The sequence below is a fragment of the Taudactylus pleione genome, unplaced genomic scaffold (genome assembly GCF_031769625.1).
Source record: "Taudactylus pleione unplaced genomic scaffold, aTauple2 ptg000093l, whole genome shotgun sequence".
NCBI lineage: Eukaryota > Metazoa > Chordata > Amphibia > Anura > Myobatrachidae > Taudactylus > Taudactylus pleione.
The window spans coordinates 21,440,062-21,512,150 of record NW_028284495.1 but is presented as its reverse complement, the minus strand read 5'-3'; positions in this window follow the sequence as shown (position 1 = coordinate 21,512,150).

Genomic DNA, 72,089 nt, shown 5'->3' with positions numbered 1-72,089 from the left:
GATGGCTGGAGAAGGAAGCAGCGTCAGCAGGGGGCCGTCTCTGAGCCTTCCCCTCGGAGATGACTGACAGCCGGAGGTTGGAATAGAGAACGCTGTCCTGGGTGCTGGTGAAATAAGGAGGACAGGTCTGTAAGCTGCATTCTTTACACCTTAACACTTACTATACCATCAGCATAGTATAAAGTAGAGGAAGCAGCAACTGCAGTTGATTAACTGTTCATAACAACTAGAGAGATAGTGGACTTCTCTAATATTATCCCTGAGCCAAGGAAGTAGTTTAATTTGTTCCAGTCTGTCAGCATTACTGGACCTTAAAACAAAATACTGTACTTTAAGTCAAGCACAGCTATTTAGTGTAACAAAGTGCAGTGGTGTTAATTTATACCTCAGCCCTCTCACCAGCTGATACAGAAGTCCGCAGTAATCAGCAAAGACAGTAGAATTACTCAAGGTAGCCAGAGCTGTTGTCTACATACGCTGGAGATTTGTACAACCTACAGAAAATTAATGCTACACTGCAGTTTCAACTCTAATTTCCTTCAAACTGGGATTTGCAAATACTATTCCCCAGGATCAGTAGATTTGGATTATAATAAAAATCACTAACCTGCAGGGACAGTTATAGCTCTCAGAGCAGCAAGAAAGCACAGGCTTGGGCTTGCAACATCCAAGAGCCAGTATCAGAACCAGTGTAAGGGACAACTTAAAGTGGCAGCGCAGCCGTTACAAGCATTGTTTCTCATCAGGAAGTGTCAATATAGATAAACTTACTGCGTATTCAAAAGTGCACCAACGAAAAGGGGCCAACAGCCAGACTTTTGGGACTGAGGGCCTGATTCAGAGCCGGACGCTCTGACAAGAGCGCTCTCTCTGAATCAGGGACCTCCTACCTATTATTGGAGCGGCCTCCTGGCCGCTCGCATAGCTGTGGGTGACCACCCACAGCTTATGCGAGCGGCCAAAAAGATGGTCGCGATGGTCAAGACCATCGTGGTATGCATTTATTGTACTATGCATTGTTAAAGTAATCTTGTTTTTCACTATTTCACTCTTGGTGAACCCGTTATGTATGACTAAACCTACCTTACTGTTCAATTTATTGCTGATATTTATATTGAATCATTTGGAAGACTACAGACAAACCAGGAACTGTATATGGTAAGCCAATAAGCTACTACACTACAACTTGCCTTACCTGTGTAAGTGGGGTATTACATACATACTGTCCTTGCTACCGGGAATTATCACTATATATCGCATCATATTGCATCCTATTGATGCGATATATAGTAATGTTTTGTAGGCATTCAGTAATACCTATCCAGCGACCTCCTCCAATAAACAATCCCCTGCAATCCACGGGAAGCAGTGTGAAGACTGACATATTGGGAGTCTGATAAGTCTCCCTCCCACTGCGCATGCCCCCGCAGTGCCTTGTGCTCCAGCATCAGCTCACATCACAGGGCTGATGCTGATGCTGGACATAAGGGGGCAAAGCGACAGTAAAGGAGCAGGAACAATGACCTACACTGCTCCTCTCCCCGTACCGAGGTAAGCGTCAGCTCACTTGACCCTCTCCAGACAGCTCATTTCACCCTTTCCAGATGGCGTAAACATGGCGTTTCCATTCTTCTCTGAATTGCTCTCCCCATACTATTGTATGGGGACTGGGGAGCAACTCCAACACTGATCAGGGGCACCACTAGGCAAATCTTAGGCTTCTTCACAGTAACCTCTTCTTGACTACAAGGAAGCAATGAAAATCCCTGTTTTCTGAAGTGCTACGTGAAACAGGGCTATTCACTGCTGCATGAATAGAGAAGGCCCCTTGTACTTTGGGAGACAGATAATTTTTATACTTTTGTTAAAGGGTCATAGGGCCTGATTCAGAGCCACTCACAAAAAGCGAGCGCTCGCTCTGAATCAGGGCAGCCGCTTTGTTTTAAAAAACCTGGCTAAGCCGTGGGTGACCACCCACGTCTTTAGCAAGCGGCCAGGTGATGGTCGCGATGGTCTCGTCTGCGGCAAGCCCCAATGAGCTTCCGGCTCTAATAGAGCTGAAAGCTCACTACTGACATCAGGCGTGATGTCAGTAGGGCCGCCCACAAACGGCAGGCGTTCCTTCAGGAATGCCACCATTTGTCTAGCCACACCCCCACCCCGCCTAAAAAATGGGGCGAGCTGTCGATCAACATTGACAGCCGCCCCGTTTGTAGCGAGGCCCGGAGCAAGAGAATTTCTCTCTCGCTACAGGGCTAGCGCACGCCGTGCGTGCGCAATGCCCCACCATCGACCCGCTTGCGAGTGCATAGTACTTGCGAGTGGGTCTGAATCAGGCCCATAGTGTGTACAAAACATTGCTTCAGTGCACTCTTCTTATTGACTGGTGGACAGTTTTACCCTCTTTTTATACTGCATAATTTTGGTTAAGTGAGTGCACTGCATGTTCATATGTTTTTGTAGACATGTGTGTTTGCCTGCCTACATGCATGTGTGCATGATATCATTTCAACAAAATATCAGCATGCAGCAACTGCACCACTGCAAACTGTGAATATGCACCCTCCTACAAATATGTCCATTTTACATGTCTTTTCACAATGTTTCATATTTTAAATAGGGGTGTGCACCGGCCACTTTTCGTGTTTTGTGTTTTGGTTTTGGATCTGGATCTTTCTTCGTTTTGTGTTTTGGTTTTGGATCTGTATTTTTTTGAAAAAAAGCATAAAAACAGCTAAAATCACAGAATTTGTGGGTTTTTATGCTCCTATTCAATTATTAACCTCAATAACCTTCATTTCCACTCATTTCCAGTCTATTCTGAACACCTCACATCTCACAATATTGTTTTTATGGCCAAAAGGTTGCACCGAGGTAGCTGGATAACTATGCTAAGCGACACGAGTGGGCGGCACAAATACGTGGCCCATCTAGGAGTGACACTGCAGTGGCAGACAGGATGGTAGTTTGAAAAACTAGGCCCCAAACAGTACATACTGCAAAGAAAAAAAAGAGGTGCAAGATGGAATTGTCCTTGGGCCCTCCCACCCACCCTTATGGTTGTATAAATAGGACATGCACACTTTAACAAACCAATCATTTCAGCGCCAGGGTCTGCCACCTGACTGTGGCTGAAATGATTGGTTCGTTTGGCCCCCACAAAACAAGCTGGCAATTAAGGTGTCCCTGCACAAACTGGCTCTACGGAGGCAAGATGTCGTCCTCATCCTCCTCATCCACCGATTCCTTGGATAAAACAGGAAAAAGGTATTTAGGTGTCCCTGGACTGCTTACGGTCTTAGCCAAAGTTTGTGAACTTGACAGTAACTTTTTATGAACGCGCTGCAGGTGCCGTATAAGGGAGGATGTTCCTAGGTGGTTAACGTCCTTACCCCTACTTATTTCACCTTTACATATAGTACATATGGCAAGACAGTTGTTGTCCGGATTTGAATAGAAATATTGCCAGACCAAAGAGGTGGAATGTTTGGTCTTCTGCCCAGGCATGACCGTGATGGGCTTTTTCATCCCACGGACAACAACTGTCTCCCTCGGAGCCTTATTTAAACAAATCACATCACCATCAGAATCCTCCTCGCCAACTTCCTCCTCAGCGCCAGCTACACCAGTATCCTCATCCTGTTGTACTTCAACAGTGACATCTTCAATTTGCATATCAGCAAGTGGACTGTGGGTGCTCCATTCAGCACTTGCAGGGGGCGTGCAAATGGTGGAAAGAGCCACCTCTTCCCGTCCAGTTCTGGGAAGGTCAGGCATCGCAACCGCCACCACACTTGGACTCTCCTTGGGGATTTGTGATATCTTCTTAGAACGCACAGTTCTTCGCTGTGCTTTTGCCAGCTTAACTCGTTTGATTTTTTTAGCGGGAGGAGGGCTTCCATCGTCATGTGAAGCTGAACCACTAGTCATGAACATAGGGAAAGACCTTAGCCGTTCCTTGCCACTCCGTGTCATAAATGGCATATTGGCAAGTTTACGTTTCTCTTCAGATGATTTAAATGTTTTTTTTAAGGTCATTTTCCTGAACTTTGTCATTTGGGATTGTATGTGCCCTCTGCTATGACATTGGGCATCGGCCTTGGCAGACGACGTTGATGGCATGTTATCGTCTATGTCATGACTAGTGGCAGCAGCTTCAGCACTAGGAGGAAGTGGTTCTTGATCTTTCCCTATTTTATTTTTATCGGAGAAAGTTTGGTCCTCCATTTATGTTATATTGATTTGATATATACGTGCGGCTAAGGCGCACACAAACACAGAAAATATTTTTTTATTTTTGCTGGAGAGTAGTGCACTTTGTGGGTTACAACACTCTTTAAGAAATGAGCCAGCCTGCCCTTTACTTATGGGACACAGGCGCACGCTTGGACCTGCTCCTTTGTTGATGCACGTGCAGCTACAGCCCACACAATTCACAAACACAGAAAATATTTTTTTATTTTGTTTGGAGTGCCCTTTGGGGGTTACAGCACCCTTTAACGGACAAGCCAGCCGGCCTTTTACTTATGGGACTCAGGCGCACGCTTGGCGCTGCTCCTTTGTTGATGCACGTGCAGCAACAGTGCACACAATTCACAAACACAGAAAAAATATATATTTTTTGCACTTGGGGGGAGCACCCCTGATGGACAGAGCACCCCCTGGACAACACTACAGCACCCCTTTAGGACTGGGACACTGCACAGGAGTTTGGAGTGGACACAGCCCCTATGGACAACTGACTGCACAACACAGTCCAGCCAGCCCCTATGGACTTTGAAGTAGTGGACACAGCCCCTATGGACAACAGCAGCACAGCGCAGCACAACACAGCACAACACTACACTGCACTACACTACACTACACAGCCCAGCCAGCCCTATCTCCCACCCTCCCTCTTCACTTTCCACAGCCGAGTGAGAAAATGGCGACGCGGGTACCTTATATAGGATCCAAAACCCGCAAGACCCGGAAGGCGGGATGATGACGTTTTGCCTCGATTTCAGATCCGAGTCAGGCGGGAAAAGTCGAGCCTGACTCGGATCGGCCTCGGATCGGGGGGGCTCGGGGGGGGTTCGGATTTCAGAAATCCAAACCCGCTCACCCCTCATTTTAAATGTGTAAGGGTGCAAATGGGGGTTGGCTGGAGAGACAGAAAGATGTTCAGGCTTCCCTCTGCCACAAAACTCACAGTCACCCCTTGGTTGATGAATGCTAGGGATGGCCATCGACCATTGACAGTTAGCAATTATCGATGGTTAATTGTCGATGGCCGATGGTTTTGCCATCAGTGGCAGAGAGCCAATGGTTTTCATCTATCGATGGACGAGTGGAAGATGATAGTTATTTTTTTTCTTGACGGGATGGGGTTTAGCCCTGCTAAGCCCTATCCCTGTTTTTGATTGCCCGCCTCCCACCGTGCCCCCAACAGCAGTGGCCATCGAGTGGTGCCAACCATCGATAGTTCACCATAGATGGCCATCCCTAGTGAAGGCTTCCTGTCACTAGATTCTTCAGCTCTCCCCAGGAGATTTGTAAGTTCAACTATGCAAGAAAAGAGTACAGACATTACATTAAGTACGATTGTGGTTCATTGTGGGCAAAATAATTTGCATATATGCAAATTATCTTATATATAACCCATTGTGCCAGCAGAGCAGGGAAAGTGCCTCTCCAGCCTGATGCCCTCCTGCACTGCCTACTTTGCTTACCCAGAATGTTCATGCTAAATATTCCAATAGGATGTTCTATACAAATGATAGTAAATTTGGACAAATCACTTTGCCATAGACCTGTTCGTTTTACAAATTTAGCTCATTTACATTCACATATACTTCCCTGACTAGGAAAAACACTAATATATTATGAAGAGAAAAGTGTTCAGTGACAGCAAAAAAATATATTTTTGTAATAATGTGAAAATGGAACCACAAGGCTTCAACCAGATACCTTCAGAGAGAAAGGAAAAGTAGCAAAATGCCTTTCTAACCCCTGTAGCTTTCAAAGGAGTCTGCAATGCAGGGCATCTGGATGCCCACTACTGATTCCATCTTTAATGTATTTGCATCTCTGATGTGGCTAGTGAATTAGAATTCATTTTACAAGTATAAAATTGTAGCTAGCACTGTTGCATGTCAGCGTTCCAGAGGTCTTGCGTCCAGCTTTGTATCGAGCCACATGGAGTCAAGATGAATCACATTTTTTGTTACTCTTTCAAATGAGAAAAAAAAAAATCTCTTGATAGACCAGTGCTGAATACATACATTTTCTGTTCTATTGTGTTCAATCAGATTATTCCCTGTCTTCCGTGGCATCATTTTGTTTTCCCAAACGATTCCTGTGTAATAGAAATATTAGAGATCACCCGGAAAAACTAATTGAAGTGGTAAAGCTACAATCTGTATTTCTTAAATAGTAAGTGTTCCTGATGTTCATTTTTATACTCAGATCAGACACTGTACGTTATATTGTTAGATGAGTTAGCTCAAAATACATGAGGGATTTCATGTCTGCCAAAATTACCTTTCATGGAATCACTTATTATATCCTATTTTATTTATTCCTCTTTTTCCCCATCTGCTAATACGTTTCTTCTTTTAATGATTTTCAATAATACTTTTCTTATATAGTCGTTGCCACTTGGTTCCTTTTGTTCTGTCGTTCTTATTAATAATACATTTGCTTTATGTCATCTCAGCTCATTCCTATATTATCATTGTGATGCTTCTGTAGCTTTCACAGACACAGATTTCAGAACATAAGTTTGATTTCGGTTATTGGTTATTAAAACATACAAAGGTTTTGTTTAAGCATTAATAGATCATATTAAAAGCCCAATATTTTACTGGCATGATGCGTAAGTCAGATGAACAATTTTCTCTTCAAATATTTATTTAATAGAGCATATAATATGACATTATTCTTATGGAGTATCAGACAATAAGCCAGGTAAACCGCAGTAGTTCAGGCAATTGCATCAGTTGCAGTTTTCGGCTACAGTTATTCCTATTAAATAAGCATTGAGCAGTACCTACTATGGGGGTAATTCAGGCTCGGACGGATTTGCTATCGCAGCTACCATGGTAGCAGCCGCGATAGCGCTAATATGGTAATGCAGCAGGAGGCATCCTGCCTCCTGCATGCATTACTGATCCGAGCTGCGTCCATGGACGCAGAATTGGATCATCTGCCAGATCCTCTGCCGGCTGAGTGACCAGGTCACTCAAGCCGGCGATTGCAATTGCTCAAAAGAGGCCAGGAAATCTCCATCAGCCGACAGAGATCCTAGCCTCCTTCCTACCCCCCAACGGCGGCGACACGCCTCTGTTTTGGGAAATGGATGCCGTCGTCACCCCTTCTCCGCCCAGGAACGGCAGGAGACTGTAAATCACTGTCGGAGATGTGCGCTAACCATCGGTTTAGCGTACATCTCTGAATCAGCCCCAATTGTCCACAGGGGAATTTATGATATAAAATGCAACTGTGGTTATTCATAAATATGTAGCTAGAACACCTGACTCAATGGCTGGTGAGTTTTTTGTACACTGGTTATGGTTTGAAAACACTACTCGACCCCATGCAAATGCTTTACAATAAAATTTATTGTTACAAAAAAAATAATTTTGAAAGATAAAATTGTTCCAACATTTTTTCAATGCAATCCTGAAATCCTGACTGATATTTGTAGAAATTCAGAATTTTACATGTTTACAATTTTTTGTTTTGTTTCTATTCTCTGGTGAGTACAAACTTATTACTGGCTGCATGGTGGAGGATAACAGACTAAGGCAGTGGTTCAAAAACTTGCTCCTCAAGGCACCTTAGCTGTACGGGTTTTAAGGATATCAATGCTTAAGCACAGGTGACTTTATACCATCTGTGCACATGCCCGGATATCCTTCAAACCTGGACAGTTCGGGTTCCTTGAGGACCAAGTTTGAAAAACCCTGGACTCAGGGCTGCTAGAACATTTTTATGTTGAGGGGCCCAAGATATAATTTAATTTTGGCGCCTATGTATGTATATATATATATATATATATATATATACCAACACACTGTATATATATATATATATATATATATATATGTATATACACATATATTTTTGTTAAAAAAAAATAGAGGACACTATTGGGATGGACAAAGCTCCCTATACTTGTATTGTGAAGTGGTTTCCGGCGCTTCCTGTGATCTAATGAAAATCTTTTCTTTTTGGTATTTCTCTCCCAAAAAATATATGTAAAAGAAAAAGATAATATATAGTGTAAAACCGTAACAATGTTTAATAAATCGTGAAAGATTGATATACACTCACCTTTTAGAAGTGAATTATAGATGTTGGACCCAATCTTCACTGTGGTCCTGCCGTGGTTGCAAAATGCAACGCTGGTCTTCAAGGTGAGGTCTTCAATTCCTCCCACACGTAGTGTTATAAATGGGGAAATAAATACAACAAGCTTCTATAGTACAGATCAATTTACCCAATTCAAGATTTTACACAATATGCAATGTGCTCACCATTGGGATATATCTTATACGCCTTGGACATTCATTTTCTCATCCCGATGTCCATTGGTATATTACTATAGGTCCTAGCTTATATAACTAATATAGGTCACTTAGAAGTGTGGAAAGTACGGAGCTAATTTCTTTTTCTTTTGTGATGTTACACGGCTCGATTTGTACACTTGCACCTATATTTTTTGTTTATGTGAAGATGACGCTGACTATGGTTGGATGAACACTTCTGGAGACAAAAAATTATTTGACTGTGACACATCCTTTGAGAAGGTTATGATCTGTCGCTGGACTTTCAGTAGGGCACCTTGTGTTGTGGTCATTACATTTTATATGGAAAAGGTCCTTCATATGAGGAAAATGCTAAAATATACAGATGTGACATGACTAAAACCCCAATATCTGTATGATGTAATTAAGCAGAGCTGTAGAGAGTCTTCCTGGACCCTGGTCATTTCGGCAGCGTGGCTTAATGTAAGAAGGCTGGGCCTCAGTCAGGTGATCGCAGTCCCCTTCCCTCGAACAGCCAGAGGAGACTGCTGCTACTGATCAGTGGCAGGTAGCCTCCTTGGTCCTACTGCAGCTCAGCACACTACAGCCTGGGGAGACATGTAAGGCAGGGGGGTGGTAACAGCAGACCAGGGCCCTTCCATGAAACCCGGACCATGGTAATTTGTACCTGCACTCCCCACTTCGGTGCCCCTGTAATTAAGACATGAACTAGTAAAGTGAGGGTACAATGTGACAGTAGGAAGTAAACTTTTAAATTTTTTATTTTTGGTAAAATGCACTTTGAGAGACCCCACTGCAAATGTAGAATAGAGGACTGCCCCTTCTTCTATTTATCAGTTGCTACGAGGGTTCTGCAGCACTGTACTAAGTACAAGGGTCTACAGACATACCACACAATTTACATATTTCCATAATTACTGCACATACTCAGATTTTGTAATTATATAGTGACAAAGAGGGAGAGAGGGTCCATGCTTGCAACAGCTGACATTTTGTATGAGTATGGTGGACAAATAGCTGCATGTCTGCAAAAATAATTTCTTCATCTAGAAGTTCCCACAGACAGCAAGTCAGACCTTATTTTATAATAATTAAAATAAACATAAACAAAATAAAAAATTGACACCCACATCACGAGTATCAAACCATAGACCGCAGGGGAAAAAAGTTAAAAGGAAATTTTTATTGGAATAAACAGTTGTTCCACTAAAGCAATGACCAGTATTGGTCTACAGTAAAGGGGCCTATTTTCTAGTGTTCAGTACTTCAGGTCGCCTAGGTGTGGTGTCCGCACTGAACGGCGTTCACTGAACGTCATTCAGTGCAGTAGACCGACCTCCTATCTGAGAAAATGCCGAACCTGACGATCGTCATCAAGTTGACGGGCATGTTCCACAGATAGTTGGCAAGGACCCAGCGTGCATGCGCATCGCTGGTCATTGTCAGCTATCCATTAGACGACTTTCTGAATGTTCCGACCAAAACCTTCTGGTTTTGGTCGCATCGTTCAGAAAGTCGTCTATTTGATAGGACCCTTAACAGTTTGCACTAAAATGTAATTTCCCCGAGGAACGTTTTATAACATAGTTCTGCAAATCTGTACCAATGATATTCTGTAGGAGCTATCATGTATATTTCTACTAATAGAATTGTATGGACAATTGTTTTGTCTATGATGTTAATTTCTTTCTGATAAAAATTTGAAAAGGGAATGTGATATTTCAGTTGCCATTAGTAAGTGGATTTATGGTTTTATGGCTTACTATCAATTATCCCAAAAAGTCAAACCATGCTACATAACCTTTAATATCACTTCTACATTTCAAGTAGCATGACTGACAGTATAACATCTCATTGGGCTACCTCTTTTTGCAGGCAATTTTCTAGTTCCTTTTTCTTCTTCATGCTTCGCAATGTTTAGATAATCATCATGGATGGATGGAATTGCACAGTGACAGCTCTGTACAGCTCACTAGAATAGTGGATCATTGCATAAAACTACAATAAACACTTTTTTATGACAGGGCACTAAGCACTCCTTTCCGTGTTGACATCCACTTTGCATTGAAGACACTTTGTAAAATAACTTGTTTAAAGCTCATAGACGAATATAGTTGGTTTTCAAAGGAGGCGCATGGATAATTTAGCTGACTAACTTGTTTGTTCTAGATGATGAATAGATCGGGGGATTTCCATGTAACTGTGTTAGTTGAAATATGATGTTATATTATTCTTGACACTGGGAGGTAATGCAGTAATCACGCTGTGTCTATTGATAAACTTACAAATTTATGTTTGCCTCATTATTGAAGTTCACTATAATAGCATAATGCAGAGAGTGATGATAAATTCTAGCAACCACATTTCTTTTATTTTTTTATTAATTAACCTTACTAATTAGGGCATGTTGGTTTTAGAATATAAGATTCACATCTTTGCCTATATGAAAATGAGAACTCATGATCATTGCAAGAAAGGTTATTACTGGGGATAATTTCCAAGGTGATGTATCTGGGGAATTCTGATGTGAGGGTTACACAGAGACAAAATGCCAGTGTGTCCAACAGCTTCTACTGTTTACAGGGACTGGGTACACGATCCAGATGGTCAGGATGCCGACAGTCAGAATACCGACAGCAGCATCCCGACAGTTAGAATCCCAACACATTACTGTAAGTATTATGACTCTTACACTAACCCTCCCCCTAACCCAAACCCCCCCTCTCCTCAGTCTAACCCTAACCCACCCCTCCCGAAGCCTAACCCTACCATCCTGCAGCCTAACCCTAATCCTCCCATCCCACAGCCTTTTCCTAACCCACCCCTCCTCAGCTTAACCCTAACCCTCCCATCCCGCAGCCTAACCCTAACCCTCATGTCCTGCAGCCTAATCCTAATCCCCCCATCCCGCAGCCTAAACCTAACCCTCATGTCCTGCAGCCTAACCCTAACCCTCATGTCCTGCAGCCTAACCCTAACCCTCATGTCCTGCAGTCCAACCCTAACCCTCCCATCCAACAGCCTAAACCTAACCTTCCCATCCAGTATCCTAGCCATAACCATCTCCTTCCAATCCATCTCCTAACCCCAACCCTCACCTTAGTGTCTCACCCTAACCCTAACCCTAATACTTACCTCCGCAATCTGTTAGTATTCTGACAGTGGGGATGCCAGGGGCATATCTATAACGGGTCCAGGGGGGTCCCCACCGCACACCCTGCACCCATATTATCTAGAATGTAGCTCTCCGAAGTCCCGCGTTGGGTGTCTCAGGGCTGTTTAAAAAGTCTGAAAGTGGCATTTTGCACATGCGCAGTGAGGATATCGCCAGGAAAATGGCTGCCGCGCCATTTCCCCACCAATATGCGCATGCACAGTAGACTCTGGGCACACTCTAGTGCACAGAGTCTACTAATGCTGTGGTGGCCGGCCCCGTATGGGGAATGCACACGGGCCCCCTCCTCTCTTAAGACGCCCCTGATTGTGACTGTCGGCATCCAACAGGAGTTATTTGCTGAAGATGATTATACACAAAAATGCCTAAAAACTATTTGGATAAGTGTCATGAGAAATTATAGGTAGAGATTGGGCATATCTGAAGAAGGTTCAGTTTTAGTGGAAACATTTATTATAGAGGAGAGATTAATAGGTAATTTGTAACTGTTAATGGCATGCATTTTCCTTTGTCTTGGTACAGGGGTAGACAACCAGTCAGAGGCAAAGAACCAAAAATTATCTGTAGTTAAGTTAAAGAGCCGATAGCATGCGCAAATATGGGGCATGGTCTAGCTGTCACAAGGCCACACCTCAATTTTGTGTGCATGCCTTTGGTATGAAAGGAAAATACACAATTTTTTCACCGTTGAAGTGAAAGAAAAAGTCAGAGCAATATAGAAAACATTGAAATAGCCACGTTCACATAAAATACACAGAAACAAGCCAGTTCCACATAAAATACATTTAAAAAAACCACATCCACATAAAATACACTTTGATATCCAGAACCACATAAATCCAGAACCACATAAAATACAGGGCCTGATTCAGAGATGAACGCTCTGAATGAGCGCTTGCTGAATCAGGGCGTTTTTATTTTTTTGTTCGGCCTCCTGGCTACTCGCATAGTTGTGGGTGACCACCCACAGTTATTGTGAGCGGCCAGGTTGATGGTCGCGATGGTCAAGACCATCGTGACCATCGGGCTTGCGACAAGACCCTTGTGGTAGAGTCTCGTGGCCGCAAGCCCCAGAGAGCTTCTGGCTCTAATAGAACCGGAAACTCTCCCACTGACATCACTGGTGAAAGAACCGGAGGTGAGGGGCCTGGATATATGTTCTCCTCATCCACAGGTGCCGGATGTTGGCGAGACCTGACCAAAGGTGCGGAGTCTAACTTGCTGGGAGGTGTTCACCAGTGACCCCTGCAATTGGGATTTGGGTGTAAGCTGCACCCAGAAAGCAGGTTGCGGCTCTTTGATCAGGTATTTGGCACAAGTGGGAAATAGAGTAACACGATAATGGGTGAGGCACAGGAGGACGAGACGGAGGGTTAGTAATTGGGTGACGCACTGAGTACCAACACTGTAGATGCAGAACTGGCACAGGACACTTCTAGTAAGTACTCGGATGGTGTATTGTGCTGCTCCATGCTGCACCATCCTGTGGCAGCTCCGCTGCTTGTGGGAAGAGCTGCTGCTGGGCATGCGCATCAGCTCCCCAGGCGGACATTTTTTTAAGTATACTTCTGCGCTTGCGCATTGCGCAGAAGCTGTAGACTAGAACTGCCCGATCAGCTCTGATTGTGGCAGCGGGTGTGGGAGGGTGCAGGGCAGTTGCCGGCCACTGCTCTGGATGGCGGGAGGCGGGCAGCGGTGGTTCGGCGAACTGGGTGAATGGGTGGTCCTGTGCACCCCCGGACAAACCTCCAAGTTTCGCCAATGGGTAGCAGTCCATTGGAGGACACTGTCAGCTGACAGCAACCAGTGCTACCATTGGGTAAAGGGCTAGTCAGGTGATGAAGACTGTCATGGCTGCGCCCATGATGGTAACTGCAGGAACCAAGTCAAACAGCAATGCATGAATGTCCTAGCAGACCCTAGGTATAACCCTCAGCGCATCACTCGCCAACACACCTGGCGTCTGACCGCTTGAGAAGTCAGGGGAAGCCGACGGCCGATCCTAGGCCGCAACCTGACAGGCTTCGTGTCCCTTCAGCCACCCCCTTCCCCCTTCCCACCCAGGGTTACCTCAACAGCACCACTCTGCCCCCATAAGCATGAAAGCATGTATCATCCCCCCAGCTCTCAGGCTGCCTCCCCCCCACTGGCTCTCAGGCAGTAGTGCCCATTATGCTGGCTCCCCGTAGTTGTGCCCCATATGCAGTGCCCCCCTGTAATTGTGCCCATTAAGCAATGCCCCCAGTAGTTGTGGCCCTTATGCAATGCCTCCTGTAGCTGTACCCATTAAGCAATGCCCCCAGTAGTTGTGCCCCTGCTGCAATGCCCCCTGTAGTTATGCCCATTAAGCAATGCCCCCAGTAGTTGTGGCCCTTATGCAATGCCCCCTGTAGCTATGCCCATTATGCAATGTCCCCAGTAGTTGTGCCCCTTCTGCAATGCCCCCTGTAGTTATGCCCATTATGGAATGCCCCCAGTAATTGTGGCCCTTATGCAATACCCCCGTTAGTTGTGCCCCTTCTGCAATGTCCCCTGTAGTTGTGCCCGTTATGCAATTCCTTCAGTAGTTGTGCCCCTTCTGCAATGTCCCCTGTAGCTGTGCCCATTATGCAATGCCCCCAGTAGTTGTGCCCCTTCTGCAATGCCCCAGTAGTTGTGGTCCTTATGCAATGCCCCCTGTAGCTATGCCCATTATGCAATGCCTAAAGTAGTTGTGCCCCTTCTACAATGATCCCTGTAGCTATGCCCATTATGGAATGCCCCCAGTAATTGTGACCCTTATGCAATGCCCCCAGTAGTTGTGCCCCTTCTGCAATGTTCCCTGTAGTTGTGCCCATTATGCAATTCCTTCAGTAGTTGTGCCCCTCATGCAATGTCCCCTGTAGCTGTGCCCATTATGCAATGCCCCCAGTAGTTGTGCCCCTTCTGCAATGCCCCAGTAGTTGTGGCCCTTATGCAATGCCCCCTGTAGCTATGCCCATTATGCAATGCCCCCAGTAGTTGTGCCCCTTCTACAATGATCCCTGTAGCTATGCCCATTATGGAATGCCCCCAGTAATTGTGGCCCTTATGCAATGCCCCCAGTAGTTGTGCCCCTTCTGCAATGTTCCCTGTAGTTGTGCCCATTATGCAATTCCTTCAGTAGTTGTGCCCCTCATGCAATGTCCCCTGTAGCTGTGCCCATTATGCAATGCCCCCAGTAGTTGTGCCCCTTCTGCAATGCCCCCTGTAATTGTACCCGTTAAGCAATGCCCCAGTAGCTGTGGCCCTTATACAATGCCCCCTGTAGCTATGCCCATTATGCAATGCCTAAAGTAGTTGTGCCCCTTCTACAATGATCCGTGTAGTCGTGACCCCCAAAGTAGTGCCCATACTACTAGCTCCCCCTCCCCGCCCACACCTCTATGGAGAAACTTATTCACCTCTATGGATAAACATCAAGTACCAGTGGGGATCTGCTGAGCAGTGAGCCAGGAGCCGCATCGGAAAAACAAACGAGCCGCATGCGGCTTCAGAGCCAGGGATTAGCCACCCCTATCTTGGTACATTTTCCAGAACAATCTCATTGGAATAGATAAAATAATGTAATGCAAAAAAAAGTATGGGTTATGATATTTCAAGTAAAGAGTCCCAGTGTTTTTTCTGTCACAAATAAATAATACTGTTCGTGAATAGGGTCTAAGTAATCAGTATTTTATAATACACAAAAATCAAATAATGAGGGCAGTGGTTAAAATGTAAAACAAAGAATCACTTTTTGTGACTTTCAGTTAGAGATCAGCGGGTTCGGATCTCAGAGATCCGAACCCACCGGAACTTAGGGGATCCGACTTAGGGGTTGTCCCGCCTGACTCGGATCTCAAAACGAGGCAAAATGTCATCATCCCGCTGTCAGATTCTTGCAGGTTTTGAATTGTATATAAGGTTCCGCGATCGCCGCCATTTTTTATTCGGCTTTGGAGAGTGAAGAAGGAGGGAGCAGGGAGCTGTGCTGTGCTGCTGTGCATAGGGGCTGGCTACAGTTGTGTTGTCATTGTCAGTCACTCAGGGGCTGGCTGCTTAATGTCCATAGGGGCTAGCTGTTGTCCATAGGGGCTGGCTGGCTGTTGTCCATATAGGGGCTGGCTGGCTGTTGTCCTGTCCATAGGGGCTGGCTGTTGTTGTCCATAGGGGCTGGCTGGTTGGCTGTTCTGTTGTCCAGGGGGTGCTCTGTCCGTCAGGGGTGCTATTCACCCCCAGTATTTACTTCTTTGTGTGTTAGCCACACTTATTATTATCAGCAACGTATGTGTGCAGGTGTGCTGCTTGTGTCTCATTTATCAAGGGGCTGCTGCCTCGTTCAGGAGTGCTTCCCCTTCCCCCCCAGTGTGAAAAAAATAAAACCAATTTTTTGTGGGTGCGTGTTAGCCACACCTGCCATGTGTAAAAATAAAACCAATTTTTTGTGTGGGTGCGTGTTAGCCACACCTGCCATGTGTAAAAATAAAAACAATTTTTTGTGTGTGCGTGTTAACCACACCTGCCGTGTGAAAAAATAAAAACAATTTTTTGTGTATGCGTGTTAGCCACACTTATCAGAAACTTAGGTGCGCAGTGGTGCTGTGCTGCCTATGCAGTTTATCAAGAGGCTGCTGCGTCGTTCTCCCTCCCAAGTGCCCCCCCCCAAATAATTCAATCAATCAAAATAAATCAACGTGTTTTTTTTTTGTGTGTACGCGCTTTAGCCACACTTCTCACCTGCAATGTAGCTGCGTAGGGGTGCTGCCTGTGTCGTTTATCAAGAGGCTGCTGCCTTGTACGGGTGCTCTCCCTCCCAAGTGCCACCCAAAATTAAATCAATCAAACACTCAATCCTTTTTTGTGTGAGTGTGCGCGTTAGCCACATTTATCAGCACTGTACCTGTGCAGGGGTGCTGTCTGTGTCATTTATCAAGAGGTTACTGCCTCGTTCGAGTGCTCCCCTCCCAAGTGCCCCCGAAAAAATAATTAATTCATCAATCAATCAATGTGGTTTTTTTCTGTGTGTGTATGCACGTTAGCCATGGCATTACAAACGCCTCTGCTGAGATTTGCATAAACATTTTCAAAGGTGAAAATAGAGGATATGGTTTAAAAAATGGAATAAAGCAGCTAAAACTGTGTTCTCTGATTATAGTGTCCCTACTCCCTACCCATGGCCCCTCTACCTGAATTTCAGTGAGTCAGAATGGCAACTCTATGCAACCGTATTCCAGAGTGCAGCTGCTCCTCCGTAGCCCAGGTCAAAAGATGTGTAGGGGGGTGTGGTGATGATATGGACTAAAATGGAGCTCACATCCACTAAAGTGGACAATGAATCCCCAATCTAACAGGGAGCGCAGCTGTAATTTATACACAACACAGGATCGGATGACGATATAGGCTTGAGTGATGGTATAATCATCTTCTTCACACAATATTAATTTGTCCCCACTGGATTCCACCATTACAGGTGCCTCTGTAATTTTTGCACGTAATTGACAGTAAAGGTCTTTCTCGTAGAATTTGTAGTTCATTTTGATGGGCATCATCTTTTCCACATTTTGGGGAAGTAGTCTCAGGCCAATCACTGACAAGGTTCCTGGCTGTGCTGAAATCTCTTTTCTGAGTACACACTGGAAGGTGGGCAGCTCAAGTAAAGCAAAGGGCCTCCAAATTGCCTCTTTTTCCTGTCAGTAGTTATTTACATCTCTTCAGATCTGTGTCAGTTAAGAAGAAAAACAATGGCCCTCATTCAGAGGTGGCCGCAAGAAGTGAGCGCTCGCTCTGAATGAGGGCGGGCACTTGACTTTTCAAGTGCGGCCTCCTGGTCGCTAGCTAAGCTGTGGGTTACCACCCACAGCTTTAGCGACCGACCAGGTTAATGGGCGCGATGGTCAAGAACATCGTGACCATCGGGGCTTGCGACGAGACCCTAAGGTTGGGTCTTGGCAACTGCAAGCCCCAGGTAGCTTCCTGCTCTGATCGAGCAGGAAGCTCATCACTGACATCACTGCTGATGTCAGTGCAGCCGCCCACAAAACGGCCTCCGTTTGTGAAACCACCCCCTTGCCACACCTACAAAACGGATCGAGTTGTCGATCAACATCGACAGCCGCCCCTTTTGTAGTGAGCTCCGGAGTGAGAGAATTCCTCTCTCGCTCTGTGGCTTGCGCACGTGCAGTGCGGCGGTTGCGCAGGGCCTAAACATCGACCCGGTTGTGAGCGCTCAGCGCTTGCAACCGGGACTGAATGAGGTCCAATGTCTTTATCCCTTCTGGGATGAAAATCCACTCCCAGCGGCAGGCATGACGCTCAAGACACAACATTAGACTTAAACCTTAAGTCTAAAATGTTGCATTTGCTACTCTGTTCCACTTGTCCGCAATATCTGCACTGGTTAAGCTGACAGTGGGTACAATGGCAGTTTGAACTGAAGGCCACTAACTATGTTTTTTTTAATGTCCCTGTACAGGTTAGGAAATGTTTTTTGGAAGGTTTGCAAAGGATTATTTAACAGTCAATTGTTTTCGGAAAGCACTTTTCTTGGTCCCCTTCTGGGATGAAAATCCATTCCTAGCCGCAGAAGCAGGTGCAGGATTCTCAAGAAAGATACAATTTGAGGCCTTAAATCAGGGGTTAGCCAGCCTCGGTCCTCAAAAGCTACTAACAGTTCACATTTTCCAGACCACCTAGCTGGTACACAGGTGTATTCATTACTCACCAACATATTTGGAAAGATCCACAGGTGGAGTTAATTATTTATTACACTTGTGATTCTGTGAGGAGACCTGGAAAACATGCACTGGTGGTAGCTCTCGAGGACCAGGGTTGGCTACCCCTGCCTTAAATCATAGATCTTACGCTTGTCCACATATCTGTGCTGGTTAAGAGACACTTTGAGACCACTAACTATATTTGATTTAATGTCCCTGTACAGGTTGGGAAATGCTTTTTCATGTGGAAAGCACTACTAGAAGTCTTCCTGGTCCCCTTCTGGGATGATAAAATCCACTCCCAGCAGCAGTAGCAGGCAAGGATTCTTCTGGGGCAAGAACTGATATGAATGTGTCAAATATTTTTTGTAAATGCTTCCTCCCCTCCCCTTCTCCCTCATAAATTATCTTCGGAATCAAAAAATCAAATTACATTTATTACCAATCAACCCTTCCTGTCCCTGCTCTGCCTTCAACTACATACATACTCCAACTCCCTCAGGCCTCTCTTGAATAATAAAAACATTTGTTTCCTGATGTGCCATGTTGGAAGTTGAACTGCCACGTGCTTGTGCCGCCCACTGCTGCCGCTTAGCTTAGTCAGCCAGCTAGCTTTGTGTGCAAATTTTGGGCCTAAACTGGATGAAAACATTATAGTGAGCTGTGAGATGGTCAAAATTGACTGGAAATGAGTGGAAATAAATGTGATTGAGGTTAATAATTCTGTAGGAACAAATACATGCCCATTTTATGTGATTTTAGCTGTTTTTTTTATTTTCTAAGAAAAAATCCAGATCCAAAAACAGAACCGAAAAACAAAACACTGAGGTGAGGTTTTGGCAAAACCAGTCCAGATCCAAAACAGGGGAGATCCAGATCCAAACCCAAAACCAAAACACGGGGGTCGGCGCACATCTCTAGTCTGTACACACGGATAGATGCACTATGTTGTTTGTCAGCTGTAGGAATGCATATTGCATAGTGTGTATGCAGCATAATGAATATCAAAATGCATCTAAATCTATCCACCACTGGACTATTTTAAATATATTTCAGGGCTATTAACAAATGGATTTTATTCTTCCCTTCTGTTATTAAGCACGCTAGGATGTGATTTAGAGCTGTACATACTGTATGTGCTATTCTGCTGTGTCAGTTTGCTCTTCACATATATGAAATTACACTGTGCATGCTCCAATGTTTTGAGCTGTATGAATTTAAAACTTGCTGCCCCTTACTCTGGCAGATAGGCATTCAGCTGCAGTACAATAAGGGCATGTTGTTGTCACAACCTAAGCCTTTGCACTTAGGGCCCGATTCAGGCCCGGTCGCTAGGCTGCGTTCGCAAGCAGCCAGCTGAGGCGAAAATATGGTAATGACCCCATACGCAATGTAACCGCAGCACAATATGTAGACACCAAACACTATATAATGCCGCCTACTTCCCTTCACTTACGTTCTCGCAAGACATCGGTAACATCGAGAACCCCCATCGGACCCACACCCACAAGTTGTTGTTGACCTGACCCTACCGCATACTTGCCTACCCTCCCGATTTGGTCGGGAGGGTAGGCGATTTGGTCGGGAGCCTCCCGAAAATCGGGTGCCGCTCTCGGCCTCCCGGAAAGGTAGGCAAGCATCCCGGTCCCCGGCGATCTATCTGCCCCCCCCCCGCGAATACAGTATAATCATCGGCAGCGGGGGGGGGCGGTGACGCGATTCGCGCTGAATCGCCTCATCGTGGCCCCGCCCCCTGCTTCATAATGCCATTTATCTCGGCATTGTGAAGAGGGGCGGGGCCACGATGACGCAATCGCGCTGTCACGCCCATGCCCCACCCCCATTGCCAAGTCATTTTCTGGGCCACGCCCCCTTTTGATGTGGCACGCCCCCCTGCTGAGGACACCCGACAGCTCCCTCCTGGAAGGAGGTAGCTACAAGTCGGCAAGTGTGCCCTACCGCACACATTGCTAATGTTTGTTTGTGTAACTAGATGTTAGAATGCAAATGCCGTCGCCGGGGCCTAGTTATGCACGCCCCTGAAACAGCCTTTAAACTCCCAGGCATACCTACGTTTCTCTGACCACTCCCCATCACCACCCTCAAATGGTCACTTCCTGTCAATCACTGTATGAAGACTCTGCGCGCTCGCTGCGGTCGATTTCCGATCACAGGGACCGGTTCGTGCACGCGCACTGCGATGCATGTGCAGAATGCAAACATCGACAGACTGCGTGAGAACGGAGCCTTACGACCGGGTCTGAATCAGGCCCAAACCATGCATGCAGTTTTTGAGTTGATGATTGCTGTATATTTGCTCTGGACTCCTTTATATGCTATTTTTAAGGTTTCATGAATCTCAAGATTAGTGTTTGTCAAGTTACAGGCCAGAAAGCCTATGTATACAGAAGCATAATGGTGCATATGCAAATGTGCATCTTTTACGCTTAACTCTAAATCACTTCATAGGTATTTATGCATTATGTTCCTTGTGTATTTTTCTAAATGTGTTTTAGCCGAGTGCTGCAGCAGAATGTCACACTGCAGCACCCGGCTCCCTTAACTGAGGAGACAGCATTTTGGTGGCACCCCCTCCAAGGGTGACACCCGGGGGTGCAACTTACACCCCCATAGGGACGCCACTGAGCGTAGGCTTACTCAGATGGCCGATGGCTGCCCAATGGTGATCTGATGCTGCGTCGTCGGATGCAGCACTTGGTTCTGCAATGCCAATAGTGGCTGTCTTTTGCCTTCAGGCGCCTCCTGTGGCATTAGCATTTTTTTGGTATTGCTGCTGTGTCCAAAGACGCAGCAGCGATGTGAATAGCGTACAACTCTGAGTCAGGCCTACCGTGACATAAACTGCATTACTACGTTTCACAATTAATGTATCATTTAATCTGAAATGTTTAGACTTGTGTAACTTGTTGATTTTTTGGAAATTATATTCAAGTATTGAATGATTACATGCAGCATTTTATGCTAATACATACATGTACACATAGGACATGTCTTGTGCTACAGCAGATTTCCCAAGGAATTGATTTAAATATATTTTTAAAATTATAATCAGAAGTTTTATATGGCTGCTGAATTTCATACATACATTCATTTTTGATTCTATATACAGCTAATTTCACCACTTTCATAGATTACTAGAGGGATCAGTTATAAGCACCACACATAATATGACATTTCTGTCCCGGATTAGGCAGATACAGATGCGTACACCTAGCATCTATACGAGACACTCTGAGAGCATTAGCATCAGGTCTGGCGCGATGAAGTCCACAGGGTAATCATTGCAGATGGGCACCAGGCTGGAGAGGCGCCCTCCCCGCTGCCTGCTTTCTGAGCACCTTTACTGTTTACCTGCAATGGCAGTGTGATGGGCGGGCCTGCCAGGCATAGGCAAAACTATGGGGTGGTATGATGGTGGACTGGACCACCCATTAGCCAGATTGCCAATCCGCCTGAATTTAAATGTAATTTCTGTCCGCTGCTGCCAGGTCAAGAACTAATTTACTTTGCTGTCATTGGCCCTCATTCAGAGCCGTACGCTCTGAGCAGAGCGCACGCTCTGAATGAGGGTCGGTCTCCATGAAAATGGAGCGTCCTCCTGGACGCTCGTATAGCTGTGGGTCACCACCCACAGGCTATACGAGCGTGCATTTTGATGGCCACGATGGTCGTGACCATCGCGACCATCAAAACTGCGAGCCGGAGCCTGCGGTTGAGGTTTTCAACCGCAAGCTCCGGAGTGATTTTGGCTCTATCAGAGCCAAAATCACTCCCACTGACATCACTAGTGATGTCAGTGGGCCGGCTTTTGACGGGAGGCATTCCCGTGGGAACGCCCCCGTCAGGGAGGCACGCCCCCGGCACGCCTACCAAAGGGGGCGTGCTGTCAATCAACATCGACAGCACGCCCCCTTTGATCAGACACAACGAGCGAAGGACTTTCCTTCGCTCGTCGCGTCTGGCGCATGCGCACGACGGAGCTCCCTCCGTCGTGCGCATGCTCAGTCCAGAACATCGACCCACTTGCGAGCGGACAGCCGCTCGCGAGTGGGTCTGAATCAGGCCCTTTGTCTGCCCCTGAGCAGGAGGAGCAAGTTTGTGTAACTAGCTCCTTAGCTCCACCCCCCTGCCTTATAAGCCATAGTAAAGTAAACTGGCAGGGTGTATCAAAGAAGAGGAGCTATGGAGGAGCTGAACACCGCAACAACAGGAGGAGGACCCAAACAGTGAGACCAGAGAGAGAGAGTGACAGTTGGCACCTACCTGTCCAGGGCGGAGGTGAGGGAGCCAATCATCTAGCTTTAAAATTGTAAAGAGACATATCAAGTGGACATATTTGTAGGAGGGTGCAAATTTATAGTTGGGGGGTGCTGAACACCCTAGCACCGGCCTTGAGTAGCATACTATTTTTTTCTTTAAACGTCTTATACGCACTGCAGACCCAACAAAAAGCCACTCACAGTGTCAATAAGATGCTGGACTGCGATTTTAACCACCCAGGAATTTGCTTTAAGCAGGTGGGGCTGCAGCATAGTCCACAATTCAAATATGGGAGCCACACCAACTGCCAGTGAGTCCCGGCCTGCGATGTTTAACAGTGTTTGGGATGGCAGTTGGTGTGTTCCCCTATTTGAATTTTGGACTGCGCTACAGCCCCACCTCTGCAGCCGCCACTGGTTTTAAACACATGCAAGTAGCAGATGAAGCACATCAGAACTCTTCTTACACAGATTCAGACTCGCACACAGATGTACAAATGTCACACATCAAATTGACCAGTACAAGCAGTCAATGTAGTTTTGTTGCTCTTTTATTTATGTGAATAAGATGCACATTTTGAGCGAGAAAGACGCTCAGAGTTGCCTGGGACCTGGCACGCAGAGAGGGGCTACTTGGCGTGATTTATGCAACAGTGTTTGAGTACACATCTGTATGCTCTGCCAAGAAGACCACATACTTCATAGTTTTACAGGAAGACACCTCACCTCCTTTGCATTTACGGTCAATTCTTTATCAGCCTATTGTATGGTTATAAAGTGAAAAGAATAAAGAATGTAAACACTCTTTTACTGATTCTCAAATGTTTTCACTTACCCTTCACATCTGAAAAACAATTAACTTATCAGTTATTCGTTTATTTAAATAGTGTGGTGGATGTAAAAGAGAACACTTCTGCTAATATTGGGGGTATATGAAATAGCGGGATGTAGTCAGCATCCTGGCATGTGGATTGCCGACGATCAAAATATCCAGAATCCCGGGGTCAATGTCCCGATGGCCGGCATCCCGAAGGTAAGTATCGGGAGTTAGGGGAGGGTTAGGTTTAGGGTTAGGCACTAGGGGGAGGGTTAGGTTTAGGGTGCGGAGAGGGGGAGGTTAGGTTTAGGCACTAGGGTGGGAGGTTAGGTTTAGGCATCGGGGAGGGAGGGTTAAGGGTAGGAGTTACAATAAAGGAGCTTATCTTGTAGTGTTGGGATTCTGACTGTGGGGATGCCGCTGTCTGTATTCTGACTGGCAGTCGGGATCCCATACGCAACCCGTAATAGTCTACAGACTGCAGGCTTCAGTCCCATGCAGAGCTGCCCGATGTTTTAAAGTAGCAGTCATTTGAAAGTCAAAACCAGGTTGATTTTGCCTTTTAAAAAACTGCTACTTTAAATTATCGGGCAGCTCTGCATGGGACTCACCGACGCCTGCAGTCCGCAGGCTATTACACATACCCCCAGGTGTGGAAGTCTGATGTTTACACTGTTATCTGGATTCCTTATGGTCAACTCTTCCTTGTCATCTGCAGTCCCTTCTGTTTTTCTGAACTGGGGATTATTCATCTGAAATGCTTTTCATAAATTCTTCAGCTTTCTCATTTTCATGGGCTGCAATGGGCTCATTCATCATTCAGTAGACTGGTATATTACCTGTTTTTTTATTGTTGACAGCAATTTTTATTAAAGCTTAGAAATCTTTCAAGTGGTCTGGCAAAATATGAGACCTGGCATTGTGAGAACTATGCAGTCACTGCTCCTGCCGTCTTTGGTAAGAGGTGTTCAGAGCTAAACTGAATGTGAACAGGAAGAAATGATGTGGAATGTTTTAGCCATGATGAACGATGGTCGTGAACGGAGTGTCAGGAATTATAATGGTGAGGAGCACAGGCTGAGTTGAATGTATTGGGTGAATGCAGTAGTTGTAGGAAGGATGGTTCCGCACAGGCCAAATGCCGAAGGAGAAGAACGGACCAGAAAAAGTAATAAACAAAGCAGGCATGCAGGGCCGCATTAAGGCTTGTTGGGGCCCTGGGGAAACAAGGTTGTGGAGGCCCCACCGATAAAATTGGTAGATCAGGATAATAAACGTACTTTAGATCGATAATGGGGGCCACATTTAACAATTAATCTAAATACCAGTGGCATATTTTGTTTACTATCACAGTGATACTAACGAATATGCAACTGGCATTCATCATTACTTACCTCCTCGGCGGGGTCCTCCGCTCAGCTGTTGGCAGCCCATCGTTGCCAGTAACGGGCTACTCTAATCAACGGTCAGTCTGCACATACATACAAAGATCCGTCTGTTGCCAGAACTCACTGTTGCAGAAATCACTGGGAAAATGGCCCTGCAGCCATTTTTTGGGAAATGTATGCATGTGCAGTAGAGAAATCAATGGCAACATGCCTCACATACCATGTTCCCACAGCCCTGCACAAGCGCATTACACTCAGGCAAGTGTCAGAGTATACTTAACAGCGAGAGAGGAGGCGGCACACACTGAAACTGCACATGGTCCCCACTTAAACCATTGATGGTTTGAACCAATCAGGGAAGAAGGTGGGGCTAAATGGTGTAAGGGGGCAGGGCTAAGCACCTGCCCTCTAGCACTGGAAAAAAAACATTGCTAAGTCTCTGCCATCGATGGCAAAATCCATTGATCATTTCAGGCAAACCATGTTTGAGGACCCTCCCTAAGTTAGCTACTTATATCTCCTGTCCTCAGCCTGCCCCTAAGATGAAGATGTAGCAATGAGTTGCAAACAAGCAGTGCAGGTGAACTGTGTGAGAGTCTGTTGCTGGGTGATGATTATCACTCTTATTAATTCAGTTGACTCAGTGAATTGGGATAGGAAGGCTTGAACACAATATGGCCATGCACACATCATAGTAGGATGTGTCCACACCCTGGGGGAATGGCCTGCTTTGGCTGCCCCGTTTCCCTGCCCACTCCCCTGCAACAACGCATCCACTGCCAGGCCTACTGGTGAGTGGTGCAGATGTAGGCTAAAATATACTAACTAAATTCTGGCCCGATCAGAATGGTGGGACAGAGGGCCTGATTCAGAGCCGGACGCTCTGACAAGAGCACTCGCTCTGAATCAGGGCCCTCCTACCTAAAATTGGAGCGGCCTCCTGGCCGCTCGCATAGCTGTGGGTAACCACCCACAGCTTATGCGAGCGGCCAAAACGATGGTCGCGATGGTCAAGACCATCGCGACCATCGGGCTTGCGACGAGACCCTACGGTAGGGTCTCGCTGCCGCAAGCCCAGGAGTGCTTTTGGCTCTATCAGACATTAGTGATGTCAGTGGGGCCGGCCCCAGACGGTAGGCGTTCCCATGAACGCCTCCGTCTGGGCAGCAACGCCCCCGGCATGCCCACCAAAGGGGGCGTGCTGTCACTCACCATCGACAGCATGCCCCCTTTGGTGCGAGACTCATAGCGTCAGCTTGGCCGTCGCCATGCGGGTCTCGCGCATGCGCACGACGGAGCTCCCTCCTTCGTGCACATGCGCACTAGGGCACCATCGACCCGCTTGCGAGCGCTCAGTGCTCGCGTGCGGGTCTGAATCAGGCCCAGAGCCCTCAATTTTGGAGAAATCCTGTGGAAAGGAAATACACTTATTTTCTATCGTATTAAGGCCCTGATTCAGAGGCGGGCTGTTTTTTTTTTTTTTTCACCGGCGACCGGTGACCACCCACAGCTTTAGCGGGCGGCCTGGCAATGGTCACAATTATCGCAACCATCAGGTTGCGACGATACCCTTGTGGTAGGGTCTTGTCCACCGCAATCCCCAGTGAACTTCCTGCTCTAATAGAGCAGGAAGTTCACTACTGACATCACTGGTGATGTCAGCAGGGCCGCCCACAAATGGCAGGCGTTCCATCAGGCTGGACAAACGCCTCCATATGTCCAGCCATCCAACCTGCACGCCAACAAAACGGGGCGAGCAGTCAATCACAATCGACAGCCACTCTTGTAGTGAGTCCCGCAACAAGTGAAAATTCACTCGCTACAGGGCTCGCGCATGCGCAGTGCGCACGCCGCGCAAGCGCACTGCCCGGCCATCGACCCACTTGCGAAGGCTAAGCGTTCGCGAATGGGTCTGAATCAGTCCCTAAATTTGCAGTGTACTATAAATGCAAAGCTTGCTAAGGCCCTGAGGTAGCCTCACAAGTTTTTTCAACTAATTGGTCCACGCCTACATTTGATCGAGTACACACTGGACCTGATTCTGAGCCGGACGGTCTTTAAGAGCGCTCACTGTGAATCAGGGCATTTTTTTTGTTGTTGCGGCCTTCTGGCCGCTCGCTAAGCTGTGGGTGACCACCCACAGCTTTTGCGGGCGACCAGGTGATGGTCGCGACCATAGGGGCTTGTGATGAGACCCTTGTGGTAGGGTCTCGTCCGTCGCAAGCCCCAGAGAGCTTCCTGCTCTAACAGAGCAGGAAGCTCTCCACTGACATCACTTGTGATGTCAGTGGTGCTTCCCACAAACGGCAGGCGTTCCTTAGGGAACGCCTCCGTTTCTGTAGCCACCCCCCCACCCCGCCTACAAAACGGGGTCAGCTGTCGATCAACATCGACAGCAGCCCCTTTTGTAGTGAGTCCCGGAGCTAGAGAATTTCTCTCTCGCTCCGGGGCTTGCGCATGCACGCGGCATGCGCAGTACCCCACCATCGACCCGCTTGCGAGCACTGGGCCTGATTGAGACCCTGACGCTATTTGCGCATGGTCGTTCCAAAAAAGGGACCGTCTATTTAAATTGAGCGCTCGCTCTTTGTGGTTTGTTGACGCCTCTATGTCTGAGCGAGCGAACGAAAAATGCGCTCGCTATTTTGTAAAGACGCCCCTTTGCCGTTCGCATCACACATCATCTCCAGTATTTATTAGATTAATCGGGTACATCGAAAGGCATCTGAACTGCTTGCAGTGTGTGGTAGCTTTTTCTTACCGCTATCACTGCGAGCAGTTCAGGCTAAAAGACAACAAAGTGACGTGGTCAATGACGCTCCTTTACTATTTATGCAGTCCCATTAAACGCCCTTTTGACCGTTAGGCACGCCTGCGTTCGGATCTCCACTCCCCCGTTTTCAAGCACCTTCCCCTGTTACCACCCACAAACGGTACATTCTGTCAATCAAATTAGCAGCCCCTCGCTGTTTTGCGAGCGCACGATTTCCGACCGCAATGACTGGTTGGCGCATGCGCATTACGCCCCATACGCATGCGCAGTTGTGCGAACATCGCTCAAAGCGAACAAGCGTCCGCCTACGAGCGGCTATGAATCAGGCCCACTATGCCCTCTCGAGCAGGTCTGAATCAGGCCCACTGTACACTACAGAGAGAAGCGTGCAGCTGCAGTTGGCTATGTATGGTTACATACAGGTTTAACACAGCTGCCACTCTCTATAATCTGACTGTATACTTTATGTATGGAACTTTACACATGTAATTTACAATAACACATTTTATACATTAAGCACGAGTAATCTATATTTACTTACATAACACAATGACCACATACTCCCAAGCACACTGCGTTCCAGAAAGCGGCTGCATCCAAAGACGCACAGGAGGCCAGACTCAGACAGAGAAACTGCACCTGGCTTTTGGGCTGGTGCAAGTCTGGATGGTGTGACCGATGGGGTATCTAAAGATGCCCAGAAACAGAAATCACTATTACAAGGTGCAGCAAGTGGCCGTTTTGTGTAGTGTCCAACTCAGAATCAAGCTAATAGTGACATATGGGGACTGACTCCGAGGCGCTCGCAATCCGCAGGCAATGCTGATGTTCATGGAGCTGAGTGATTCATTTCAGCTGCGCAAGGAATTCTGATAATCTCTATGGCGCATGCATTGCAGAGCGTACGGCCGAAGGTGTTGCTTTCAGCAAAGACGGTATCGGAAATGGGGCAGAAAAGTGAGGGACATTCCTGGATGGTGACTGGGGGTCGACCTGAAGTATACACAAAAAAACTGCCATAGAGGTGGCGCAAGTTTTAATGGTGCACACAATGGTGCCCGATGGGGGAGTGTTAGGAATCACTGGTGGTCCTGCAGTGTCAGGGGTGTCTTAAGAGAGGAGGGGACCCGTGTGTACTCCCTGTGCGGGGCCCCCTCCTCTCTCCCCGATGGCCGGCAGCCGACTGATGTGGCTTCCCAGCCACCGGAGCATTAGTAGACTCCGGGCACTATAGTCTGCCCGTAGTTTACTGCACATGCGCAGAACGCCGGACAAATGGCCGCGGCGGCCATTTTCTGGCATTCTGTGCATGCGCAGCAAACTCTGGGCACTAGCGTGTGCCCGGAGTCTACTGCGCATCTGCAGAACACAGGAAAAATGGCCACGGCGGCCATTTTCAGGTGTGCTGAGCAGTGCTGACACCCACCGCGGGACCACGGACAGGTAAGTTTAAACTAATATGGGTGCAGGGTGTGCGGTGCAGGGCCCCCCTGGACCCGGGAGCCCATGTGCCCCGCACACACTGCACCCATTATAGATACGCCACTGTGCAGCAGACAGAGAGGCCGACAGTGGGCGTTCCTAGTCCTTGTACATTCAGACACAGGCTAATACATCGGGGGCGGGTTAGGGGCAGAAACTAGCCAGCATTTGCATATTATCGCTGCCATAACTCCGATAACAGATGCAATAGCGGGCGCAGCAGCGTGCATCTCTGAATAAGGCCCACAGTGTGGAACTACTGTATGAGAAGTGACTGTGCTATTACATGAGGGTAAAACAACATTTATCAAAGTACTAGCTGTCTTTTTGCTGCCAGACATTCTCATAATTAGTATTTTATCTAACAGTCACACTTTCAACATGGGGCAGAAAATATTTCTCCTTAATCCTTTTTTCCTGCCAGAGACGGGGAAACTATGGGCCTAATTCAGACCCGCTCGCGAGCGCTGGTGGGCGTGCCGGGGGCGTGCCTGCCGAGATGGAGGTGTTCCCATGGGAACGCCTACCATCTGGGGCCGGCCCCACTGACATCACAAGTGATGTCAGTGGGAGTGCCTTCGGCTCTGATAGAGCCGAAAGCACTCCAGGGCTTGCGGCAATGAAACCCTACCACAAGGTTCTCGTCGCAAGCCCAATGGTCGCGATGGTCTTGACCATCGCGACCATCTTCCTGGCCACTCGCTATAGCTGTGGGTGGTCACCCACAGCTATAAGAGCGGCCAGGAGGCCGCTCTAAAAATGAAGAAGGACGGCCCTGATTCAGAGCGAGCGCTCTGTCAGAGTGTCCGGCTCTGAATCAGGGCCTATCTTCCTCCAAACACTCTGAGAGACTTCTAATTATTCCTTGTTCCACCCTTACACTGCTACATGTATATAGGATACAAACCTGTTAACATTTCCGTTTCCAGTGTCAGCTTCCAACAAACAACTCTTTGGTCTCCTCCTCGGCAGCTCAGCTGATACCTGTTACAGCAGCCACTAAGGAGCTGTCACAGTACTACTCTCTCGAGATGATGAGTCAACTCTCCTGACTGGCCCCATGACAGCTCCACAGTAACAACTGTAACTGGTAGTAAACGTTGTACTCCGCGTTTGTATAGAAAGGGATATATTTACTAAAGTGAGAGTTTTTAGAAGTGGAGATGTTGCCCATAGCAACCAATCACATTCTAGCTATTATCTTCTAGAAGGTGCTAGTTAAATGTTAAGTAGAAACTGAATGGTTGCTATGGGAAACATCTCACCTTAGTAAACATACACCTAAGAGTCAGGGACAGTGTGTGGGGGCCGCCTATGTGTGGGGGGCTCGGGGTTGCTGCCCCTGCCGCCCCACCTATAATCCTGCCCTGCAGGTATGCTATAATAAAAACAATGGAAGATATTAGAAGATAACAAACTTTGAGTTTGTTTTAAGTGTATGCAAGCGGAGATTTGCAACCATGGGAGAGATCAAGGTTAGCAAGCAATTAGGTTCAACCAGGTAGCATTGAATGGGTGTGTGAAGAAAGAATGATGTTGTGATTAGGGAAAGTGGAGTTGTCAGGAGGTCAGATATACTGGGTGTAGTGACATTTCAAAGAAATTACTTTATAGTATACTATGTGTGCACGTGTTAAGGTTTGAACTGTGATTGCGCTGTTTAAAAGTGTGTTACTATGAGGAATATGTGGGTGAGGAAGGAGTGCTATTTCCTGATTCTCTCATATTGTTTAATTATTATTATTAATAGTTTCTTATATAGCACAGCATATTCCGTTGCGTTTTACAATTGGAACATTAACAGAACAAAACTGGGTAATAACAAACAGATATATAGGTAGGAAGGCCCTGCTCGCAAGCTTACAATCTATAGGGAAATAAGCATTGATACACAAGGATAGGTGCTATATATTGCATTTTGGTCCAGCCAGAATGCACAGTTTCTTGGTTGGCTGCATGATCCAGTCACACAGGAATATCGACCAAATATCATGAGGATGTGAGAGAAAGACGATGTGTGAGATTGTGTGTGGACTGTAAAAGGGGATGTAATTAGATATGGAAGCTATGAAGGTTATGTGGTAGGTTCTGGAATCTGATAAGCTTGCCTGAAGAGGTGAGTTTTCAGGGAACGCTTGAAGGATTGGAGACTAGAAGAAAGTCTTATTGTGTGAGGTAGGTTATTCCATAGAGTGGGTGCAGCGCAAAGAAAGTCCTGTAACCGTGAATGGGAGCAAGTAATGCATGGGGATGAGAGATGCAGATCTTGTGCTGAGCGGAGAGGTCGGGTTGGGAGATATTTTGAGATGAGTGAAGAGATGTATGTTGGTGTGGTTTGGTTAATAGCCTTATGTGTAAGTGAAAGTATTTTGTACTGAATACGGTAGAAAACCGGCAACCAATGGAGGGACTGACAGAGCGGGGCAGCAGAAGAAGAACGTTTCGCAAGGAAGATAAGCCTTGCAGCTGCATTCATAATGGATTGTAATGGTGATAGCCTGTTTTTGGGAAGACCAGTAAGGAGGCTATTGCAATAGTCAATGCGGGAAATAATAAGTGCATGGATTAGAGTTTTTGCAGTGTCTTGTGTGAGATATGGTCGAATTTTGGATATGTTTTTTAAATGTATGTAACATGATTTTGAGACAGATTGAATATGAGGAACAAAGGACAGTTCAGAGTCAAGGATGACACCAAGGCATCGAGCTTGTGGGGCAGGGTGGATGGTCGAGGTATCAACAGTGATAGATAGATCAGGTTGGTAACTGTTATTGGCCGGTGGAAATATAATTAATTCTGTTTTAGAAATATTAAGTTTCAGGTGGCGAGATGACATCCAAGATGAAATGGCAGAAAGACATTCAGTGACACGGACCGATACAGATGGAGATAGGTAGATTTGAGTATCATCCGCATATAGATGGTACTGAAATCCAAAAGAGCAAATTAGTTTGCCAAGAGAGGTGGTATAGATTGAGAATAGTAAAGGACCTAAGACAGAGCCTTGCGGTACTCCAACTGATAGAGGTAGTGAAGAGGAGGCAGAATCAGAAAAACGAACAGTAAAAGAGCGATCAGATAGGTAGGAAGAAAACCAAGAAAGAGCTGTGTCCTTAAGACCTAGGGATTGCAGTGTTTGTATGAGAAGAGAGTGGTCAACAGTATCAAAACCAGCAGAGAGATCTAGAAGAATTAGGAGTGAGTAATGGCCTTTAGCCTTGGCAGTGTCAAGATCATTTACTACCTTAGTCAGTGCTGTCTCTGTGGAGTGTTGGGAATGAAAGCCGGACTGAAGTGGGTCTAATAAGTTGTGTGAGTTAAGAAAGTGTGTGAGGCGGGTGTAGACAAGTCTGTCAAGTAGCTTGGAGGGGCATGGGAGCTGAGAGATACGACGGTAATTTGAGAGAGTATTAGGGTCAGAATTTTGTTTTTTCAGAATGGGAGTAATTACTGCGTGCTTGAACAGTGATGGAAAGTTGCCAGTAGAGAGAGAGAGATTACAGATTTTAGTTAGGGTTGGGATAAGCACAGGAGACAGAGCTTTACTGAGTTGTGAGGGTATAGGATCTAGAGGAGAGGCAATAGAGTAGGAGGATGAGAAGAGTGTAGATACTTCATCTTCGTTTGTTAATCATAAAGTGTGTAACATATATCTTCCTGCAATGCTGCTGACATTATTATTATTATCCTTTATTTATATGGCGCCACAAGGGTTCCGCATCGCCTTACAAAGTACATAAACACATGAGCACACAAGAAAAACCGTTATTAACAGTACAAACACATTTTAGAATAGAATAGAACAGGGCTGTCATTTAGAAACCACTGCAAAACCGCCACCAAACCCCCGGGGTTTAGAACAGAATAGAAATCACCGTCAAACCGCCACTTAGTAAATTTTGTCCATAGTGTAGATGAGGGAAATGGGAGATAAATAGCAGTAGTAGTGATGAGAGTGAGACACAGGAACAATACAGTTAAAATGTCTAAAAATCAGATAAAAGGAAGAACAGTGCTGGTAGATGTAAAGGCACATGAAATTGTACAGTGCTGGTAAATTTAAAGGCTGACATGAAAAGGAAATGTCAACTTCTGAGTCATTATGTGACCAAGTTTTGACCATGTTTGGAAGGATGTGAATCTGCATTAAATATCATTAATGAGCAATATTGGTGAGTGCCCCCTGGATAATTTTATATAAATATATAATGAGTCCATTAGTAGTTAATGGTAATTTACCTGTAAACTATTTCAATCTGGTGACATATGACATTATATATGACACATGACACATACATATAACATTTTATATGACACAATGCTAAGAACTTGACTAACGATCCCAGGGAATTGTAAAACTTTTCTTTTTAAATAAACACATTCAAAATAGCTGTAGGTGATTGCTCAATGTGTTATGAGCGTTATTTTCTATAAACTTTATTTTCCTATACTTCACTACACACTGCTGCTAACTCCCTAGAGCGGGACAGACTCTATTATTAACTGCCTAAAGTTAATATCTCTCACTTCATACAATTCACTGTCCCTAAGATATATCTGATAAAATTCTGATTTATTTTGGTTGCACGGCTGCTATACTAGCAAAAAGGACATAAAACCATCAACTTAAACCACCATATTGCTCTAAGGAAAAATAGTGAAATTATAACTTACAGGAAGGAGAATTGAGAATGTTATTGGAAAATTGCAAACACATACAGTATTCCAGGATTGGCAGGATTCTGTCATTTATTGTGTTTATAAAATATACATCCATATAAAGATGAACCAGCTAAAAGTGCCTTTTCTGTAACACGCACAGTAGAAAAAGTCACTGGCAATTGTCAAGTAAAGAAAGTTGGCAAAATGCTCCCCACGTTTTGTTACATGTGTGCCAGATTACATTCATATTTACTTACATTCATAGTACGTACAGTAAATAAATAAAAATGACTAGACGTAAAGCAAAACAAAACAACTGCCACAAAAATAACAATTGAATAAATGACCTGGAATAATGATCACCCTAATATATATTCTGTTGCTAATTATAGCTACAGATACAGGGCCTGATTCAGACCCGGTCGCAAGCAGGTTGATGGTGGCCCACAGCGCATGCGCACGAAGGAGCCGGCTCCGTCGTGCGCATGCGCGAGACCCTGCTAGCAACGGGCAATCCGTCGCTCCGGGTCTCGCACCAAAGGGGGCGAGCTGTCGATGTTGAGTGACAGCTCGACCCCTTTGGTGGGCGGGTTGGGAGGGTGGCTGCCCAAACTGAGGCGTTCCCGAGGAAATGCTTGCCGTTTGGGGCGGCCCCACTGACATCACGAGTGATGTCAGTGGAGAGCTTCCGGCTCTGTTAGAGCCGAAAGCTCTCTGGGGCTTGCGATGAATGAGACCCTACCACAAGGGTCTCGTCGCAAGCCCGATGGTCGCAATGGTCTTGACCATTGCGACTATCATCATGGCCGCTCGCTATAGCTGTGGGTGGTCACCCACACCTATGGGAGGGGCCAAGAGGCCGCTCCAAAAAAAAAAGAAGCCCGGCCCTGGTTCAGAGCGAGCGGCTCTGAATCAGGGCCACAGTTCTTGTAAAATAAAAAGGCATCTAAGCCATTTTTCAAATCTGTTAGTGAATTTACCTTTACCAACTCATGTGACAAGAAATTTTACTGCATATTATTCTTTATAATAAAGATCTCCTCCATGTGCTTATGGTGAAACTGTCTTTCTCCTATTCACATTAGTGGCCCCTTGTCTTCTGTATGATACTTGGTACAAAAGAGTTTGTTTGTCATATTTTTGTATTAACATTCAATTTTATATTTAAAATTAATTGGTCTGTTTGCATGTTTGTTTGTTCGGTTATGCATTCAGACACCCCTGCACCAATTGGGATGAAACCAGTGCAGGGTGCTCCAGTTGGATCCTGGCCAGCTTTTAGGGGGGTTAGGGTCCCGGTTTTACCTCCCGTTGGTGTACGTTGTAAAGAACTTTGACCCGGGGAGCCTGTTCTGGGCCTTCCACTAGATGGATTTGGACAAAAACTTCACAGAGTGCCTACATTGTATCCCAGAAGACATAATAGGTGGTTGATGTCCCAGTCGGACCTTCTGTTGGTGTATGCTGGGTAGGACTTTGACCTGGAGACGCTGGGCAGAACTTGACCCGAGTAGCCTATTCTGGGCCTACCACTGGATGGATTTGGATGAAAATTTCATAGGAGGGTGGTAATTGGTCTGGGATGCCTAATGGAGTGGTCGGGGTCCTGGTCGGACCCCATGGCAGAGTGCTCTGAGCAGAACTTTGACCCTTGGAGCCTGTTCTGAGCTTTCCACCGGATGGATTTGGATGACATCACATAATTTGGATGAAAACTTCAGAGTGGTAACATTTGATCCCAGAAGGCATACTAGGCGGTTGAGGTCCCTGTCGGTGTATGCTGGGCTGAACTTCAACCCAGGGATGCTGGGCAGAACTTTGACCTGGGGAGCCTATTCTGGGCCTATTGGACGACATCGCATAATTTGGATGAAAACTTCACGGAGTGGTAACATTGGATCCCAGAAGGCATTTTAGGGAGAGGAGGTCCTGGTCGGACCTCCCATTGGTGTACGCTGTTCTGGGCCTTCCACTAGATGGATGTGGATGAAAACTTCTCAGAGAGTTGGCGATTGGTCTGGTATGCCTAATGGAGTTGTTGGGGTCCTGGTCGTACCTCATGGCGGAGTGCGCCGGACAGAATGTTGACCAAGGGAATCTGTTCTGGGCCTTCCACTGGATGGATTTGGACAACATCACATAATAAAACTTAATAAGTTGAAGATTTAAACCTGGGCAATGCCAGGTACTTCAGCTAGTTTATTTATATATCTTGTTACTGTAGATAACATAAGGTTTTGTATCCACTATGTAAATTACATATGTGTTACTAGAGTTTTTAATGCTAGCAAAATTTGTTTGAATGTGCTGACACTTGAAACAGGTGTTCAACTAACACCATAGCAGCCAAAATGACCATGAAAAGGGGGGTCTCCGACCAGTGGCGTCCCTCTGCGCGGTGTCACCCGGTGTGGGGACGATGTATGCGTGGCACAGCCGTGCGTCACAAAAAAGGGGACATCGTCACATGGGAAGGGGGCATGGCCATGTGGCCCGAACACCTGTGTCAATTTCTTGGGGGGGGAAAGGGGGGGTGCAGGAGGCCCCTGTGTGGAGTTCCGGCCGGCTCCCTCAGTGACAGGAGCCGAGTGCTGCACTTAATGCTACAGTGCAGCACCCGGCTCCAGTCAGTGAGGAGGAGTCTGTACCTTGGTGCCACCCCTTGGCGGGTGACACTCGGGTGTGGAACGCAAACCCTGCACCACCCTAGGGACGCCACAGTCTCCAACGATGCATGTTTATCGACTCTAATTTGAACTTGCAGTTTGTGTTTTCCATTCCCAGTAAAGTCAGCTGTTTGCAGTTGGAAGTAGCAATTTTGAGATTCGCCAATCACATTTGCAGTTCATGTTTGCCATTCACTTCAATTCAATTTGTGTTTTTTATAAAAGACGCAATCAAAACAATATTTCTAATTAATATAAAACATATATTTTAAATTGATATATAAGTATTAAAATTTTTTTTAAAGGAACAACGAGTACTATTGCATTCACAGGGGGCGATTCAATTAAACGCGAGCTGAATAGCGCTGGGTAGTTGGTCCTGGGTCTATTCAATTCACCTTGCTGTTTAGTCTGATTATAACAACTTAAGTCAGAGAATGCCGGTTCTCGCGACTTAACCTGGGTGTTTAGTCGCGAGAACCGGCATTCTCCAACTAAAGCGCTGGCCGTGAAGCTGTTAGCACTGCTCTAATCCAGCAAACGGGATGTAGTTATGAGACATCGAATCCTGTCAAGGGACTTAAGATAATTGTAGAAATACTGGCGCCTATTTTAATCCCGACGCCGGAACACCAAAGGACGCCAGCCTGAACGAGGTAAGTCTGGGGCGCCCTTAGTGTTAGCTGCGGGGTGGAGGGGTTAGGTTTAGGGAGAGTAGCGGGGTTAGGTTTTGGTGGGGAAAGGTAGGGTTAGGCACCCATAGGGAGGAGGGTTAGAGTTAAATGAACTGCGAGTACTATTGCATTCACAGGGGGCGAGTTGATTAAACAGGAGGTGAATAGCGCCGGGTAGTTGGTCTCGGGGCTATTCAATTCACCTTGCTGTTTAGTCCGACTATAACAGCTTAAGTCAGAAAATGCTGGTTCTCGCGACTTAACCTGGGTGTTTAGTGACGAGTACTGGCATTCTCCAACTAAAGGGCTGGCCTGTGAGCGCCGTGCTAAACCGGCAAACGGGATGTAGTTATGAGACATCCGAATCCCGGCAAACAGCCTCCTGGCCGGCACTTTAGTTGGATTTCTGCTTACACCCTCAGGAGGGTGTGAGAAGAAATCCTTTAATCAGCCTAACAGCGCGCTAAATTGAATAGCCCCAGAGACTCTTTCCCAGCGCTATCAGCAGCAAGCTGAATTGTATCCCCCCCCCCCTAGTTTGTAATAAAAAATGCCAAAATTATTAACATTTAATTTTACCATATGTGAATTTGTGTGAACTGGCTCAAACACTGTCAGTCAGGCTTAAGTGGGTAAAATCCGACTCAACCATGTCCGAATCTGTTAGAGTTTATTCATTTTGTAACTATAATTTCAAGCTACTTTGATGAAACCTTGCAAAATTGAAACAAGGTTATTTAGAATATCTGTAAATTACAACTATTCACAGCAGCTGGCCACAGGTAACCCCTGTGTCTCAAACAATATTGATGCAAAAATATTATCCAAAGTGACTTTTTCTCACAACTATATTATATAGTTAGTCTACATTTACTCATTGCATTTTTTCTCTTTTCAATGTTGTATCAATACCTTACTTACCTAGTCATATTTTTTTTAAATATACAGTATCATTAAATAAGTGTCAAACACTTGAAAAACATGTTATTAATCATTCATGACACTAGTTATGTTCTAAGACCACATATTATTAAATAAAATGTTTAGCTTATTGCAATGTAATTATTTATTTTTGGATATGTAATAATTGTATTGTATTAAGTCTGCTAGAGGAGATCCATTTCAAGTCTTTATATAAGTGTCTTTTTACCATCTTTTAAATATGAAGAAAGAAAGTAACCAAGTGAACAAACCATAGGCAGAACAAGTTAATGACTGCACAAGTTTCTCATTAAATAAAACACTAAAGCTAAAAAGACCCCACCTTACACAGGACACAGTCTATCCTTTCAAAAACTGACATTTGGAGTGGCAGAGAAATGCGTCACGGCTTTCAGTTTTTTATCCAGTGTCTTACTAAGAGGGACCTGGATCTGACAGGCCCCCACTTATTTATTATAGTGTGTCTGCAGCATATATCCTGCATACAGTGATGACTCTCACACTCACACTCCAGAGATAGGATCCAGCACTTCAAACCCATCATTGACTACACAGTATCTGACAACTGGCTCACAGTACTTGGCCAAACAGGTGTATGGTCTGACTCACACAAGCCTGCAAACTCATTCAAGGAACTCTAGTTCACCGGCACTGTCAGGACAGACAGATGGACCTGACACTGGAGACTTGTTCATTTCTGAAGTTCTCTGTGTGACACTAATTGTATGTGAAGTCTTTTTTAGACTTAATACTACTTTGAATTCAGACTTCATCATATCTCCGAGGAACTATAGATTCAGGGCCTAGACTGACATTTTTTTACATTGTGGACTCCTATCCCATTAAGGGAGCTATTACGGATAATTTGTTACTGTATTATTATTGCTATTTTTAATGTATTTTATATTGTATAAAATATTGTATACACATATTCTATAAAAATTATACTTTATTTTAATTAATTGTGTGTATGCTGATTTACTGTTATCTGCACTATAATCCTAGTACCCTTAATTGAATGTGCAATTTTTGAAACTTAGTGTTTGCACTAACACCTGCAGCACTACTTATTACTGGTCTTACCTTCATGTTTACAATTCAGAGAGCCCTAATTTAGCAGCTCTCAAGTAGATTTCAATACACTGTATATAATTTAATCTAGTATATTTTCTTTGTATCCTATTATACTGAGCACCTGGATATTAGTGTGATCTACACTATTCCCCCATGTATGTCCTTGTTGGCTTGTGTTACAGAGATTATTTTTGAGGCCTAGTGTATAGCGTAGAATACATAATCTGGTGGCTAATGTGCAATACATTGCTCATTCTCTGTTGAATCATTGAATCTACACTTCATTTTCTGGTGATTAGTGAATAATACAGATGTCCCATTTTTAGGTAGCTAGTGTTCATACTGAGCCCATTCTCTGGTGGATAGTATACCACACAAGACCAGCTTGCTTTACCCTACACTTCATGTAAAGGTTAGCAATGTATGCAAGAACTCAGCTATGGAAGAATCTTCTTATGCTGTAGAATCAACCCATAATTTTTTTAATAAATATTCTGATGTCTAGCAGTGTTTCCCAACTCTAGTCATCAGATAGCCTAAAATGTGCATGTTTTTGAGATTTACTCACATAATCACAAGTAAAGTAATTAATATCATCTGTGACTCTATTGCAATGTTTTTGTTAGCAATGAATGCACCTATGTTGAAGCATGGAGTCTGAAAAACATGCATTGTTAGGGTTCCCTGAGGACTGGAGCTGGGATACATTGGTCTAGCAGAAGCTCAAATAGCAAATCAGTCTCAAAGTCTTGTATCTTTGAAGCACAAGAAAATGCATTAAAAGCTATATTTTCTCTCTCCCCTTCCATCCCTGTAAACAGAAATATGTCTGCTGGTATTCTATTCATATATCCCGTCAGTTGAAAATGTTTAATGGGCTACCTCAGTATGCAGATATTTAATTAAATATGACTCATGCCTTCATCTCTGGGTGGACGTAAAATGGCTGTAAAAAATCAAAATGGTATTCAAATGTGCTCAAGCCATTTATTATTTAAATGATGATTTTCACTAGGAGAATGTAAATCACAATTTAAATTGCAATAAGAAATACATTAATTGGATTTGAATCCTAACACAGATTTCAGAGTGTTTAGAAGACCAATAGTTTTATGGGAGATCAAAGTGTCTAATAATCTTTTAGCGACTTTTATGTTCTTTTCAAAGTCAAAGTATTTTATAAAAGCTACTCAACTATCTTTTCTGTAATTGTCAGTATAGTAATATTTAAAATCTGAAATCTGATGTGGAAAATACTTAAACGTATAATAAGTGAAAGAATAATTTTGCAGAAAAAAATTGTTTCATTAAATATTTTTTTACATTACGGATGTACCGAACTTTTGAATTATTATCCATATTATTATATGATCAAGTACCTTTATTACTTGTTTATTCAACATGTGTTCAACATGTCGGAGGCCAGAGGGGGGAGGATAAGGATGGCACTGTCTGTTACATCTGTACTGGGCCTCACAATTTCTGATGGCAGCCCTGATCATATGTATATGATCATATGTATATGAACATGCTCAGTATAAATGTGTGCATTTTACTTATTTCATAAGCCTTGGATGGAGATAAAGTGAACAGAGATAAAGTACCAGTCAATCAGCCCCTGAATGTCATGTCACAGGCTGTGTTTGAAAATGACAGCTAGGAGCTGGTTGGTTGGTACTTTATCTCTGTTCACTTTATCTCCATCCAAGGCTTAGTAAATAGACCTCTAAGTCACTTGGTGTATGACCTACTCAGTGTGAGTCACACTTTGTCAAAAGTCAGGATTCTTATTTTAAAAATAAAATAGATTAATTTCAGTGCAAGTTAATGTATATTAACTGAGTATAAAACATACTTCATATTTCTTTACCAAACATTTTATTTTCTGATTTAAGAATATCTAAAACAAATGAAAGAATCAGCCGTAGCGATCCTTTCAGCTGTGTCTCTATTGCTCTTTAGTATTTTAGGTGTTTTTAGTTTATGTTGTTTAGCTAAATTGATAAAAAAAATAAACATGTTTTTTTGTTTTTTCAAATTGGCCTAAGCTTTCCATACAAATGTATATATTGGGTATAATAGAACACGTCTATTTGCATTGGGTATGCAGCCCTTACTTTGTGATGTATTGCTGATTTTCACAGGGGATTCTGATAAAGCACCCTTCTGTGCCACATCTTACTTTGCCTTGTATGCAGAACAAAGGCTGCTTCATTTACTAGAGTAGTCTCCAGTAGATTTGTGTATCACGGATTTGTACACCCCATTACTGTATGTGTGCTTATCCCAATCTTGTTTCTACTTCCTCCACATGACCACTCAACGAAATACACAATGACCCTGGCAGAACAAAAGGCACTTTATAATGTTATACTTTAACAAACAGATCTGCGCACTGCTGTGAGCACTGGAGAAAATGCTGCAGCTCTTCATTTAAGAGCGAGAAGAAATGCCACGCAAAATGAATGTATGCGATGAAACAGAAGTGAAAAGCAACCATGCCATACTATTTATCTTGTTCAGACTTCACAGCGGACATTGAAGCAATGATGAAACACAGCAAAGGAACATAGATGGAGGTGGACACATTGGTCCTGATGTGCGCTGTGTATAAGCAGCTGAATAAACTTTAAAGTCCTAACAAAGAGAGACCCATTCCAGTGTACACATATTTGCAGCTTATAGACACTGAATGCAGAAATCAGCCCAACATAGATATTACCATTAGCAATATTTGCACCGATAATTAATTTTGTATACTATGTATAATCAATTTTACAATATTTATTTTTGTATATCATGTAATCAAAAATGATTAATTTATAAAGGCTTACTATTAATTAAATTGAAGTACTCTGTACAGTCAAGTAAGAAAATAACTAAGCAGAGTAGGCCTGCACACTGAGCTTGTCTAATAACGGTGTATGTCTATTTTAAGAAAATAACTAATGCTGTCTCTTTATTAAATACAAATGTGAATTGATTGAAAAGATTTAGATATAATTAAAATAGATATAAAAGATCTAAAAAATATAGAGCAATCAATTGTTTTCAAACAACACATATTTAATTAATTTTGTTTAGTTAAAGTGCTTTAACTGCTTGAGAAACAAATACACCGGTTTGTGAGAGGTCCAACAATTATCGCATTCCCAAAGAACTTCAACATCTAAGATCGAGGAACATCCAAGCCGAAGCCAAAGAAAATTTTGAAATACATCACTTGGGAAGGTTATAAGAAGGTTTCAAGGCCTTTGACTATTCACAGCAGCACTGTCAACTCCATCATAAAGTAATAGGGAATATATGACACAACTGTCTGGAACATATTGTGCTCCTAAACAATGTATCTATGTGGCCATAAAGAGCCATAGTCTTCCATGGCAGAGATTGGGGAGACTGTGATGGCAGAATAGCCTATGCACTTTACACACCAAGAAGATGAAGATTCTATGATCAGGTGAGGCTAAAATTAAATGTGCTTCATCTCAAGAACAGTATCTTAACCATGAGCCATGGTGATGGCAGTACAAGATTGTGAGTAATCTCCGCTGCTTCAGGGACTGACAAACTTGTCAAAAGATGACATAAAGGATGGCCAGCATGGTTTTGTATTTCTCTCAATATGCAGAGATTTTTTGGTTATCGATCAACATCATTAGCTCTACATTATCCTGTCTGTTTTCTCTTTTCTTCTCTTTAAAGTGTCACTATTACTTTGTGGGGCTGTTTTACTACATTCTGGGCCTGATTCAGAGCTGGAAATAGAGAGAGAGATAACACTTAAATGTGAACCTGGACAAACCATATTGCAATGCAAGGGGTGTAAATACATATTTTTTTGCATGTAGGGTAAATACTGGCTGCTTTTACATGTAGCCCACAAATACTGCACAGCTTTTTTATTACTCTACAATTTAGATGTTTGGACACCTCCCTCCCAAATCTAAAATCTCTCTGCACATTTTAAATCTGCCCCACCTGCAGTGCAGCATGGTTTCACCAAGATGATCAGTTGAGAGAGATATATCTCTCTATTCCCAACTCTGAATCAGGCCCTCTGTACACTCTAGGGCTGATGTAGAGTTGGTGGCAAAATGGGAATAAAGTACTACAAAAAACCAATGCACGTAAAATAGTGTATTTTTGCCTATATGCAGAGCCGTTCACACCAAAGTAATCATCAACAATATATGACAAGTCATCATCATCAGCTTGTACTTGTATTACGGCCCCATATATGCCAGGTCACCTCAGTCACTGCCACCCTTGGCCCTGCCCCCTCTCTGGCTGGACCCACTCCCTCTCTGCTACACTACCCCTGCTCTGTCGTAGCTCCATCTCACAGTGAGTTGAGTGTGGTTATAGTGTACAAGATGTTGTTTTATACCCATACTGTTCTCCAAAGAACATCTGGTTGAGAAGCGATGATCAACTCAAGGCTTTAACTTAGTAACATTATGTCATATAACTTTATGGGTGGACCTGGAAAGGGATAACAAGATTCTTTCTCTAAACTATACACACAACCCACTATTTTTTTAAAATAATTGTTAAATTGTTGGTTAATTATTGAGTGAAAGAGTCAATTCAGTGCCTACACTTTTAAGTGTCAATTAGTAAATCCAATACTATATGTAAAAGTAGATTCTGTAGAGTGAACTGGCAGGTCATTTTCTATTACATGAGATATTGCATAATTATAGTACCTGCTAACAGCAATGGTTTATACTATTTGGCACAGCTTACTTATATAACTGCACATTCTAATGTCAGAACTTATATCCAGAAATGTAAGCGATCATTATCTCCTGATTATGAATCTGATTTACTTTTGTTATCTCCAGCAGAATGCAATGGTTTATCATTATTTTACTGTTACTACAACAGGGTGATCAATAATATTGGTTTTGGGCCTGCTAAACTCTTAATGCTTCTAATATGGCACTGCATAAATGAATCAACAACAGAGAGAAGTTAAAGAAGGAAAGTTTCCAAATGATAGAGCTGTATATTATTTGTTGTTGGAGGATAGTACAGGATGAGAGCCAGTTAAAGAGCTGTGTTGTTTTAATGTATTTTAAAACTATTTGTTAATTGATCAAAAAACAAAAGTATTAATGGGTCTGCCAAGGCAAAGGACGGAAGGTAAAAACTGAATTTCATGAGGTTGGTTAAACATGTGGGATAAACTACTAGAGTATACGCTGACTTAGTTATTGCTTCTTGATTGCTGTGTGTGCTTTTATTATTAATATAAGCAGACTAAATGTATGTCTAGCAGCTGCACACTAGAGATATTGCCTGTCTCACCTACCCCCTCTCACTCTCAAGGGTACAGTAGAGTATATTTACTATATTGCAGGTTTTTAGAAGTGGAGTGTAGTTGCCCATAGCAACCAATCAGATTGTAGCTATTATCATCTAGAAGATGTTAGATAAATAAGTAGAATCTGATTGCTTGCTATGGGCAATATCTCCACATCTAAAAACCAGCACTATAGTAAATATACCCCTCAGTGTGAACAGAGAGAGCCGAATGGAGAAGCACACCCTCTGTATATGCACCTCCTCCTTCCATGGCTCTCACTGAGGCTCTCCACTGCCAGCACACCCACCCAGAGGTGTAACCAAAGCGCGTGAAGCATGTGCACTCTATGCCCCTACCCCCTAAAAAAGCTAAATGTGTTGCCACTTATAAATTATGTTTGTAAATTATTTAATGTTTGCACTATCTGCCTGCTTAGTTGACATACAGGATTAAGTTAATGGTGATTAGCATAAATAAATAAATCAAAAAAAATATTTAATCTACCTAATCCTAATAGTGTATGATATAATGTGGTAGTTAAGTGGCTATGATTCACTTATAGGTCAGCCTAGTAGTGTAATATGCTCCTTGGGATAAGGCAGAGGTGGTTAAAAAGGAAAAATAGTGCAAACCGCATGACACACCTGGCTGGAGCAGACACCTGGAGCACGAGCTCTGCCCTCACTATGCCCCTGCACCCACCTATCTGTCTGTGGAGCTGCCATAGCCACCGATGTTGCCAGGAATTGAGTGTCGCAGCACATGCGCATATGTGGTATTGTGTGCACATTACACTTCCATATGTCACTTCTACACATTGGTTGCACAGATTAAAAAAATACTGTTGCTGACGTTGCCACAGTGCAGACATACCAGAATATAGTGAACCTTAGTGCTGGGATAACTCTATAGAAATGGACATCGGCAATACAACTCATTATCAAATAAGTATAAACCTCTGATGTCGCAAAGAAGTTGTGATAGCGTGGGTCATTTGTTCCTCTCAATTTGGTCACACATCCCCATAAATGAGGTAAAATGGGAGAGACTACAGAAAAGCAAGAAGCTGGGAACCCTGGTTTGTCCGAAGCTTAATATTACTTTGGGAGGACGACCCCTGAAAGAAACAATATCTATTTCTATAGAGTTTTCCCAGTGCTGAGGTCCAGTATATTCTGTTGTGTCTATATCGTGTGGGAGTTAGTGCATCCAAATAGTGGAAACAGCAGCTAAAATAATTATTTTACAGCTGGATTGTGGATACAATATATTTTGGTTGTACATACATGTTGCCACAGTGCAGACAGAGACTTTGCTATTCAAATTGATAGCTGACAAAATAAAACAATTTTAAGTTGCTGGAGGTTGAAGGAGAGTTGTGTTGATGGAAATAAATGTACTGTGAGCAGCTGTAGAGAAGGGAGTGCAGGAGACAGTTTGTGTAGTTCGAGGAAAGACTGTGAGTTGCTCCAAACTTTTTGTGCAAAGTATCATGGTAGTGTAGGAAAGGGAGGGAGTGGGTAGGTAAAAAATAAAATTAATTATTTAATAAAAATAAACAATTAGCAGTTAGTACACAGTCAAGAGAAAGAGGGTGTGTAAAAATAAGGTAGTGTGAGCAGCTGTAAGAAAAGGCGTGTAAAGCTGCAAGGTGCTGTATGTAAGGAGGTGTGTAAAATCATAAGAAATCTATAATATAATGGACTTAAATGCCAGCCAGAGGAAGACCCCACTCTCTGCTCTGACCCACCCCCTGCTCACAGCTCACACTGGCAGTTCTTCCAGTACTTAGTCCATCTTAGAGAGTCTCCCTTACCCCTGAAGAAGCAGATACGGGTCTTGTTAACTATTTGACCCACTCATCCAGAACCACAATGACAAATATGTGTCAACCCTTCACTTGAGCCACCTCCAGCGGCACCATGAATTCAGGGAGAGGGGCTACTTACCCTTGTAAAAGGCATTTCAGCACAGAATAGTGGCTGACATTGAAGGAGTCCCACACGCTGGTAGTGCTGAAGGGCAGGTGGGGGTGGCAGTCCAGCAGCAGCAGGCAGTAGGAGCAGTTTTTGCTGAGGGCCTGGCCCTGTAAACTACACTTCCGGGACTCCTACTGAGTTCCCATAACAGCCACTTATAGTATTTGTCATTGGCCTGTCCTCTGGTGACGTGAATGCCCATACATGGAGATTGACAGTCTCCTCGGCTCCATTCATAGAATCCGTTGCTCCACCTCCACTCACTCAGGGACTTTCTCACCTGAATGGAGGGAGGTGCAAGCCTATGGGTGCAGTAGTCATAGGGAAAACTAATCAGGACTGATTGAACGTCTAAAGCTGGCCACACATCTAAAGATTATCTGTCCAACCAGCCAACTATTTGATTGGTTGGAATGAAAATCTGGTATGAAAGCAAATGACAATCAGCAATTTGCTCCCAAACGCCAGAAAATGGACAAATACTGTTGTTTGAACAAATTGTTTAGATCAAACATTTAATAAACTTGTCTGACCGACCATTTTCATCTGTTTTCTGGCATTTAGGAGCAAATTGCATCATTTACTCCCATACGTTACCAGATTTTCATTCAGTTGGCTGGTTGGACAGATAATCTTTAGATGTGTGGCCAGCTTTACTCCTTCCCCGCATCGCAATAAGAAACCTCCTTACCCACTCCACATTAGTTAATACACTATGTGAAAGAGGCTTAAGAGAGGGGAGGGAAAAGGGGGGGATAGGGAGAACAAGATAAGGATAAGACAGGGATAGAGAGAAAGAGAGATGGCAGGGAGAGGGTAAGGAAAATTAGATGCAGGTTTGCTGAATCCCAAACTAACGGAAACCTGTAGAGAAGGCAGAGTCTAGAATACAATAAAACATCAGTGTACTGTAACATCAATGGTTTTTTACATTACAAGTATAGAAACTGCAGATTTACTAAGTGGTGATTATAGAAACTGCCACAAAACCGATGGCAACCCCACTCAAATAAATGACTTGCTTCAGACAGATGTGATTGTGTGGAAATTTGTTCTATTAGTCTGAGCTTCATCATTATGCCTATATAAAGGGGCAAAACCATGTACTACACTGTGGCTGTAGGCAAGATGTTTTCTTATTTAAACCACATGCACAGTGCATACTGCAGGTGTTCATTATACCCTCATAGGATGCTGAGAACCTGCCCTTAGTAAAGTCACTTATTGAATAACTGAAAAGTGTCCTGTCTGCGACTAGCCAATTGGAGTGACTTACCTGTAATTGATGAAAGCTCTCTGATGTGTGTGTAAATACTGCCTGGTGGTTTATGAACAAAATTAATTGATTACAATTGTATTGATTTATTGCAATTATTTTCATTTATTTGTATGACCAATTGGCATAAAGCAGTAATTTATCCGTACTACTTTTTTCATATACAGAATTAACAGAAAGAACATGCCTGGCTGCTTTCATATGCAGTATTTATTACATATAAAGCAATAAATCCTTGTTCAACTCATTTGTAAAATAAGTCATAATAATGACCTCTAGCTGTAAGATACTGTAATGAAATAGGCCTTTGTTACAACTTCCCACTTTAATCACTTTAACTGTCAATTGGTCTTGTAGTCATTTGTGCAACTTATGCTTATAATAATGGAATATAGCTTAAAGGATCAGTATTATTCAATATATCTTTTAACACAACACACTTCAGCCACTCTGTTAGTTGAAATAGTCTTTATAGCTTGATGTTGGATTTAGGTTAGTGACTGTATATTATATCACTGGTTCCATTTATGAAAATGATGTAAACATGATAAAATGAAATGCAAATTTGTACAAAGATTGTACTATGTTAGGGCCTGATTCAGCAAGGAACGCAGTTGCTAATACGCATGCAATCGGGTGATTATTGCGGACTGCGCATGCATATGCATTGCGTATGCATCGAACCAGCCCTTGTGAACAGGACTGCAATCCCAGTGATTACACAGACCCATCGCAGAGTGATTGACAGCAAGTGCCATTTGTGGGTAGTAACGGGGGGGGTCGGCTGAACGCAGTGTCTTTGAACGCTGTTGCATAAATTATCCACTACAATGCAGTAAGAGACTGCAGAGATGTCTGTTGGAGATATGAATGAGGAGAGTGGGGAAGAGGTTGGGGAGGAAAGGTTGATCATCAGCATAGAGTTGGTGTTTGAGATCAAAAGAGCTGATTAGATCACTTAAAGAGAATGCATAGAGGGAGAATAGGAGAGGTCCAAGAATAGAACCTTGGGTTCACATATTGTTAGTGGAAGTAGGGGGTGGAGTCTTGAGAGGAGACAGAGAAGGAATGGCCAGAGAGGTAGGATGACAGTCAGGAGAAGGCAGTATTACATAGAATGAGGGAGTGAAGGATTTGCAGGAGGAAAGGGTGGTCCAGAGTGTCAAAAGTAGCTGAGATGTTGAGGAGAATGAGCAGTGGCCTTTGGATTTGTCAGCAAAGAGGTCTCTGTTGACTTTTGTGAGGGTGGTTTCAGTGAAGTGCAGAGGATGGAAGCCAGACTGAAATGGGCTAAGTAGGGAGTGGAAGAAAAGAAAGGCAGTAAGGCAATTGTAGACAAACCGCTCAAGGAGTCAAAAAAGGAGGAGAGAGATAGATCAGTAGTTGGAGAGAGTGTTAGGGTTTTTAAGAAAGGGGGAGACAAGGACAAGCTTGAGTGCAAATGGGACAGTGCCTGATGAAAGGGAGGGATTGAAGAGGAGGACATGATGGGAACAGGCAAAAGGAGAGAGACAGGCAGATAGATAGATAGATAGATAGAATCCAGGAGGAAGGTGGATGGAGGTGCGTTGGAGACAGGATGAGGGTCATGACTTCATCTCCAGATAGAGGGGAAAAAGAAGTCAGGGTTGGCAAGATAGATGGGGAGGGGTAGGTTGGGAAAGGCTGGGGTTGGGTGCTGAGGATCATGTGAGATGTCATGTCCTGATATATGGGGCCAAATGTAATAGGGTGAGAGTTTAGAAAATCTGAGAGTTTAGCAGTAAACTCTCACACTTTTAAACTCGGCCAATGTAATGTAGTGCAAGAACATACAAACTTGCATGTTTTTAGACTAAAAAAACTCTCATGATTTAAACTCTCATCCAGATGTTTACTGCTAAACTATAACATTTTTTAAATTCTCACCCTATTAATGTTATGAATCCTTGGGATAATTCATGCAGAGTAACGGAAGTGTAGACCTAATGGCAAGGATGAGATGAAGTCAGTTTATGAGTTTAGAGAGACTGTTGTGGCCCTGGGGCCAAGTTGCAGCCTTGAGGGCTGTTGGAGATTTGGCAAGGATTTAGCCTTGTGGCTGAGTTGCAACCCTAAGGGCTGTTGGAGACTTGGCAAGGATGTGGCCTTGCTGGCCAAGGTGCAGCTTGATTAGCCGTGATGCAGTTGGGGCAGCCGGAGGTATTGTGATGGGCCTAGCTGGCTGAGATGATGCTGGATTAGCAGTAATGCAGCTGGGGCAGCTGGAGGTATTGCGATGGGGCCTGGCTGACTGAGGTGCAGCTAGATTTGCCGTGGTGTGGCTGAGACAGCCAAAGCTATTGTGATGGGACCTTGCTGGCCAAGATGTGGCTTGTGTGCCGTGAAGTGACTGAGGCGGTCGGGAGTGTTGTTATAGCCCTACTTGCCAGGGTGCGGCTCTGTTTGCCGTGATGTGACTGAGACAGATGGAGGTGTTTGCAACAGGCCTGACTGGCTGGGGTGTGGCTAATTGCCGTGGCACGGCTGAGACAGTTGGAGAATTTGTAATAAGCTGTAGATGAAGATGCTGTAATACGGCACAGGCTGGACACAAGGTGTAGGAGAAGACACGAGAAGGCACTTCCATACACCGGAATTGGATGGCCCGTACTGGACGCTATAGTTGGCACCTGGGCAGTGGACCAGCAGAGGACAAGGAACCAATCAGGTAAGGCGGAAGTGACGGTCAATGAAAGAGTGCAGCCCGGCATCCCTGTCTCCTGGCAACAGGTGCGAGGAAGCCGCCCAGATCATTGACATCGCACAGGACGCTATGGCGACTTGTGACATATACATTTGGCCCATGGAGTCAATTTTAGATGTGAAGTGGGTAGCAAAGTCAAGGGCAGAGAGTGTGGAAGAAAGACAAGGAGTGAGGAAGAGGAGGGAGTTGAACGTGATGAAGGGATGACTGGTTTTTGAAAACTAGGAGGAGATGAAGTTCTTGAAGTTCTTGAAATACAACTGTCTAGAGAGGGAGAGGGTGGTATTGTAGGCTGAAAGCATGAATTAGTTTGTTCTACATACTGTACATTCCAGCCATATGGTCTGAATGACACCAAGATCTTAAGTAGATGAACATTGCATACATACATTCACAGATGTGGGTTTATGTTATGAATAGATTTAGGGCCTGATGCCGAGTTTGGCGCATATCTTTACCAGTGGCATAGATTTACGTCGGGTAAGATATAATTGTGATAATATTTTTAAGCTTTTGTTTTGATAGTGAGATACACATTTGCTTTTATATGTGAACAAAATAAACAAAACCTCTCTAGTACAACTGATACAACTCTGTATTAAACATAAATAAAAAAATAAAAGCTTCATAATATAACACAAACATCAAAAAAACACCATTCAACTTCACAGGTGAATTTGCAATCAGCCAATCAGAAATGATTAGCTACGGCTGGTATTCATTATTATCAGCCAATCATAAGTGATTAGCTATGGCTGGCATTCATTATTATCAGCCAATCATAAGTGATTAGCTACAGCTGGCATTCATTATTATCATCATTAGCAACAGTGTGTATTTACACCTACACTCAGGCACTTGGTTTGCACAGGAGTGTACAGTATGTGTATCCGTGCCAGTCTGCCATTGTTTGCAGTTATGCAAAACACGCACATTTACCTTTCCTCACCATCCTTCCTCGCCAATCGTAATTGTTGGATGCAAGTGTGGTACCCCAGGTGTTGGTGTGGGCACAATTAATTTAGGTTGAGATTATACCTTACAATTGAGATGGCAGCTCCAGTGGACCTTCCTACTTCTCTGGCAATGACTCCAGGACCTTATCCTTATCAGGCTGAAGCAGAGAGGCTAGCCCCATACACACAGTTTAATGCCTTTACGTGACAACTTTGATAAATCAAATCATTTAGTAGATTTTTTAAAGGAGGAGTAAGAGGACCTGGGTCCAGGGAGGTTAATATGGAAAAAATAGTAATCACTGTACAAATGACAGTCAATTCAACACAAATAAAATATGACAGATACAAGACAGTAGTTAGCAATGCAGTAGTAAATAGGCAATAGGCAATAATTATCTCTAATAGGTAAATAGGCTTCTTTATCATAACTGCTGCACCATCTTTGGCTATACACAGTGGCAGCTCCAGAGGTGGGGCTGCAGTGCAGTCCAAAATTCAAATAGAGGAGCCACACCAACTGCCATTGAGTCTAGGCCGGCGATGTTTGACAGCATTTGGAAATGCAGTTGGTGTGGCTGCACTATTTGAATTTAGGACTGCGCTGCAACCCCACCTCTGGAGCCGCCACTGGTTACAACTAAGAAAAATATAGTTTATCAATTACTTCAATGCACTGTACTCTAAGCATACAATGACACATATGTGAAGAAATAGTAAAACAGATTTTACTCAGCAGACTAGCAAAACCCCAGACTTATTTTGTGGGAGTATTGGTTGTCACTGTCCTATTACATGCATGTACTTGTAATCCTCAATATTCAAAGTTAACAGAATTAGGGTTCTATTTATCAAATTCTGCAATTTATTTGCAGTTCTTAAGTGATAATAATGATGATTATTGCATTGCGATAATCTAATTTATCAGACGGATGTATTAACATCCGCACGCTGGGACATAGCTTGCGATAATGTCCCAGCAAATCGCCTCCGTATACTTCTCACTTTTCAGAAAGTATAAGTGAGAAGTGTCTGCACATATGTTGCCTTCCATCCCCCGCAGCTGCTGCCATTGAACCACCCCTCCTCTGCCGCCTTACTATGCCTGCTGCCTGCCGCTGACACCTCCCCTCTGCGCTCCGCAACTGATGCCCCTGCCGCTGCCACTGTCTGTCGGTCACATTTACTTGGTTTCCTCTGACCGGGCGATTAGCTGATGTTGCAGTCAGCTGAGATGCATTTTACTGCATCTCAGCTGTGAGTAGTCATCAGCTGATCGCCCGGTCAGGGGATCACGGATCAACGGTCCTGGCATAGGTATGTGTGAACCAGGGGCAGGGGGGCTAGGACAGCAGCCACTGGGGGTTCAGCGCCAGCGTCGCAGACAGGCAGGCGGGGGTCAACGGTAGCACACTCGGGCAGCAGCAGTGGGAGGGAGGGGGCAGCCAGGACAGTGGTGGGGTTCTGTAAACTATTATTTTTTTTTATAGTGATCAGCTTGTGGTCTATTTAGATATTTAGACTACAAAGCTGATCACTGTAGCCCGACACCTGCTCTGCTTGTCAGAGCGGGGCAGGAGTTGGGGAACTGGGGGGGGAAGCCCTGATAACACCATCTGAAGGTGGCGTTATTATATCAGGGCTTTCCCACCTATTGTTTTACAATTTATTTTTAGTAACTACCAGACAGATCATATTTCCCTTTACAAATATGTGAATTGAAGGGATTGGGGTAGTTTTTCATGAGAACTACTCCAACTGCACTTTAATAAATTAATGTGATACTAAAATAAAGTGAAACATGTGTGAAAACACCCATTTTCACATTATTTTAGTAAAAATAATGTTAATAAATTGGCCCCTTAGCATTTAATACTGGTCTTTTTTGATTCCAGAAAACAATAGCTTTCACTTTTCAATTATAAAGCACATTGAATACAGTTCCACTTTAGTAGCACAGTTATCTTCATCACTCAATAGTATAAGTAGCTCAGCATTAGGTGCATTCTTAATAAGATCTTATATCAATCTTTCTCACAAAATTATTTCTTCTCTCTTTTTACTAATAGACCTAGTCCACTGGTTTAATGTCAGCTCAATCAGCACATATATCATGTTGTCAGTTTGTGTATATCTCTAACTCAGTCTCTTGCAGGTATTAAAATTACTCAATACCTACAGTATTCAGTAGGGATGTCTTCCTTTATCATTTTAACTCACCCAGCCTCCACTGACCTTTGCTGCAGCTCCCAGCACTGACATGCTGCCTACTCAGATCTCTCAGCACATTGCTGGTGCTTCTGCTGTGGTCTCCAACATTCTATCAGTGGGTATTCAGTTACCCTGGTACTTGGCACCACCTCAGCATTGTTGCTTAACCAGTCTCGACTCACAGACCTGTGGTACCTCTCCATGCTCTCCAGTTCTGCTCCTCAGCATCTCTCTGGCTCAATTGTGCATGTCCAATAACAATAACCAAGTGACTCTTACCAGCTTACCTCTCCTTGCGATCTATGACTACACTTGGTGAAAGCTTCCGGTATAACAACATTCACAGGCTTCCATTGAAGCCAGGGGTATCACACAAGCAAATCTGCTCAGCTGCATTTCAGTGTGGTTGGTTTTCTGGGCATACTGATTTTAGTTTTCTTATTTTATGCTACTGCAACAGACAGGGCCAGATTAAGTTGTGTGTGTGGGGGAGGTGGCCTGGACAACCCCCACCAGTAAAAATCATGCTTTCAAGTACCCTCCCATCTCTCCTCCCCCCCACTCTCCACAGAAGTTAAGCAGCTTGCCACTCTCCAGACCACTCCTCTCTGCTGTGTCCACTGGCGGAAGCTTCTCATTGTAAGTACATCTTATCTGTGATGCTCCCATAACATAATGACAGCAGCATCGTGGGTCAAGAACCAAACAGTGGCCCCAGTCTCTCTGTCTATAATCTGGCCAAGCCAACAGGTATACATCCACCTCTCTCTTACCTTTTACATTTACTTGATACTGGCAATTGCTTAAATGCATCCTCTAGCTGGATGCTTTCTAGGAGGCCTTTTATGCACACTTATTTTTAGGACAACCAAAGTGTGTTTTGTTAATATAACAATAAAATTAACAAAGGTTCTCTTAATCCACAGACATTCTTCTTCATCATAATATCTGTACTGCAGATGCTATTTAGTTCACTACTGATAGAGCCTTCCCGATGTTTTCAATTAAAGTTGATATTTACTGTACATATATTTTATTTAAATAAGCCTCTTATATATATATATTATTTATGCAGTATCTCTTTGATTACTGATCTGGTGCAGTCACTGATTTTACTAGCTTAATTTTCAACTTCCACTGCGATTGTTTCTTGCTGATTTCTAATAAAGATACTCTCACAATTAATACTAAACACAACAGGTATTACAAACAAATCAATTAGATCCCAAAATAACTAGCATTTATATTTGCATAATCTTCTTAAAGTTATGTTTGAATTCCCTTTATGAATGGTCACAGTATGAAGCTTTCATGTGAACTTGCTACTATATTGTGGAGTGAATTACCAGTACTCTGTTGCTGTTTGGCAAATTACTGTGTTTTTCTCTCAGGCTTACATACTGCATGGTGTATGGGGGCAAAAATAAGACAACAATTTAAAAAAATATTTCCTTTTTCCTCACAGTTCAATTATTTCCTCTTGAATTAGTAATACGAAAAATATTTCTAGAAATACTAAGAGCAGCAGGCATGTTCCCAGTAACAGTTAATAAACACAGTTGTAACCTGCTATCCTGAAGTGAAATAAAAAAAAAAACTAAATGAAGTAAACATCTACAATCAGCTAGAATTTCACAAAAAAAGAAAAATAATAACTATTAATATATTTCATATAAAATATACAATATGAAATACAGACGCTTAAAGTAAAATGTACCCTCTATTTGAAGTGGTAAAGATATTAATACATTTCTGGGTAAGAGTGCCCTTTCTGCAAGCTTAAAATCTACAGCAGAAAATGGAAGAAGGTGGGATGGCGCTAGTATTACATATAAACCATGATATATATGAAATTGCATAAAACGTTTACTATAAATGTAATTAATACAGTACTGGATATCAATGAAAACAATAATATCAACATATAAAAATTTATTAAATTAATATATAAACACTCTGCACCAGGATATGTGTGTTGCCAATCGATATATTGTAGCAACACATAGCTGTAAACATTGATACAAAAATATCAATAAAGAAAAAATGTGTTTAAATATCTATTCCCAAATAGCTGGCAAGATGTAAGGCTCCAAAGAGATAGCCTGGTTGGGATAGACCAAAATATTAAATGGATGCGTATATGGTTGATGGTAAAAAAGAATTGCAGTAAATATATAAAAGTCAGTTAATAAAGCAAATTATCCGGATAGCATATGGATAGTCCTATATTAAATAGCTCACATGTCAAAGCTCACTCCAAGGCAATGATGGTATGTTGCTCCAGAGAAGGATGCGGTGCCAGCCTGTTGGTGAGAGGCCGGTACGCAGTTGGAGAGGGCCAAGGAGTGTGCGGAGTGGTTACACACGTGTGTACCGGGAGGAATGGCCGCTCCGGCGGTCGTGAGACACAGCCAAAGCTCAGCTGTGAGGACTGCAATCAGTGAGGCAGTGGGATGTCCGGCAGTGAAGTTGCTCTCTCCAGAGAGATGAAATGGAATGATGCAGCCGTGTGTGTGTTCTCCACTCTGCTGAGCCGCGGCTAGTAGACAGACTTAGCGTAACAGATACTGAAATCTAAATGAGTAGTCAGCTTCGCTAGTGCACACAGTGGTTGATCCTTTCTGTAATCCTTAACGCGTTTCACTACATGTAGTAGCTTCTTCAAGAAGGCAGAATAGGTGAATGTGCAATGAGTGGCTTTTTAAACCCTTGCTCACTAGTAAATCACCTGTAGGTGTGCACCAGTCAATCATGATAGCTGGCAGGTGCAGGTTGGAGTTTTGTTGTTTAATTGATCTCAATCCAAATCCTAAATGATATAAACTAAACAGAAAGAGGTCTATTTTCCCAATGAATATATATATATATATATACATATATATATATATATATATATATATACATATATATTAATAATATCCTGCTACATACAGAGAATCTGGTACAGTCAATCCATATCAAATTACTACAAAAGTACTATTGTTTGGCGTGTTACTAGTACTGATAACTGTAAATATTTATAAAACATATAAATATACTGTAAATACACAAGTTCCCATATAAACATATAATTATTTATATTTCTAGATCTTCTATGATAATACCAAAGTATGAAGATCCAAAGCACCATGTTAAACATAAGAAATAATACAATAAAAAATATATATTTTATTTATCAGAATATAATATAATATAATAAAACTAATTGGTCGTGAACCAGCGGCATGGTCCCGGCCAATAATAATGATACATGTAGACATAGAAATACAAAACAAACAGCAAGACAAAAACCATATAACAAAGGCACATATATTAAACACTGGGTGATGAAAAATGGGTAATATATATATAAACTAATGGGACATGAAGAGGGAGAAAAAAAATATATATTATATCAAGCATCTATATGTGTGGTAGATAAAAAGCTCCTAAACACCAAATTGATCAAACAGAGGATGCAAGAGGAACACAAGAACTACACTAAATAAATTCAAGGTCAATGTTTTCATTAAGACCCTGAGGATTTATGGTCTGCATATTTAAAATCTACAGCAATGGTTCCCAAATTGGTTGCTGTGGCACCTGGGGTGTTGCAGGGCACTTGCAGGGGTGCCACGGGTTGGTGGTCCAGTACAAAATAAAATTATTTTTGGTCACTGTGATAGGCAAACCCAGTGCTGGTGGCTGTCAACATAACTGAACCTAAGGATGACAGGTAATTACAATTAACTAAATGTAAGCATTTTGCTGATCTCTCAAAAATAAGCTTTTGGCCTAGGGGTGCTGTGGAAAAAATGCTGATACTCTCAGGTGCCGTGATTTGAAAATGTTTGGGAACCACTACAGCATAGTAATAATAGTAGGAAGAATATTCCATTATTCAAAGACATTTTCATCATTAATGATGACAGCTAAACTTACCAGGGCTGAAGCCTACACCAGTTTGCCAGCTCAATATACTGTACATTGCATGCATATGTGGCTTTGTAGACTTGTGTAATACTGGCATTTACGTTTGCTTACCACTGGAGTGGTGGGACAGGGAAGAGATGGGATGTTGTAATGTAGGCCAAGTACAGTAAAGGTTTGTTTGTGCACTTGTGATTAGGTACAGCCTGGCACGCAGACTTGTGAAAGTCATATCATACGTATCATGAACCATATGGGAAAAGTCAGGGGGTAGGGTGGATAGGGAATAAGCAGGTGAGTGACAGCTAGGTCTCCCTATTGTGGCCAAAGCCAGGTTTGGCTAGCCATGCCCAGAAGTGTGGAGTCTAACCCACTTGGTGGTCTTCACCAGTGAACCCCCCCAGTTGGGATATGGGTTTCGCTGCACCAAGTGAGCAGGTTGCGGCCCACTGGACAGGTACCTGGGAGTGGCAGGAAGACCAGAACTATATTAGAATAAATACTTGAACACATGAGTTGTACTGAATACTTGAACACAGGAGATTAAGTGAATACTTGAACACAGGAGATGAACTGGATACTTCAACACAGGAGATGAAGTGAATACTTGAACACAGGAGATAAAGAGAATACTTGAACACAGGAGATGAACTGGATACTTGAAAACAAAGATGAAGTGAATACTTGAACACAGCAGATTAACTGAATACTTGAACACAGGAGATGAAGTGAATAAGTGAACACAGGAGATGAACTGGATACTTGAAAACAAAGATGAAGTGAATACATGAACACAGGAGATGAACTGAATACTTGATCACAGGAGATTAACTGAATACTTGAACACAGGAGATGAAGTGAATACTTGAACACAGGAGATGAAGTAAATAGTTAAACACAAGAGATGAACTGGATACTTGAACACAGGAGATGAACTGGATACTTGAAAACAAAGATGAAGTGAATACTTGAACACAGGAGATGAAGTGAATACTTGAACAAAGTTGATGAACTGGATACTTGAACACAGGAGATGAACTGGATACTTGAAAACAAAGATGAAGTGAATACTTGAACACAGGAGATGAAGTGAATACTTGAACGCAGGTGATTAAGTGAATACTTAAACACAGGAGATGAACTGGATACTTGAACACAGGAGATGAAGTGAATGCTTGAACTCAGGAGATGAAGAGAATACTTGAACACAGGAGATGAAGTGAATACTTGAACACAAGAGATGAAGTGAATACTTGAACACAGGCAATGAACTGAATACTTGAACACAGGATATGAACTGTATACATGAACACAGGAGATGAAGTGAATACTTGAACACAGAAGATGAAGATAATACTTGAACACAGTGAATACTTGAACACAGGAGATGAAGTGAATACTTGAACACAAGAGATAAACTGGATACTTGAACACAGGAGATGAACATGATACTTGAACACAGGGAGGCTGCAATAGAGCTAAGCAGCACACTAAAAGACACAGGAATAGTAACATGAAACACTAAGTTCTGAGAGAGAGTAAAGTTACACACAGAGAATTAGCATGGAAGCTAATACAAATAACACTGGAGAACTGTGAGTAGGCTGAAGCAACACTCTGAAGGAAATAACAGAGACGCACTGGTGAGTAACACTGACACTGGAACAGCAAAGTTGAACAGCAGTTTCCTGTTCCTGGAGTCAGACTTAAATACCCCATGGTGTAGTAGCTGGTCATTGGATCAGAGGATCAGCTAAGTGACCACAGGACTACCATTTTGAGAGACTAGTTAGGTGATATGGACCAACATGGCTGCGTCCATGCCCGGCACCCCTAAAGCCAGGAAGCACACACGGAAACCCTAGCAGACCCCAGGGAGAATACTCAGACACCACTCACCTCCACTCCCAGTGACTGAACACCTAAGTCCAAGGACGCCGGCACAGAGGTGAGTAGCGGCCGATCCCAGGCCTCACCCTGACAATTTGCTGGTGTAACATCCAGGAAATTGATTGATTCTGTCTGAATATAAAATGTTAAATTGATACCATGATCATTGGAATTCAAATTGGTATAGAAAGCATCTAATAATGTTCTCTCTCCTTTCCAGATAAAAATATATCATCAATGTACCGGCACCAGAGCACTAGGTTTGCCCCCTGGAGGTTATGGTTCCAAAAAGTGAAATGCTCCCATACCCCCATAAAAATGTTGGCATAACTTGGGGCAAACCTAGTGCCCATCATGGTGCCAACCTGTTGCAAGTAAAAATCATCCTTAAAAATAAAATTATTATGTCTCAAGATAAAATTGATTCCATGTATTAAAAAGTCCTGTAGCCCTATATCCATATTGGAACATTGTAAAGTTGATCTGACATCCTCCACTTACATCAGCAGTCACCATGATGTAATCACTCTCCCATTGTAAACCTTTAATTTTTTTTTAAAAATCCCTAGTGTCTTTTAGATGGGATTTATTTAAAAGAACTAGTGGTTGAAGGTGGATATCGATGAACTCGGACAGGTTTGCTATAACAGAGTTAATCCTAGACATGATCAGTCTTCCAGGAGAATTGATTGGATCTTTATCTATTTTTGGTAACACATAAATGGCTGGTACTGTCAGTTTATCTATAATTCAGAAATTTTGATTCCACAACAGTCAGTACCCCATTGTCCAAATACACATCCACGAGAGCTATTAAATCCTTCATAAAGCCCTCCATGGGATCTTTTCCAAGTTTTTTATATGTATGGAGATAACTAAGTTGTCTGATAACCTCCTTTTCATAGTCTCTGATATCCAGGAGAACGATTCCACCCCCCTTATTGGTGGGTTTAATAATTAACTCCTTTATTTCACTTAATTTTTTCAGTGCAGTTCTCTCCCCATAATTAAGGTTAAATTTCACTTTTTTGGATTCTACATCTTTTAAATCCTCAAGTACTTGTGTGGAGAAAGTGTCAATAAAACTGCCCTTTAGATGAGATGGGAAAAAAATGGATTTGGCCGGAACATGGATGCAGGTATTGTTTCCGTACTACCCAATGGTTCTTCACCTTCTTTCATGAGGAAAAATGTTTTCATTGTCAGTTTTCTTATATACTTCTGCATATCGATATAGAATGAAAGTCATTGATTTTAACCAAGGGGGCATATTTCAGGCCTTTACTCAAAACTGTTTCTCATTGTGGCTCAAAATATGTGAGCTCAGATTTGAAAATTAAACAAAGGGAATGGTTGTAAGCTGCAGAAAGGAGTAATTTTCTGAAATATTGAAACGGATTGAGTATTTTCTATACTCTTTAAATTTTTTGTATATACAGCGCCATCTTGTGTCAAAAATATTTTTATTTGTACATACTATAACAGGGCATAGGTAGTTTAACAGTCTTATATTCTCAGACAAGAAATCATAATGCAGAATAATTTGCCAATAGTTGCCATATCCCCAACAAGACGCTATTACTATAAAGGAATACTAGGCACATGCTAGATCAGCACTGTTGTTATTTTATCTTTTATGTTGCCTGCAATAATTTCTCTCCCAATCACCAATTTTCCCTCTAAAGTGTGTTTTGAGCCATTAGTGTATGTTGTGTGAAAAGAATGAACAATTACTAATCTACAACTGTGCATGTTTACACACAACAACAACAAAGGCCGGCACACAAAGTATACCTCTGTCCTGAGCACAGCACAGTTTCTGAGGCCAAAATATTTTTTCCTTGTCAGTCAGTGACACAATTTTTATTATTTTTCAAATATTACACTGTATCCATATCACATAATATGCTGGCATATCACCTGTCTCCAGTATAGATGTATCCATATATCTAGCCACAATAAGCGATGCTGTGTGAGATGCCTGGCATGACTAAACCACTAGGTCCTGTGCGACTCCTGTGCTAGCGTTGGACGCCTTTTGAGAATGTACTGACTAATTTGTTATGTGACACTTGTCTGTGTGCTTGTGACTGCATGGTAGCACTTCAAACACAATGTCAGACTCAGTCGCACACAGATATACAAGTGCATACCTCCCAACATGACCCTCTCCAGGAGGGACACAATGCTCTGGTCCTGGACTTCTCTAGTAAGAGGTGGGGCTGCAGCGCAGTTCAAAAGTCAAATAGGGGAGTCACACCAACTGCAAGCAAAAAATATGGTAGTTGCGCAATCAGCTTAATGACATACTACAGGTGCTTGTAAAGGGCAGGGTTTACACTGAACTACAGAAAAAAGGAATTTGCCCCCAGCACACTGCAGCTAAATCAAAAATACTTGAATCCTACATAATAATACAAATTCAGAGGTATTGGTTACATACATTTGCAAATATATGAATAAGCGCTGGGCCAACGTCAAGGCTCCTCTATACCAGCGTCCCTAACATTAAGGGGTTCATGTCTGAGAAGCAAGGGTGCCTTGCTTCTCGGATGTGAACCCCTTAATGTTAGGACGCTGGTATAGAGGAGCCTTGACGTTGGCACAGCGCTTATTCATATATTTGCAAATGTATGTAACCAATACCTCTGAATTTCTATTATTATGTAGGATTCAAGTATTTTTGATTTAGCTGCAGTGTGCTGGGGGGCAAATTCTTATTTTCTGTGAGCCACACCAACTGTCATTTCACACACTGCCAAACATCACTGGCTGGGACTCACTGGCAGTTGGTGTGACTCCCCTATTTGAATTTTGGGCTGTGCTGCAGCCCCACCTCTGGAGCCTCCACCAATCATAAATTGCCAGGGAAGTCCAGGACCAGAACATTGTGTCCCTCCTGGAGAGGGTCATGTTGGGAGGTATGCAAGTGTTACATATCAAATTAATCAGTGCAGTGTCCTATTGTGTTTTAGTCACACCCCATTGTGACTAAGATAATATTTGGGAGACAAAGATACAATAAAGTACTCTCTGCACAAGTAGAGTCATAAGGGACTTGGAGCCGAGAGGGGCAGTTTGGCGTGACTGCAGTAACAGTGTATGAAGCACATCTGTATCCATTTAAAAGAGATGAGTAGGAGGAGTGACAGTTGGAGCTGTTGCGGGGGGAGAGCTGAGGGGACGTCATTGCGCAGAGATAAGGAGCTGCAGAAATAAGCAGCTGTAGGAGAGCCAGAGAAAAATAGAAGAGTGACTGGGACTTGTAGTTCAACAAAGAAAGCCAAGCTGAAAGTCCTGCTCAATTGTTTGCCTTGCCTAACTTTTGAAGGGGAAGTCGCAGCCTGATTTAGGTCTTCAGGTTTGGTGAGAGTAACCCATTATTATACACAACTTCTATGTGTGATATAGAATCACTGCTCATACTTTATATAAGTTGTAAATACAGTTTAATCACTTAATTGGCACGGTCGAATGTGATGTGAGACCACAGCCAGCTGAGCTTTAGCTGACATGGTCATATACCATACAACCATACTGTCCCACTCATCCCCTGGTTTTAGGGCTTTTTAGGAGCAAATCTGATCTGCGACTGCCGACATCACTGTCAGAATTGCGCCCCAGAATGAAGTGCAAATGGCATTCTGGAGAGCATGCGCTGGGAACCAAAGTGCAAGGAGGGGAACTTGGTTCCCGCCCCAGCACTATTTGGCTGATCTCTGCAGAAATCAGCTGTAACAGGGGGAACTAGTCCCTTGAACCACACTATGCTGTGCTCTACAAGATGGTAATTTGGGGGGAGGGGGGTTAATGTCACAGGGAGGATGGTATTGCCCACCTTAATGATTATTTGGAGGGATATATATATATATACAATGCATAACTTTACGGACAAACAAACGGACCAATTAAATTTATATATAAAATATATACAGTATATATATATATATATATATATATAAATATACATATATATATATATATATATATATAGTGGCAGTATCACCAGTGTGGGGCTGGAGGGATCCACCCACACACAGAACAAAAAGGTGTGTGTTCAGAACTAATCGCTGCCCTTTGCACAGAGCCCGGGTGGATCTGGAGCAGTCAGACAGTCCAGGGGGACTGCAGTCAGAGTGAAACAGATCGGGTGGCCAGGGTCAGACCTGAAGGATGCAGGGAGATCCCTAAAACCTCTGATAACAACCTTGTAGAGCTGTGGCAGCCAGCTAAGCCAGGCCAGAACCTGTGTTACCCTGCAGGAAGCAGGGCTGAGACTAAAATTGTGAGTGAGCCAGAAGGCCAGTCCAGATCTGCATGCGACAGAGGGGAGCTACCAAGATTTGGACATTTCATGTGAGAAAGACTTTGCATTTACAGATTAGCTGCGTTCTGGTAGTCGGGGTTCAAGAAGTGAGTTAGTTGCCCCGATTGGGCTAGGCGTTTCTTATTTTTGTTTCACGATTATGCTGACACTAAAGTACCATTTAAATTTATTTTACCTGGAAAAGCTGCATGGGCCCTCATTTGAGCACTAAACACTGCACCACTGACACCCTTCTACCGAGTCAAATACCCCAAGTCATCACATTATATATATATATTATATATATATATATATATATATGTATATAGATGTGTCTTTGGTCATCTAGCCTCAATATGCCATGCTGCGCCTTATGCCTGCTAACGTTGGGCGTCTTTTGGAGACTGTGCTGATTAATTTGATATGTGACACTTGTATATCTGTGCCTGTTCTGGGCCTTCCACTGAATGGATTTGGATGAAAACTTCACAGAGGGTAGCAATTGGTCTGGGATGCCTAATGGAGTAGTTGGGGTCCCAGTCGGAGTAGTTTATTGTTTATTGGACATAACCTATATTCTATAGCGGTGATCAATTGCAGTCATTTGTGGTTACTAGTAATAAATCTAGATTTCTTTTTCATAAGATTTGTCTCCCATTGTCTGTGTCTGGTTGGGGAACCCTTGCCTCTGAGTTAGGAATTGCCGCCAGCTTACACCCGCACCACACCATCTGTATCCTTATCACTGGGGAATTATCTATCTATCTATCTATCTATCTATCTATCTATCTATCTATCTATCTATCTATCACCACACATTTCCAGATACTACAACAATACACACTAAAAGTATGTCTAATTAGATTTTTCACTAAAGGTGAGTTGTTGTTTTAAGCTTGTCAAACAAAAGCAGAAAAAATGAATAGTTTTTTCCCTGCCTGTTTCCATTTTTGAAGGTCAATTACACAGCGTGCAGACACACTTATTACCCTGAGATGTAAATCAACTTTAAGAGTAGTTGAATAGATCCTTAGGACATTCTGAAACTGCAGGAAGGAAATGTGGCTTATGGCAATTATTCCAAGAAAAGGCAAAATTACAAAGAGCGGACAAGTGGCTGCAGCCTTTTCATAATGTACATCAAGAAAGAGCAAGAAGCTGACACTAATAAAATGGATATATACAGTATCATTGAATATACAACATGCTTATTTACAAAGTAATTAAACAACTAAATGGAGTGTACTTTGCATCATTAATTTAAAAAAAAGTGTACACCAAAACAATTTGCAGTAAACTTCAACTTGTGATAATACAAAGTAAAAATGTTTTCTTATTCAATGTATGCCAAGCTGTTTAAAGGGATATTGCACTCAATAATTATTTGGTTTAAAACATAGTGTAGGCGATCTATGAAGCTGACCTACACTAAATTGGTTTGGCAAAGGGTGACGTTTTAAATGATTTGGACTTATTCAGAATAAGGAGCATATCAAAAAACAGAGTAACTTTATACCTTGTAACGACCTTGTTGCAAAACAGGTGTGGCAGATGGAAACATGCAGCAGGATTAAGATTTGGGTAGAGGGTGTCCAAACTCAAATCTATATTGCAGTGTATAAATAAAGCTGTCCAGCATTTGTGGGCTACATGCAAAAAGACACCGTATTTATACTGCATTCGACAAAAAAAAAAGGTAACACCCCTTGTATTTTAACATAGTTTGTACAATACGGCAAAGTTACTTTATTTTTGCTTTGCTCCTAATTCTATTTCAGTTAAGGTGGGGTAAATTTACTAAAGGTTGGTTTTGGTTATTAACCAAAACTGATGATAAACAATGGACATTGCCATCGTGTTGCTGCAAAAAAAAAAAAGACTATTTATCATCTGTCGGGATTCAACTTCAACTGAAATCAGATATCAATGTCAGTTGGCTTTTGCAGCTCTAAAAGCTGTAGGTTTTGACCTTTCAGTTTACAACTAACAGCAAAAAGATATAAATATAGTTCTGTACCTTGCACAATGGATGACTCTAATTTCTTGCGGGGTGTGCCACAGGTAAGGAAGAGGTGCCTAGTCCTCTCAGTATACAGGTAGATAGGAAGGAGCTACCGCGCTCAACCCCTTATTGTGATGTGTGTTCGTGTGTGTATAAACATGCTAACTGTAGTTATAGCATATAAGTCTGTTTATTGGTTAAGCACAGTATTAACCTCAGAGCTTGTGTATATACACACACCTTACAGGTGTCACAGTGATAAATGCAGGGATCAAAACAGTGGAAATGCAGAGTAATGCAGTACATTTGCACTTAATCAATGGAGTATTAGATACATATATTGGTGTACATTATCTCATTGGTATACAATTACAAATTAAATTTAATTTAAGTTAACCAGACGGTGTTGACAAAAGAGTCCTGTAACTCTAAAAGGTAAGTTCTTGCTGGTGTAGCGTACTACACAGTGTGTAGTCTCAGTAGTGTGCTACCCAGTGCAGAGTCGACAGCACAGAGCGGCGTCTTGCTGTGCTTTTGCAGGGGTTCCGTTCACAGTGGTGATGGTGAAAAAGAGAAAATATATAAAATATGTGAAAAAGCGGGAAAAAATAATCAAAAAGTGTGAAAAATATAATGAAAAATATAGCGGCAACAAAAAAGTGTCTCAAGGATGCCTCAGTCGCAGAAAGTTCTTGCCTTTCATTGTTTCCGTACACAGCCTTGGGATTACACCAGCTTCGATGCAGGAGATGCTTCAGACAATGTGCCTGGCAGGGCCGGACCGTTGGATATCAATCTCTCCCGGGGTGTCTGTTGGTTGGGTCAGAGTTGCCGCGAGTTGCCTGGTCGGGAGCTCGTTGTGGGGGATCTTCTCCTTCATCTCCCATTGGCTGGTTGCTGGACACTGGACCACTGGGAGCATTGCAGAGGTCTCACACTTACTTGTGGGTTGGTACCCGGCGGCTCTGGTCACGTGACATGGTGGCTGAAGGTTGCTTTGAGGTCCGTTGTTTATATCAGTCTGTGTTGTAGTGTTATTGAGTCCCTATGCATTTCAGCTGATTGGCCTTCCTCTGGGGGTGTGGATAGATGGTTTGTGTGAGGTCACTTTTGGTGTGTGTGAATCATCTCACGTTTCCTATTGGATGTAGGTTATGGTTTGATTTCCCTGATTTGTGGGATTGCTTGTCAGTCATTCCAAATCAGGCCCGGTGGCCACTTTAACTGAAGTCTCACTCTGTGTTATATGAACCAGTCAGTGGAATCTTGATGGCTGTCCTTCCTATCCTTCCTATAAAGGGTTAATCAGCCACTTTTGGGTGGGTTTCAGTTAGCAGATCTTTGGTGTGTACATAAACATATTTAATACATTGTGACATTAGTAGTTATTCATACATTGTTAATAGTAGGTGGTATGCACAGTAGGTGATATGTTAATAGTAGGTGATATTGATAATATCGGTATACATTTGATAACGATCTTCAGTGGCGTCGCCTTGGTATATTGTAGCAGTAATAGCTGAGGTAGGGTTGTTGGTTCGTTGATGGTTACCACCTTAGTTCTGGTGCATTGTAGTATAGTGATATTGTACATATACATACTGTATATATTATTGGTTGATGGTTAGCACTTATAGTTCTGGTGCATTGTGGTATATTGATATCGTACATATTGACCTCATTTGACATAACAATGGTGTATAATGAACATGTTTGAAACATTGTACAGTAGCAGCAGTTGTTCATATAGGGTTAATAGTTGATTGCTTGCACTTATTCGCGGTTCATTTTAGTATAGTGACACTGTACAAGATTGTATAGTATTGTATAGGTTGACATATATCTGAGGATTTTTAATGGGTATCATTAATATCATATCTTTAATATATATCATGCACCTGTGCATACGACTCCTTGGGAAGATGGTGGCGACCTTTAAAGCTATTCCATACGGCCACTTCCACTTCAGGCCTTTTCATCTAGACCTCCTCTTCCAATGGTCAGGATCCCATCTATTCCTTCACCAACAAGTGAAGCTGCCCCCAGAACTTGGATATCTCAATATGTACTCAATGATATACTCGGATATGCACAATCAATCACAATATGTTTGTCTTGGTGATAATTTTCTCCCTTTTCCAAGATTAACTTTTAACTCTCAAATTAGACCTTAGTGTTTCCTATCTCTCAGGGAACAGCTGGATAAAAATGTGTGACTTTATGTACCATAACTTATTATAGTGCAGTGTTTCATTGAGTCTTATTGCTAAAATACTGTATGCATAACCCCTCTAAACAGTCATGCAAATAACACACAAACTGTTTGACATGGATTTCTTTGTCTTGTCTTGTTCTCTTATATATTTCTTACCAGAGCCTCTTCTTTATTCTACAATATTCCAGGCAATTTATTATTTTTCTGCAATACTCCCAGAGTAATAACTCACCAGCTTGATACCTGCTGTACTCATGTTTTCATAACAGTTCCCTGCTCTCTGTAGCTTACCAAGAAGAAATATAACTTGTACTGTACAATTGTATGGAACTATTCCTTATTTTTTTAATTAGCTCCCAAGAAAATGTAGCCAAAAGTGAAATACATATGACAACTGTGATAATTAATTGTGCCATAGCTTTTATTAAGGAATATGCATGGTGGGATCTAAAATACTAATGAAAATAAAACTGTTGAGTCCAGATGTGGAAATATATGCAAAATCTAATATTGTAGTTTCATTTGACCTTAAAATTCAATTAGTAATTTTCAGAATTGATCCAAAATAGTAGATAAAAAATATTTATGGAAGCACTATTGAAATGAATGGGGCGATTCAAATGAATTTAGAGAAATTGTGATTTTTAAATTTTCAGATAAATTCCCTTTTTTAAAAAAATAAAAAATTATAATAAAAAAAAAATATATATATATATTGACAAATTGACAAATATAAATCGGACCTCATAAAGTTTAAACATGCCAAAAGACACACGGTTGACCGGGACTATGCTGAATTTCGTGTTTATAGTTGGGTATACAACAGAGAGAAACCTATGGTGAGAAGGTTCAATCCTAGAAATCGTCAAAAATGATTTCCATTAGATACTGAAACTTCTAGTGGAGGTGCTACCTCCAGTGAAACGGAGGGTGCAGAGGGTACAATTAAAGGCACCACTGCAAGACCCCCTTTAGGGGTTTAGGGGTTACTACCCGGGCCAAGAAAGACCCGGGCGAGCAAGCAGGACCCGCAGGAGTGGCCAGTGGGCGAGGGAAAGGAAAAGAACCCTCGAGAGGGAAGAATTAGTATTTAACTTGTCCTCTAGACAATTTTCTCAGGATACATACACAGTTCTTAATAAAGGACTGTCGTTTGTACCCTCCTGTATACCTGATGTTTTTAGGTCCAAAATAGACCTACATTTGTTTAATTGGAGATTGAGACTTAAAGAACATTTTCAATTCTCTGAAACATCGACTAGTGAATACTTACCTTTTCTTAAGAAATCCTCGTTTGACCCCCTTTTACAGAATCAAGCCTTTAAATCATTCAGTATTAATATGGAAAATACTATTTCGGAGGTGATCACCAATTTCAAGCTGTCACATTGTAATATGTCGTTCAATGAAAAGAAAGCTTTAATACAACTTAGTATGTACCATGATATAGTAATTCGCCCTGTTGACAAAGGCGGTGGCATTGCTATCATGGATTTGAATATGTATAGAACGGAAGCATATCGACAGCTGGATACTATTGAAGTATATGAAAAGATTTCAGATGACCCCACCATGAGTTTCAAACAAGAATTGAATGAAATTTTAAACCTAGCGGTGGAACAACAGATCATTACTAAACAAATCAGAGATTCATTGATTGTCGAGTATCCCATTGTACCTATCTTCTATATAATACCGAAACTTCATAAAAATATTTTGAATCCTCCAGGATGGCCAATCATCGCCGCAAGAAATTCTTTGTATTATGTTGTGGCACAATTTTTGGATTATTATTTACAACCCGTGGTGCAGGCTTTACCTACATTTTTAAAAGACACTACTCAGTTCCTCATTAAATTGGACAGCCTGTCTCCTTTACCAGATGATGCTATTATGTGTACCATTGACGTGGTCAATTTATATACTAGTATACCACACACCAGGGGATTGGAGGCCATGTGGACCAATTTGACGAACAACCCTTTTTATAGAGGTCCAGACATCGACTTCTTTCTCTCTCTATTAGAAATGACTTTGAAGAGAAATAATTTTTTGTTTGATTCATGCATTTTTTTGCAGAAATCCGGCTGTGCTATGGGGTCCCGTGTGGCCCCTAGCTTTGCCAATATATTCATGGCAGAAGTTGAAAATAAAATTTTTTTTTCCAATCAAGACATTGCTAAATCCATTGGGTGGTATTGTCGATATATTGACGACATTTATTTAATCTGGTTTGATGATGAACTGAGTCTGTCTTCCATGCTTGAACATATTAATTAATATCATGGATGAATCCATCAAATTTACGTGGCAATACAGCAAAACTAATATTCATTATTTGGATGTGGAGATTTCTGTTAATTTACAAAAAGAAATTGTGACCAGTCTATACTCCAAGCCCACTGATCGCAATACCCTACTACATGGTGCAAGTGATCATCCAGAAGCAGCCAAAAAAGGTTTACCATTCTCTCAGTTTCTAAGAGCTTTGCACATATGTAGCAATAGACAGGAGGCTGAAGTCCAGATAAATAAAATGATGGACAAATTTTTGACTAGGGGATATAAACCTAGTATTTTGAAAAAAGCCAAATTTCGGACCTTGAATATGACACGTTCTGAAGCACTATCTATTAGTGACATTCCGAAGCAGGAATGTAAAAGGATCCCATGGACTCAAGATTTTACGGGAGCTAGTAAAAATATTGGGCCTGATTCAGAGCCGTTCGCTATTTGCGGTCGTTCGTTCAAAAACAAGGGGTGGCTATTCAAATGATCCGTTCGCAAATTGTAGTCTGTTCACGCCTCTAAGTCTGAACGAGCGAGCAAAACATACGCTCGTTTATTTGTTAAAAACGCCCCCTGGCCGCTCGCATCCTACGTCATGTCCGCTATTTATTAGATTAATCGAGTACATCGACCAGCGTATGAACTGCTCGCTATTCTTGTGGTTGGTGTTTGCTACCACAAATTTGCGAGCAGTTCTGGCTATAAAATAACCCAGTGACGTGGTCAATGACACTGCTGTATTAATTATGCACACCCATAATACGCCCGTTTTGACCTTTAAGCACGCCTGCGTTCGGATCTCCACTCCCCGTTTTCAAGCACCTTCCCCTGTTACCACCCACATACGCCTCATTCTGTCACTCAAAATAGCAGGCACTCGCTATATAGCGTACAAACGATTTTTGGCCGCACTGACTGGTTCGCGCATGCGTACTAAAAACCGTACGCATGCGCAGATGTGCAAACATCGCTCGGAACGAGCGTACTGCCGCTAACGAGCGGCTCTGAATGAGGGCCATTGTTCAAATAGCCAAAAGGATGTTGCCTATTATAACATCTGATAGTCATCTTCCGGGCCTGAAGGATTTTCAGATCTTACCTTCTTATCGACGAGGCCGTAATATTAAAGACTTAGTCATACACAATTACATTTCTTTGTTGAAAAAGCCGGCAACAGAACATTTCCTTACTCGCAAGCCAGACAATTACAGATGTCTGGGTTGCACAACATGTGGATTTTTGGAAATTGGTAACACCTTTCCTCATCCCCATTCTGGAAAAATGTATAAGATCAGACATTCCCTGACTTGCTCAAGCAAATTTGTTATATATACGATGTCCATGTGGACTTTTTTATGTAGGGAAAACATCCAGACAACTAAAGGAGAGGATGGCTTTACATAGGTCTAATATACAGGCAGCTTTAGAAGGAAAGGCCTCTGAGCACCCAGTGGCTCAACATTTTTTTGAACATAAGCATAATTTATCAGATATTAGATATAAAATGATTGATTGGATGCCACCTAATCCCAGAGGGGGTGATCACAACCGCAGGTTACTTCAGAGGGAGGCACGGTGGATTCACACTTTACAGACAGTGAATCCACATGGTCTTAATGAGATTCTGTCATTTTCTAGTTTTTGTAATTTTTTATTGCACGTTTCTTATAGTAGACAGCATATGTCCCCTGTCACCATATGTTTATAGTGATACATGCGTGTAAAATATTTTTTTTAGAACTTTAAAATAATTCTTTCATATATATTGGCTGAGTATATTACGATAGTTCTATCATATATAGTGTTTGAACCATAGCCTAACGTTATTGGACTATTTAGGGGT